General features: G+C 33.5%; 6 protein-coding genes and 2 pseudogenes across 6 annotated transcripts; 6 read left to right on the top strand and 2 right to left on the bottom strand.

Annotated features, from left to right (window-relative positions):
* Positions 1–8,499: 8,499 nt before the first annotated feature.
* Positions 8,500–9,447, top strand: LOC114079357 (olfactory receptor 5W2-like). The gene has a single exon (XM_027920594.2). It carries the CDS (start codon positions 8,515–8,517, stop codon positions 9,445–9,447), a length of 933 nt encoding a protein of 310 aa, XP_027776395.2. The 5' UTR covers positions 8,500–8,514.
* Positions 9,448–18,827: 9,380 nt separating this feature from the next.
* On the top strand, positions 18,828–19,760 carry LOC114079356 (olfactory receptor 5W2-like). Its single transcript, XM_027920593.2, has one exon. It carries the CDS (start codon positions 18,828–18,830, stop codon positions 19,758–19,760), a length of 933 nt encoding a protein of 310 aa, XP_027776394.2.
* Positions 19,761–26,690: 6,930 nt separating this feature from the next.
* On the top strand, positions 26,691–27,629 carry LOC114083936 (olfactory receptor-like protein OLF2). The gene has a single exon (XM_027925160.2). It carries the CDS (start codon positions 26,691–26,693, stop codon positions 27,627–27,629), a length of 939 nt encoding a protein of 312 aa, XP_027780961.2.
* Positions 27,630–31,574: 3,945 nt separating this feature from the next.
* LOC139706962 (olfactory receptor 5AP2-like) lies at positions 31,575–32,377 on the bottom strand (annotated as a pseudogene).
* Positions 32,378–38,989: 6,612 nt separating this feature from the next.
* On the top strand, positions 38,990–39,925 carry LOC114083982 (olfactory receptor 5W2-like). The gene has a single exon (XM_027925161.2). The coding sequence runs from the start codon at positions 38,993–38,995 to the stop codon at positions 39,923–39,925; it is 933 nt and encodes a 310-aa protein (XP_027780962.2). The 5' UTR covers positions 38,990–38,992.
* Positions 39,926–44,860: 4,935 nt separating this feature from the next.
* On the top strand, positions 44,861–45,799 carry LOC114083981 (olfactory receptor-like protein OLF2). The gene has a single exon (XM_027925189.2). The coding sequence runs from the start codon at positions 44,861–44,863 to the stop codon at positions 45,797–45,799; it is 939 nt and encodes a 312-aa protein (XP_027780990.2).
* Positions 45,800–49,730: 3,931 nt separating this feature from the next.
* Positions 49,731–50,526, bottom strand: LOC139706961 (olfactory receptor 5I1-like; annotated as a pseudogene).
* Positions 50,527–59,092: 8,566 nt separating this feature from the next.
* Positions 59,093–60,031, top strand: LOC114079354 (olfactory receptor 5W2-like). Its single transcript, XM_027920592.2, has one exon. It carries the CDS (start codon positions 59,099–59,101, stop codon positions 60,029–60,031), a length of 933 nt encoding a protein of 310 aa, XP_027776393.2. The 5' UTR covers positions 59,093–59,098.
* The last annotated feature ends 5,906 nt before the right edge of the window (positions 60,032–65,937 follow it).

Genomic DNA, 65,937 nt, shown 5'->3' with positions numbered 1-65,937 from the left:
ATTTTAATTGGAATTGCATGAAATCTCTATAGTACTTTTGGTATTATGGCCATTTTGACAATATTATTCTGCCTATTCAATATCAAGGTAGATCTTTCCGTCTTCTAAGGTCTTGTTTAAATTCGTTCTTTAGTGTTCTGTAGTTTTCATTGTAGATGTCTTTCACTGATTCTCAATTTTATTTATTTATTTATTTATTTGAGGCTATTATAAATGGGTTAGTTCTGCTAGTTCCTCTTTTGTAGGGTTTGTCACTGATGTACAGAAATGCCTTTGATTTATGGGTGTTGGTTTGAATTCACAGAGCATTTTAATTATGAACCCCTTCTCTGTCATTTCTTCTGATGTGCTGGCCAATGATTCTAATAATGTAATATCTTGATTTGTTTGGGTGCTTTCTTCCTTTATCTTTTCATGTTGATCGTGTGTCTTCACTTTTTAGCAGTGTAGTTCCAAGTTGTTATCATTTTTACCCTATAGGCTTATTGTGCCCCTGAAGGGTTCCAATACCTCTCCTTTGAGGGGAAGGACAATGTTAACAGATCACAATATAAACCATATACAATATGGCTACAACCTACTAGTTTGCTGAATTCATTTATTAGTTCTATAAATTTTCCGGTGGAATTTTTTGGATCCTCTAGGTATAGAATAATGTTGTTGGCAAATAGTGATAGTTTGAGTTTTTCTTTTCCTATCTGTATCCCTTTAATTTCTTTCATCTGTCTAATTGCTCTGACTAGAGATTCAAGACCTATATTAAATAGAAATGGTGAAAGAGGGTATCTCTGTCTTGTTGCTGTTTCTAGAGAGAATGCTTTTAATTTTTCTCCATTTAGAATTATGTTGGGGGCTGAGGTTGTGGCTCAGTGGTAGAGTGCTCTCTTAGCATGCACGAGGCACTGTGTTCAATCCTCAGCACCACATAAATGTAAAATAAAGATATTGTGTCCATCTAAAACTAAAGAATAAATATTTTTAAAAAAAGATTTATGTTGGCCTCGAGCTTAGCATACTAGACCTTAAACTATACTACAGAGCAACAATAAGAAAAAACAGCATGATATTGAAACCAAAATAGACTGGTAAACCAATGGCACAGAATAGAGGTCACAGAGACTAATCCACAAAATTACAGTTATCTTATATCAGACAAAGGCACAAAAAACATATATTGGAGAAAAGACAGCCTCTTTAATACATGGTGCTGGGAAAAGTGGAAATCCAGATGCAGCAAAATTAAAATAGGCCCCTATCTCTCACCATGCACAAAACTCAACTCAAAGTGGATCAAGGAACTAGGAATTAGACCAGAGACCCTTCACCTAACAGAAGAAAAAGTAAGCCAAAATCTTAATCATGTCAGATTAGACTCTGACTTTCTTAACAAGACTCCTACAGCGCAAGGAAGAAAATCAAGAATCAATAAATGGGATGGATTCAGGGCTGGAGATATAGCTCGGTTGGTAGAGTGCTTGCCTTGGATGCATAAGGCCGTGAGTTCAATTCCCAGCACCAAAAAGAAATAAAAAAGGAATAAATGGGATGGATTTAAACTGAAAAGCTTCTTCACAGCAAAAGAAAGAATCAGTGAGATGAAGAGACAGCCTACAGAATGGGAGCAAATTTTTACCACACACACATCAGATAGAGCACTAATATCTAGGCTATATGAAGAACTAAGAAAAAAACCCCACCAAAATAAATAAATAAATAACCTAGGAAACTGAACAGACACTTCTCAGAAGATGATATACAATCCATCAACAAATAATATCAAAAAAAATTCAACCTCTCTAGCAGTTAGAGAAATGCATGTCAATACTACTCTAAGTTTTCATCTTACTCCAGTCAGAATGGCAGCTATTAAGAATACAAACAACAATGAGTGCTGGCGAGGATGTGTGAGGAAAGAAACACTCATGAATATCTGGTAGGACTGCAAATTGGTGCAACTAATCTGGAAAGCAGTATGGAGGCTCCTTGGAAAACTGGAATGGAACCACCATTTGATCCAGCTGTCCCATTCCTCAGCACATACCCAAAGGACTTAAAAACAGCATACTACAGGGACAAAGTCACATCAATGTTTATAGCAGCATAATTCAAAGTAGCAAAATTGTGGAACCAATCTAGATGCCCTTCAATATATGAATGGATAAAGAAAATATATACACAATGGACTATTACTCAACATCAAAAGAAAATAAAATCATGGGATTTGTAGGTAAATGGATGGAGTTGGAGAACATCCTGCTAAGTGAAGTAAGCCAATCCCAATAAAACAAATGCCAAAAGTTTTTTCTTATATGTGGATGCTGAATCATAATGGGGTTGACGGGAGGAATGGAGAAACTTTGAATAGGGCAAAGGGGAAGGAGGTAAAGGGAGGATGAATGAGGAAAGGAAAGATGGTGAAATGAGATGAACTTCATATAACACATGTATAAAGATACAAATGGTGTGATTCAACTTTGTGTACAACCAGAGAAATGAAAAAATGTGCTGTATATGTATACTATGAATTGAAATGCATTCTGCTGTCATGTATAACAAATTAGAATAAATAAATAAATAAAAAGTATAACAACAATTACCATGTCTTATATTAGGAAACAGAGGAATGGAGTGAGGGGGATATTGGATATTCTAATTATAAATATATGAGTGTCAAAGCCAGAGAGAAATGAACTCATACTACAATGTTGGTTTCAACTACTGTTGATATTATTACAGGTGGCAAACATAACAGAATTCATTCTATGATATCTTTTATAGTCTCTTCAATTTTAGCAAACATCTCAACTACTATGGTCTCTGTTCTGGTAAAGGTTTCCAAACTATTATTCTTGAAATATCTATGTCATCAGCAGTTATCTCTAAACTGAGCTGTTTTAGTTTTTTTTTTCTAATTTTTTCCAATAGGTTTAAAGAGAATATAAGACACCTCAAAGGCTCTCGTGTCTTCCAGAAATTCTGTCCACTTCCCTCCTTATATGGGAGTAATAACAACTCATAGACAATCACCACAATCAGGGAAACAAACTCTTTTGCCTATTGATTCTATTGCATGAGCATCCCAATGTGACCAGGTCACGGATTTCCATCTAATTTAATGAAATCATTGTTAGGTTCTCAGGAGAAATAATTAAGAATTTTTTTTAATAAATAAATCATATCCTAAAATTGTGAGGATGGAAAGAGAAAAAGTCTTAATGTATCTTCAGATGTAAAACTGTGAGGAGCTGTCTTTTTTCCCCCCACTTAATTTATCAGACACAATCTTGGTGAGTTAAAATAATGGTGTTAGCAAGTTAGCACAGAAGAATTCATTTCCCCAGGGGGGAAAAAGATAATCATTCAGGAATCATAACAGTCTTAGAATTACTCAAGGGAACATTTATTTACATGCTGTAATAGAGTGGAAGAAAAAAAAAGAAATGGAGGATAAATTCACACAAAAAAATACTGAGATAGATTAGAATTCTTGAATGTTTGAGGATGGCTAGAAACAGGAGACAAGAGACTGTGGTTGCTATGAGCCAAAGGGTGGTACCCTCTTTGTCTCCAACAATGTGCTCTGTAGAGGACACCAAAATCTTTTGTCCCTGGGGTTGCGCTGCTGTGGACAACTCTGAAGAAAGAGACATTGAAGCTTGCAACTTGTCAGTAATGGACTGGTGTGTCCTCCCAGGAATAGAAGCAACATCAATTTAAAACACACACATACCACTCACCCTATCCTGCAGCCTTTCCACAGTAGTCTCCTTCTGTACTAGTTCCATAGCTGCAGTGCATACATTCATGCCTCAGACCCTAGAACTACCAGTATTGGAAACTAGACTGCATGCTGCACCCAGATCCTCATTTTCTCTGTGCATGCCCACGCTCTCGTCAATAACTCTGTTGCATTTGCAACTTAGTATGTGCCCGGCACCCCAGAACTGCTATATCTCCATTAAATTCCAACACAATATGTCTCTGTGTACCTATGTTTGGTACACAACACAGTTGTTGTTATGGTCTAAAAGTGTCCTTCTAAAATTCATGTTAAAACTTAACTCCTACTGTGTTATTAGGAGGTTTGGCTTTCAGGAAAATAATTAAATCTTGAGGATTTTCCCCTCATAAGCTCATAGTGCCCTTTCAAAACAGGAACTCCCTGGCTTCTGACATGTGACAATAGAGCTTTCACCTAGTCTGCTATTTGGTGACACTGAGAAAGGTAACATCTATGAGGAAAAGGCCTTTACCACTGAATCTTCTGGTGTCTTCATCTTGGACTTAATAGCATTTAGTGTTGTGAAACCAAACTTATATTGTTTATAAGTTACCCAATCTCAGTTATTTTGGTATAAGAGCAAGAAGACCTAAGAAGTTTCTCTTCCCTAACAACCCCGCTCTGTCTGTCCCTTAGTACTGCACTGTCTCTGCATATACTCAGGCTTTGGAGTCTGGAGTCCCAGCTGATGAACAAGCACTCACACTTTGCTCATCATTATCAATAATTTATTAAGACAAAATGCATCATGAACCCTGAGGCCACCACTGTCCCGAATTCAGAGCTATAAATTCTGTATGAGTACTCAGGATTAAGACTCAAGTTGCTTGCCCATTCCACCCCTACTATCACCATCATCATGTCCCCAACTAGACTTAGTGCCAACAGTCATCCTCTTGAGAATGATTTCATCAGTGGGAAAAAGATTGGAGCCTTCTCCATCAGACACTCCTACAGCCCTTACTTCTACTGTAAGCACGCACAATATTGACCACTGAGGATTAATCCAATCCTCATTAACACTGACTTAAGCTAAAAGGTTTCTTACAAACCATGATACTGCTCCCTCACTGGAGGTAGGACAATGGGACCTTGCTCACATCTTCCATAGGGAAAGACTGTGCACACTGACATCAGACAGACTAATTTTTCATTTACTATCGTCAAAGAAAGGGAGACCTATAAATGACCTTTAAAGGAGTTGTGTGGTTTTAAGGAATCTCAGTCAACATCAAAAGAACATAGAGATAATTCAACAAAATTAAATAATTTAACAATAAATCAACCAAATAGAAACATGAATGTTTGAAATAAAAAATGTAGAACAGAACAGAAATTTTGGAGCTGATGAAAAAATTTAATGAAATGAAAAGTGCAACAGAAAGAATTTACTGTATAATTGATCAAGGAGAAGAAAGAACCAGTGTACTTGAGCATAGTATTTTAAAAATAAATACTTAATGGGAAAAAATAACAAATAATTGAGTAGGAATGAAGAAAATCCATGAGATTTATGGGATACCTTAAAGACAGCTTACATTCATACCTTTGGAGTTAAAGAAGGAGAATAAACAGATTGAGTAAAAATCTGCATGAAGAAATCAAAGCTTAAAAATTAACAAAGATGTGGCAAATATAAACATTCAAATGGAGAAAGTTCAAAGACCTGTAATAAGGCTTAAAGCAAAGCTGACTATAGTATGGCATATCATAACCAAACTGTTCATATAACGTGTAATTAAGGATATTATATCAGCAACATGGTAAATTAGCTCAAGTATCGATTCTTTTATGAATACACCAAATCAACCTCTATTCTTGTATCAATTCCTCTTGAGAAAAAGAGATCAATTGATAGAGCCCCACCCACCTGGCAAATGAGAGAACATCCATATTAAATGAATAAGAATGTGTGAGGTATACTCTCACATAAAACATGTCCTAGGAACTGTGACATAAAACTGGGATATAAATATCTAATACTGATCACTTCCTATGGAAAGTAGAGCCTATACCTCACATTTTACTACTACCTCCAAAGTCTTCCTCCAAGGTTTGGCTCTCAACTCATAAACTCTGACCGCAGAGGGGATTTGACTTTATAATTCTCCTTGGACCAAATGAAAAAAATATTAAGGAAAATGAAAAATCAGGGATATTTATTCCAAGTTAAAACAGTGAAGACAACATGATAAATCTCCAACTGACATGAGTGAAGTGAGGACTTGTGATTGACCTGACAGCAAATTAAAAATAATCATCGAAGAAATGCATTCAGAGCTCAAGACAGCAATGCAAAAATAAAACATAGAATTTTTATCAAGAGAGAGAAAAATATATACTTAAAAAGTAGCAAACAGAAATCATAGATCTGAATAATGTTATAATTGAACTAATGAATTCAATAGAAAGATTCTCCAGCAAAGTAGATGAATCAGAAGTAAGTGTTAGTGAACTTGGAAAACAGGTGCCTAGAAATTGTACAATCTAGGAAGCCTGGAGAAAAAATGAAAACATAAGATGATTTAAGAGACATATGGGACACTAAAAATCATAACAACATATACATTTTCTAAATGACAGAAGGAGAAAAAGTGTAGGAAAGACAGAAATATATGTGAAGAAATAAGGCCCCAAACTTTTCAGGCTGAAAAGTTTTTGGCCTTATTTCTTCACATATGATGACTTGCCATTTGAGACTCAGAGTATGACAACAGGAAATGTTGTTGTCTTTAAATTATCCATTGAAATGCATGTTTATAGCATCATTATTCATAACAGTGAAAATGTAGAAACAAACCAAGTGTTCATCAAGGGTGAATGAACAATGAAAATATATTATATACTTAAAAATAAATGTTATTTCAGTTCTACAAAATAGGGCTTTCTGACACATGCAAAGGCATGGATGATTCCTGGAAATATTAGACTCATTGACAGGAGCCTGAGACAACTGGCTACATATTTCATACTTCTGTTTATATGGACTCTCCTGATTAGGGAAGCACGCAGCCTCAGAATAGGTTAATGATTGCCAAGTCTAACAGAAAAGGGAGAACAAGGGTGCCTGCCATGAGATGTGTTTCTTACTAAGATAATGAAAATTGTTCAGTGATTGAATAGTGGGGGTGGCTGCACAGCTTTATGAATATACAAGTGATATGTTTATTTTAAAAGAAGACTCGAATTACTAAAATTAGGTGGAGGGGAGTGGAGGGAGGGGAAGGCTTATGGGGTAGGAACATTAGTAGAATGAATCAGAAATTATTACCCTCTGTACATATATGACTACGTGACTAGTGGGATTCTACATTATGAACAGCCAAGCTATGGAAGGGACCTGGAAGTGGAGTCTGTATTTCATCATGTTAAGCAGACTGTGCATTTCAGTTTCTTAGATGTATGATTTCACTGGAAGAAGGTGACATATGTTTGTTGTGAAGCATGCTGTTTGCTAAATTCATTGCAGTATTCTCATAGGAAAATACTGAGCCAGGAAACTAATTAATCATGTTTAAATTACACAAAAGCCTGAAGGCAGAGGTCTAGAAGATTTAAGTCCCAACAGACATTGGGAAGAAATAAATATAATCCTCATATTGTTCACACACCAGAGATAAGGACAGGAAGACATGCTTATCTCAGGTAGGTTTCTAAATGGCTATGTTTGAAGGATAGAAGAAAAATAAATCCTGGCCTTCTTTGGAAAAAAAATAAGAGATCAAGTATTATGAAATGTATAGATGAATGATTTTATACCTGCTTGCTAATTGAATCATGCTCCACAGTCTCATGGTCAGTGATATTTTCTTGGTGATCTGAGTGAACTGGATTCACTCTACTTCTCATTTGTAGAATACTAGTAAAGGAATTCTTTATTTATATTTTAATCAAGATTCATAAAGAAAACATCCTATTTTTAAAATCCCTCTTCAAGTGATGTAGTACATATAAAGATTTGTTTTCGTTGTATCCAAATAATAATAGAAGTGACCTATTACAAAAAAAATCCGTGTCAATTTAAGTCCATGTGGATCACATGCTCTACTATTTAAAGAAATGCAGATGACCAGTCACATTCCAGTTTTTAAACATCAACAGGTAAGTACACATAGACACACCATCATGTAGCATGCCATAATGCACGTAAACACATAGATGACCAAAAGAAACGGAAGCTTATATAACTGCAAAACTTTGTCTATCATCACACTTTCGTTTTAATGAAAACATCAATGTAAAACCCATGAATGAGCAAATGGTTGGTGGTATTCCTCCCTACCAGTTCATTTTATGACTTTTCCTTGGCTTTTCAAGGACTATTTCCTTTGGAACCAGGAAAAAGCATTCACAGAAGATATAAAAGCACGGTATACCAATGATGAAGAATGAGAGAACTTGGCTATTGGTTAAGGATAGGAGATGTTCACTTTTCCAGCATCTGGCTTGAGGCTTCTACTGAGAATGGGTAATAGATAAGACAAGTTGCACATCTGGGATATATAAAAAGTTAGAGTCAAAGATCACAAACTTCCCGCACTACATTTTTTATATTATAATGTCTTTTTGAAATTGACATATGTTTGGGATATATTCCGAATAAACACAAAACAATTTACAGAATGAAATTATGTTTTGCTTTACAGATAAGTTTTTATCTTTACTGTTCAGAAAAAGATCAAAGCCTAACCTGCCATAGCTTTGATGATATTCTTAACTATTTACTAAGAAAAATGGACAAGGGAAACTGCTCCTCATTAACTGAATTCCTTCTCTTGGGAATCACTGATAACCCTGAAATGAAAGTGTTTCTATTCTTTATATTTATGGTTCTTTACCTCATTAACCTCCTCACAAATCTGGGAATGATCATTTTAATCAGAACAGACTCCCAGCTTCATACTCCAATGTACTTCTTCCTGAGCCACCTCTCGTTCTCTGACCTCTGCTATTCTACAGCAGTTGGACCCAAGATGCTGGTGGACATATTTGCCAACAACAAATCAATTCCCTTCCTTGGTTGTGCTCTGCAATTCCTCGTTGTCTGTATCTTCATAGATACTGAATGCATGCTGCTGGCAGTGATGGCCTTTGATAGGTACAAGGCCATCAGCGACCCCTTGCGCTATGCAGTGGACATGTCCAGCAGGGTGTGCTCCCAAGTGCTGGTTGGGGTTTACCTGGTGGGAACAGCAGATGGTTTGATACATACGATATTGGCATTCCACTTATGTTTCTGTGGATCTAACAAGATAAATCATTTCTTCTGTGATTTACCTCCACTCTTACTCCTTTCTTGTTCTGACATACAAGTCAATGAGTTGGTATTATTTGCCCTTTTTGGATTCATTGAACTGAGTACCATTTGTGGAGTCCTGGTCTCTTGTGGCTACATCATCTCATCAGTCTTAAAGATCCGCTCTGCTGAGGGGAGGCTCAAAGCTTTCTCCACCTGTGCCTCCCACTTAACTGCAGTAGCAATTTTCCAGGGCACTATGCTCTTCATGTATTTCCGGCCGAGTTCTGCCTACTATCTAGATCAAGATAAAATGAGCTCACTGTTTTACATCCTTGTGATTCCCATGCTGAACCCTCTGATTTATAGCCTACGCAACAAAGATGTGAAAGGAGCCCTAGAGAAACTGAAAAACAGAAGGTGGTTTTAAATAATTTCCTTTTGTGTACATATGCATGCATGTATAGTTGGTATTGTACTTATAAAATTATATTTGTATGATACAAGAAACAAAGATATGTCCCATAGTTTAATTTTCACATATAATAATTTGTATTAGAGTCTAATCATAAGAAAACTGTTGCAGACCTCCAAATGAATCATGCTTCTTTATATTTCTTGAATAAATATATGGTATTCATTTTCTGTGCAAAAATTTCTGCATGCTTTCAATAGCATAAAACTTTTGTTTATATTTTAATTAAAACTTATTATGTTAAGATTTAGTGAGTGTCTACTATTTTTTTTTTTATTTTGCAAATTTAAGTGTCAGGCATTCCATCACAAGTCCAGTAGTCCTTGTGGTAAATTTTATATTCTAATGCAAATAGAATAACAAGATTCAATAAGCACTCAAATAATTCATGCTGAAAGTAAAATTGATCTTGAAACAACCAAACTCAAAAAAGGATTGAAATATAATTCAATGTCTAAATTATATGTACACGACAAAATCTTCCTGGGATGGAGATATCCAGTTAAAATCTAAACACAGGTATGCTTGGGAGAGGTAGGGATTGTATCAGGGCATTTACAATTAGAGAAGTTTAAAGATGAATAGGTTTATTATAGCTGGCAAGTAAAGAAACCTAACCAGATTTGTTTACAGAGAGCTGCTAAAGGGTCCTGGTGAAGGGGCTCTGGGTACTGGAATCATAAACCATCAACTCCTTCCTTCATCACTTCCTCCAGGATGATTCCCCCTGCTCTTTCCCCATTCTCAGCCCTGGCTAAGTGCTCCTCTGAGGTCCACAAATCAACTCTCTAAAGAAATATTTAATGTTTCTTTGATTCTTAAATCAGTTTCTCCAATGTGAAATTACAAAATTTATTTTTCCAAATTGGACTGAGCCTTCCACCTGTTTAATCCAAAACACTTACTTGCATCAAGTCTGAGACATAGAGTGGGAAAGAAACAAATAATAAATAAAGTACTAGATATCATTTTTTGATACTTTGTTTATTATTTGTTTGCTTATAAGATGTTGTAAAACAAAATCAACAGAAATATGTGTTTGCCACACACATGCATGCACACATATACACATGGTGTTTCTTAAGAAATTACAAAAATAATTTCATATAAATACAATGATTCTACCGAGACATGAATATTAATTTTCTGAGAAGTGAAAAAATGCACATCTGTGTATTTCCTTAATATTTTCATTTTTAACTTTCTCTGCTCTAATTTTCTTATGTCTCAAGAACTGAATGAGCTTCTTGAGAAAACCTGGGTGTGTACCTATATGTGAAGGAATGTCTATACACACATGCATGTGAGCACACACACACACACATATATGACATAAGGACACTCTTAGTTATTACTAGTATAGAACTTAGTTATCGAGTATCTTGTATCTTCTCATTTAACTACAACTGCAATCCAAATGACTCTGTTCTTCAATAAATGTGACCTATATCAAATCTCTTTTTCTTTTGAAAAAACGAGTGTCTTGAACCTTCTTCCATCCAATCGTACAATGATGTGAAAGAGGCCCTGAGAAAACTTGAAAAGGGGTTTCCTTAGTTAATTATGTGCATAGAGTTTTCTCCCACTCTTACACTACATTACATGAAAATAAAAACATTTTCACTAATGTGGTATAATATGGTAATTATTTATACATGTTAAAGAAACATCAACATTTATAATTCCTCAAATAGGTCTTGGTTCATTTTATATATACAATATTCACTATGTGGGCAAATTCAGGATTGCTAATATGTTCAATCTCTTGTTTGCAAAGTTACACTTATGAATTTTGTTGTTTTAAGAATTTATAGATTCCCGAATTCCAGTTGCAGTCCCAAGTACTCTGTAATTTACTGGTGAATCCTGAAGTGCTTTTTCTAACTCATCTTTTAATCTAATGAAAATAATGAATGTGAACCAAATGCTTATTCAACTTGTTCATAATACCTGCAATTATGTCTAATATAAATCAACTGAACCTTATAAGTCCAAAGCACACTGGACATATATAGTTACCAGAATTTAAAACATGTGTCCTGTGTCCTTGAAACGCCAACATTTAATCCTTAATTAAGGGATAAGTATATTTAAGTGGGAGATTCTATTGGGGGAAAAAAAAAAAAAAAACTCATTCTGGAGAGATTGTCAGCAGTGTGAGAGGCCATGAGGTGGCCAGGCCAATGTCATAGAGATGTGAAAAAGGCCAGTGCAGCTAAGTTATGGCAAACAAAGAGAACAGACTTGACTAGGCAAGTCCTTGATACAATTCTCCACTCAGGTCACTTCCTTCTGGGTGCTTTTCTGACCTCCGGCATCTCCTGTCCTTGTTCTCACACCCCAGTGGGCCTCAGATCATGCTCAATCTGTGACTCTGCTTCCCAAGTCATTGCCTCCAATGTGGAGTTATGAGCACTTTGAGAGTAAGGACCGTGCTTTTATCTCTTCATCCCACTCCAGCCTACCATTTGAGCAAAGGAAGGAAGGAAGGAAAGAAGAAAAAGGAAAGGAGCAAGATATAAAGGAGGGCAGGAGAGACACAAGGAGTTTGGGAGAGAAAAAAATCTGTTATTTTTGTTGGGAATTTATTACTTATGAGGTTACCAAAAAAGTGACCAAATGTCTAGTATTGTGCTGAATATATTTTGTGTGTCTTATAAGTAAGTATGTGAAGCAGTTGTGCTAAAATTAATGGAACATTAAATAAAGGCAAATAAATAATTTGGAAAATAAAAGAGACTCTCTGAGTGTTTCTAAGACATTGAGGAACTTTCAATTGCTGTGCTATAGTTTTTTAATGAGCAAAGCACTGGAAGTGACTTCTTCATATGAACACATATTTGAAAGTCATAAAGAATCACGAACACTTAAAATTTCAGCTACAACTATATCAGCTAAATGTTCTTAAACATCTAAAGTTATGCAGCTGTCATTGTATTATTCCTTTGAGCAAAATATTTTGGACTTCTTATTAAACCCATGTAGGACAGTTAAATTCCTGTGCTTTCTATAATGTCATTTTTCAGAGATCCAAAGACATTGTATGTGGAAGTATAGAGGCATAAAAAAAGTAATGAGCAATGATTATCTTAGTCATAATCACTTCTCAGCCTATTTTTTAAAAAATTATCTACAAAGTCCTAATAACCTCATAGCAGAGGTATGTTTGATCCATGACAAGTTTGGTGTCAGTCACAGATATATGAACATGCAATGCAGCTAGCATATTACTGTTCATTTGACTATTGCAAAATGTTTAAATTTATATCTGATTTACTTATTGCATTTTGTAAACAATAGAAATCTAATGTCTGAACTAAAATGAAAAATGTTGTCTACTAAATTACTTGAAAGTTAAAAAAGTTTCTTTATAAATGGAATAGACTGATTTACACAATTTGTGTTACCCTTTTGCCTAAATAAGTGAAAGTAAAATGCCTATAATAATTTATTGGAAACAATTTTAGAGAACTCATTATTCAAATATAGGCTTATGCAGATGGCAATCCAAGTTTTTGATATTGACTTTGTGTACAAAATAAGTAAAATCTATTATGAAACATTTTAATCTAATTTACCCTTTCTAATTCAATCCTGTTATCTTTATTTTTTTAATCTCTCTAATACATATTCTTCTCATATTATACCCACCATCTATTGATTGCAAACATCGTTGTCTAAGTACAATATTAATATCCAATTAGATTAAGTGCCCATATTCAATTAGACAATATTTTCTCTCAATTCCATTATTATAGTATCTGCTATGCCTAAACACCTATATCCCAAATCATAATCATGGCCAGTAATGACAGGTTAGTGTGTACTTATATTATTTATATAATACACACTAACATTATATGTGTTCATACATTGAAAATCAACTTTAAAAAAAAAAAGATGACTAGCAAAATCTTTGGAAATAAGAAAATGGTAGTACTTGCTAAATAGTTTGTTACCTTCTTCAGAGGAAGCCAACTCAACCTACATTTAAATACACTATAGAAACTATAAACTGAACTCTAATTACAGAGACATTGACAATAAATGGAGTCTTAATCTCAATTCTCAATTTATAAGAAGTGTGACCTTTTTTTTAAAAAAATCACTTTTCCTTTTGGGCCTCAGTATCCATCTGGTCAAACAGTCTTAAACAGCATGACCTTTATTATACTCTTATTCCTACTGCCATACTGTAGGTCTAAATCAATGTGATTTTGTTAATACCTATATTTGTTTCTATATTGGGGAAGAAAAAAGGGGGGCATGTGGGAGCATATTCATGCAAAATGGTGTCTTTGCATTTATCAGCCAATTTGACCTGAAGGGGCAGTGACAGTTATGCTAGCTAGACAGCAGGAGTTTCTGGAACCCAATACCATTAATTTGAACGCATTAACTGATGGGCCTTCTACTTTGTCTTTTGACTATAAGAGATGCTTCATAAAAGTAGATATCCAGCTTTACTAGTTATCAGGGCAAAGTTCATATCCTACATGATGGTTAAAATTGAAATCCAAAACCACTCTAAGTTACTGGTGAAGAAGAGAAACAATAAAAGGACTCAGTTACTGAAAGTGTTTAGTGGACATATGCATGGGCATACCCCTTTGGGAAGCTGTATGACGGTGATTACTAAGTATTTACACACACACTACAAATATCCACACACATTTTTGTCTTAAAAATGTACATAAAAATCATTTTTAAGAAGACTGTGTACAGTTTTTATATTTTTTTCTGCAGTAAAATTTTCCTTTTTCTTATAAAAATGGCTCTCTTCTAAATAAAACAAAAATATCTTATTCTAACCCTGAGTATTTTCACTATTGTTTCCCACAAAAAGAAATAAACAAACCTGATTCTCTTGAGAGTGGTACCATTCACTAACCTTATTGTCACTGTCCATAACTTAGGACCAGAAAATTAGTTTTTGAAGGAAGGAGTTTATAAACAGGCATTTGCCTGGATAGTATTATTACATTTAGGGGCACTAATTTTAAAATGACATTTTAAAATGACATAAAAGGTGTCCTTTAGCTAATGTCTGTTTTCTTACATGATTACTTCTGATTTTTTACGTTCCAAATAAATGATTTCCTTCCATGATGAAGGAGTCACTAGACAAAATAAAATCCAAGTTTTTTTAGGAAATTAATTATCCAACCAGAATAATAAAATTCAGGCTCTCGTCTCAGATCGTCATGGAAAAGGGTGGAGAGAACTTAGACCTAATGGTCTGCAGGCACATTTGTGTTTAGGGAACAAAATTTAAGTTCTGCCTGAACAGAAAATAACCAGAAGAGATTTGTCATCTTGGAGACAGGGAGTCCTCTAATGGGAAAAGTACTTTAGAACAAGGGTAATTTCCATCCTTTAAGTACATGAAAAAGAAGTAGATAATGGTAGTGAATGAAGCTCTTGGGTAATTCAGATGTATCAGTGTTCTCAATTTAATGGGTGGCAAATTATTACAATTATTTAATTTCAGCTTGACTTAGGCAACATTTCTCCTAGAGTAAATTTAGTACATTTGTATTGGTGTCATTACTCAATAAATAATAGTGAAACATGAAAAGTCAATTAAGTGTTTCACTAAGGAAACTTTTGCCCCTAAACAAGAAGATTTTAATGATTTTAGACCAAGTTATTTTCTAGCTTTAAAAAAATTTTTGAAAAAAAGACTATGTCCCAATCTACGTATTCTCAGGTAAGGATTGAGAAAACACTGGAATCACCAAGTTTTTTTGAGTATATACAATGGCTTATGCCTATCATTTTTCACAGAAGTTTTGAATATTCAATGTTTTTATTTACTGATTTAGTAGACACAATTAATTGCATTAAAAATGTAAGGGTATTTTATTTGATGTTACATTAAAAGATAGGGTTTAATGAACACATATAAAACTTTGCATTCTGAAATGTTTTGCATGTTGCGAAATATCCCTCAAAAAGTCGCTAATACAGAGCATTTATTCCAAGACCGCCTAGGTGCACACCCTCGGGAGTGCTATTTTACTTATTTTCTAAGTGATTCTGGGGGTTGTGTGTTATGGCAGACTTTTGCAAACCAATGTACAAAGCTGAAGTGTCCAGATAAAAACAAATGAACAAACTATGTTTCAATCTTGCAACCTACCTTATTGCTTCCCTCTACATTCCATTTCTGGTGAAATCCTGCTTTGGTATGGAGTTGGAACTTGAAGGACCTCTTCATTGTCTTAGAATCTAAGACTGTATATTCCTATTTTTATGACTGTAATAAAACACACTAAACATTTCCTGATAGAAGCCAAGACAATTTTTTTTCCAAAGATGGAAATATTTTCTCCTATTAAACTATAGTTATAAATCTATTGAGAGCACAAGCTTTATACTCAAACATGATGCTGATGGATTCCAGAAGTTTCCTGAATACTTCTGAACCTCATAATTTCTTTCTGTATAGTGAAGTTGTTAGGGAAATACACAGTAATGTTTCATATATATGATAATATATAAAGAGATAAATTACATAATATGTAAGAGCACATCGCTTTTCATAAAATATTCACAATAATCTATATTTAAATTCACAAGTTTTGCCTTCACAAGTCCATTGCTGAGTGCATAGATGCTTAAAAAACCCATTCATAGAATGGTGAGCAGAGAAATTATTATGGTCAGAAAAATCTGAATGCAGAATTTACCTCTTTGTCCCAGCAAGAGTCCAATGAAGTCAAAGTCAGAGACCAAGATGGTAAACTAACTTTGAGAGAAGATATAACATTTTATTGGTAGACGTAGGGAAGATTTTGAAGGACAGACAAAATTCACACTCCAGTTCTCCCAATTAGCTAAGAACTTCAATGCATAATATTACACACATATTATTTTGGAAAAGAATAGAAGTTGGCTTCCTTCTTGAAAGTATCATCAAACTTGTTTTTTTTTTTAAATACAGTATGTATTATCTATATTAGTAGAAACAGACCTCAAAGGTTGACTATTTCTACTCTTTGTTGAATATCCACCATAATAGCCTGAACATATTTAACAACACATCTTTACAAGTCTATTTTTTACTTAAATCTCTACTAGGGATTATGAGAATGTAGTGACCTCATATATGATTATATAAACACAAGAGAGCATTCTAGGTACAGTCAAGTTTGTGCATTCATAAAACAATAGACTTGAGTGTGGTTGGTATGAAATTTGGGAGAGGCATCAGACACTGATTACTGGAAAATAGCATGTGAGATGAGCACATTTTTAAACCTGGTATAAGGAGACTATTTAAAAAAAAATGGAAGGAGGAGGATGACCAATGAAAGGGACATGAACATCATTAAGAATAGGAGAGGAGATGTGGGTTAGAAAATATAGTACAATGAAGAGGGCATTATTTCTGTATGTATACATGTGACCACATGACCAATATGATTCTGCAACATGTACACTCAGAAAAATGAGAAATTATATCTCATCTATATATGATATATCAAAGTGTATGTATTCTACTGTCAGGTATAACTAATTAAAACAAATTTAAAAATTTTAAAAACTGTCTGTCTTCAGTAGAAATGCATGTGATCCTGATTGTCATGGAGTATGTTGCTAAATAAATTCTGACATAGATCAATTTGTGAGAAGGGTAAAGAATTACATTAAAATTTCAGCCTGTGCTGAATAAATCCCAGGTGAAAATACTGAGCCAGGGATCTAATTAATCATGCTTGAATAATACAAAGGAGTGAGGACAGATGCTTAAGAGATATAAGTCCCAACAGTCACTAGTTTAAAATACAATGTGATCTACTGAGCATTCACGTACCAGAGATAAGGACAGAAAGACTTTCTTATTCAGGTAAGTTTCTGAATGTCTAATTGAAAAAGAAAGGAAACAGAAATTCCTGCCTGGTTTGGAAAAATCAGAAATCAAGTATTGAGGAATGTTTCAATGAAAGATTTTATTCCTTATTACTCAGTTAAATATTGCCAATGATATTTTCATGTTAGAGCTCTGTAAATGCCACTGCATTCATTTGTCATTTGTGTAAGGATAGTAGATGTGTTACTTGCTTATTTGTTTTCATCAAAATTCATTAGTAACCCATTCCTGTTAAAATCATTCTGCAAGCGATATGGTGCAGGTAAATTTAAAGTCTGAACTAGCTTAACCAAATAATAATAGAGGTAGCACATTATAAATACCAATATATGTAAATTGAAGCCCTAGTGGATCACATGTCATGTTATTGATGTCTAGAAGAGCTAATATATGAGTGCCCAGATTCCAGTTTTCACATATAAGCAGATAGACAGACACCCCACCATGTTGCATATATAAGCACATACTAAACACAAGAAACAGAAGCCTGACTCTAAAATATTTACTGTTTTTCTATTTTCACTTTAAAGAAAAACTCAATTTGGGGCTGGGGATGTGGCTCAAGCGGTAGAGCGCTCACCTGGCATGCGTGCAGCCCGGGTTGGATCCTCAGCACCACATACAAACAAAGATGTTGTGTCCGCCGAAAACTAAAAAATAAATATTAAAAAAAAATTCTCTCTCTCTCTCTCTCTCTCTCTCTCTCTCTCTCTCTCTCTAAAAAAAAAGGTCTATTGACAACTAAAAAAATTAAAAAAAAAAAAGAAAAACTCAATTAACAGCCAAATTTAAGACAAACATTTGTTGTGTTGTGTTGCTCCTACTTCTTTTTATCACTACTTTTTGGCTTTTCAAGGGTCTTTTCCTTTGGAACCAGGTCAGTTATACAAAGTATTTATTCGATATTGGTAAATCAGTGATGATGTGTGATAGACTAGTTCCATAAAATGTGCTTTATTTTACAAAAAACCCTAAAACCACCAAAAAAGTCATCATAATGATTTTATTAACTTTATGGTATATCACTATTAGTAATTAAATCAATCCTGCTTCTTGAACAATATAATAAATGTCATACCTTTGTGGAAGTTATTGGATATTCAGTCTTTTGTGGCTTCTGTCTCTAAATTTGGTATTTCCTTTATATCATTTTATAACTAAAACCATGTTAGTTTATTACCATCCACTGAATGAATGATAGACGCTCAGAGAGGAACATATCTCAGGATTTATATAAATATTAACAACAAAAGCTTATCAACTTCCAATTCTAAAAAAAATAATTTGTTTTCATATGATAATAACTTTAAATGTCTGGGACATTTTCTGATTGTACAGAAAATAACTTACAGAAAGAAATTTCATTTTGTCTTATAGATGTTATTGTTTTGGCTATTCAGAAAACATTGGATCTTAACCTGATGAATTTTCTAATAGTGTAGGAGAAGAATGAAGAAGAATGGATCCTGGAAACTGCTCCTCATTAACTGAATTTTTTCTCTTGGGAATCACTGATAACCCCGAAATGAAAGTTGTTCTGTTCACTGCATTTCTAGTTGTTTACCTCATTAGCCTCCTCACAAATCTTGGAATGATCATTTTAATCAGAACAGACTCCCAGCTTCACACTCCAATGTACTTCTTCCTGAGCCACCTTTCATTCTCTGATCTCTGCTATTCTACAGCAGTTGGACCCAAGATGCTGGTGGACATATTTGCCAAGAACAAATCAATTCCCTTCCTTGGTTGTGCTCTGCAATTCTTCATTGTCTGTATCTTCATAGATACTGAGTGCATGCTGCTGGCAGTGATGGCCTTTGATAGGTACAAGGCCATCAGCAGGCCCTTGAGCTATGCAATAGACATGTCCAGCAAGGTGTGCTCCCAACTGCTGGTCGGGGTTTACCTGGTGGGCCTGACAGATGCTTTGATACATACGTCTTTGACATTCCACTTGTGTTTCTGTGGGTCTAATGAGATTAATCATTTCTTCTGTGATATTCCTCCTGTCCTATCCATATCCTGCTCAGACACACAGGTCAATGTGTTAGTGATCTTCACCATTTTTGGTTTCATTGAACTGAGTACCATTTGTGGAGTCCTGGTCTCTTATGGCTACATCATCTCATCAGTCTTAAAGATCCGCTCTGCTAAGGGGAGGCTCAAAGCTTTCTCCACCTGTGCCTCCCATCTAACTGCTGTTTCGATTTTCCAAGGCACCATGCTTTTCATGTATTTCCGGCCAAGTTCTTCCTACTCTCTAGATCAAGACAAAATCACTTCACTGTTTTATACCCTTTTTATTCCTATGTTGAACCCTCTGATTTATAGCCTACGTAACAAGGATGTGAAAGAGGCCCTACAAAAACTGAAAAATAAAATTTTGTTTTAGTATATGTTATTGATATACATTGACACACAAATATATATATTCATGAAATGTTCTGTACTTCATGGTGGGATGCCAAAATATGGTACTCTTTATTTCTTAAAAAAAATAAAAATAAAAATAAACTTTCTGGTCTCTTTGTTAGTGTGCCAGAGGTGATTTTTTTTTTGTGGGGGGGGGAGGGGCTTTTTTGGTGTATATTTTATGCACAATTTTTATTTTTCTACTAGTTATTGTGCCTTTAGTAAGTATAACTAATTATTTATGTTAATAAATCCTATAATGTATTGGAAATTCACAACATTGATTGATTAGGCATGTATAATTTACAACAAACTTTGTAACACCATAATGCCAAAAAGTAAAGGATCCTAAGAAGAAGCAAAATGTCAAAAATCTATACTGCAAAGAAGAAAATACTCTTGGAAATGAGGACTTTTAGTTTTAGAAAAGAACAATCAATAGACATACACTGGTGGGGTGATGGGGAGAAGAAAAGATTCTAGATGGGGATGAGAATTAGAGATCCTAGGCAGATAGGAGCACTGGCTTTTACAGATAAGGAAGTCCACACTGAGGAATAAAAAGAAACATGTTTTCATTTGTATTCCCCTAATGATGTGTGGTGCTGAACAGGTTGTCATTACTTATTGGCAATTTTTATGTCTTTTTTATTTTATTTTTTTGAGCAGTATCTATTTGGATCATTTGTATATTTTTACACTATCTTTGTTTTGCTTTTCTTTCTCCTTCTACTAATTTCTTGGATTTCCATTGTAACCATGATTTCTTATGTTATACTAAGGTTACTATAGTCAAGTAAATGTACTGTATACTTAAAAATAAATAGAAAAAGTGGGTTTTAGTGCTAAGCCTCAAAGAAAATATATGTCAAATATACTCATGGCTCTGATTTTGTCATTACATTGTAAGCATATGACTCAGCCTCACATCATACCCGTATATTTGTAAAATTTCATGTCAACTATATGTAAATAAAATTAAGGAAAACAAACTTGCAAAGATAAGGGTTTTGTGCTAAAATACTCCACTCAGTCACTTACACTGAGGTTCTCTTCTTCCCTTTCTCAGCCCTAAGTACATCTTGTAATTCATAAATTATCTCTCCTACAGGCATCGATCCATTCATCAGTCTGTTCATTAAACTATCACCTTCCTTAGGAGACAGTGAAGATTCTCTGCTTAAGGACAGCATGGTTTGTTCCTGTCACTCTAGCACTACTCCATGACTAAGACACAAAATGGGAAAAACAAACAAACAAACAACAACAACAACAACAAAAAATCAACCTAAGGCAATCCCAGTGACTGGGAAGGCTGAGGCAGATTAGTTGCAGGAAATTTGTGAAGCCCTAAGCAATTTAGTGCAACCCAGTCTCAAAGTAAAAAACAATAAAAAGATGTGGCTCAGTGGTTAATCTGTGGTTAAGTGTCTCTAGGCTTAATCCCAGGTGCCCCCCTCCCACAAAAAAAAATCAACCTATGTGATAGCGTTTTGAGAACCTATTAGATATTAAATTAAATTTAACTGACATTGTGGTATGTGCCTTAAATACCTATTTTATAGTTTGGAAGAAAGTAAATAAAACTGTGGATTCTAGGATAATGAATCAAAAAAGGCATCAAAATTAATTAAACAGGAAGTAAAAATATTGTTTCTGTACTTCACTGATGTTTAGTTACTCCATTGGACTCTGCTGATGTTTATTATACCACAAAACTGGAAGAAGGTAGGTGAGGAAATGGGTATACAGTCACATGTTAGAAGAAATACACAAAACTATACGATATTGTTATCTGATAAAAGTATACAAGCTAAGATACATGAATGTTGTTATGGTTTGAATAAAAAACATCATCCTAAAAAACTGATGTCTTGAAAACATGATACCAAAGCAGAGAGGTTCAGAAGGCTTTTTAGATAGTGATTAGGGCTGCAATGTTATCAGTAGATTAATCCATTTGATAGATGAATAATTTTAGCTGACTCGTAGGTAGTAACTGTTGGCAGGAGGACATAATAGGAGGAAGGATACAACTGAGGACATGCTCTTGTACTACATTTTGCCCAGGGCTCCTTTCTTTCTCTGCCTCCTATTTCATTCTTTCCCTCAACATTTTATGAGGTAGACATCAACATTTTATGAGGTAGAATTTATCAAGTTACTCTTCCTCAATAGACACCAGTCACCTCTTTATTTTAAAAAAGTGGGGGAGGGGGGTTGGCAGATCATCTATGAGGTAGTTTACAGTGGACTCCAGTTTTCCTCAATATATCTGTGGTGTTGCTGCCATCTAAACCTATCATGACTATTAGAGATATTTTAAATATCAAAATAATAATAATAAAAATGATAAGTCACTTCAACTTGCACAAAAGAACTACATGGTAACTCCTGGTAATATGGCCTAAATGGACAATGACCACTGGTATCAGCTGAAAATGTGAATTGTGAAAATTCAGATGCATTTTTAACCAAAGTCTCTTTAACTGATTTTCATTTCTGCATTTAGACTTACAATCACATCACTCAAGTGGTTTTAAGACTACTAGACCTCAGATGAATAAAAATTAAAACTATATAACTCTAACTTATCCAATGAAATAATCAAATGAAAATGATTCATGATGTTAATTTCAGACATTTGTGAAGATATATAACAACTACAGCTTTTAGTGACAGTAGGAGTCATAACAGTTTCAACTGGAAAATTAGTTGGCAGTGTCTTTTATAACTGAACATACACATACCTTATTACCCCAAAATGCTCTTCCTTATTTTACACCCAATAGATTGAATGCACGATGCACAATCACACTTATGCAAAAATGATCACAGTAGAAGTGTTTGCAATTTGATTAATAATGGATGGTGTGTTTATTTGTTAAGATGCTGCTGCACATTGAAAACAAATAAACTATCACCACATACAAAAGAATAGAGTAATTTAACATAAAAAGAATTAAAGAATCCTGCCATTTAGGAATACAAACGGAATTATTTCACTTTTATAGGGCTTTTAAAACATCCAAAATGAAGCTAGTATTTTGAATAGCAATTTATGGATAGGACCTGGAGATACTGTCTGAAATGCTGATTCTGCTCTGTTTTGTTGTCTAGGTGTTGGTACATGACCATTTCCATTTCCATTTCTGAAGTTACTCTTGATGCTGTTTATTTTTGAGCCACTCTCTATTAATACACAAATTCTTTGTGACATAATTTGGATTAACCGTTTTTCAGCAACATATTAGTATATTACTGGTTCTCCTGTATTGATGGGAAGTAGAAGTAGGACCACAGAGCCTGGAGGGGCTGCCATGTTCATGAAGCTAAAGGTTGCATTCTTCCCAGACTCTACACTGAGGAAAGTGAGCCATCACTGCAGATAGGGAAGAACTAGGAGTGAAAAAAATAATGAATTTGAAAAGAAATCAGAAAAACACATACCCTTGAATGTCTCCTCCAAATGTACACCAGAGAATTAATAAAGCTCTTGAGTAACACAAAATATTACATTCTTGAGCTAACCTGGTGGAAAATTACTGGCAATTATTTAGATTTGCTTTTTGTCTCAATAGTATCTCTCAGAGGAATACATTTGGTATTTTACTGTTGAAATCATCATTCAAAAAATGAAATATCAAGAGACATTAAAAATTATCACTAAGAATCACTTTTCCAAAGACTAAAATACTCAGATGTGACAGAACTTCACCTGATGAGTATTCTAGCTTTCTAGAAAGCAAAAGAAATGCTCCATATCAACAAACAAGACAAACAAAAATGACCACCACAAAACCTACAACCATTACTTCAAGTTGGGCTGTAGAGGGAAAGTGAAACTACTTAAAGCATTAGTATGCATAACCTGTTGCACTTCTTGTACCCCTTATTGTTTTGCAATTTTTCACATTCATCATACTTAGGACTTGTGGCAATTGCATGAACTACATTAAGATTTACATTATATAGTTAATATACATGGTCACTACACACTTTCTTAAAATCGTCAACCAAAGACATTTGAATATCACATAGTAAATTATGCTTGTGCTTCTTTCAGTAATCTAACATGAGAAATTTCTATGAATTCAGTGAAATAATGCCTACAATACTCTATAAGTTGACTTATCACTTATTAGTTTTAGACAACTTAGTGCCTAATATATATGACAATCTGTGGTGATAATTAAATAATGTAAAATGCCTGACTAGGTTGAGAAGTCTAAATTTTCTTTTGAAGGTGAAATCTAATTGTTCTTATAGGGTATTTCTTAGAATATGTGTTTAAAAATAACCTTTGCACATGATAAATTATATATGCATAATTTTACTTATGAGTAGATGTGTTATGATTTGAAAATTAGATACAAGAAAAAATGACCATTAATAAAGAGATTAAATAAATTAATGTATGCAAATAGAAAGAAAAGCATAATATCACAATATTTATTAGTATGCAAAGTATGTTTATTCTGACATTATTTTTGTTGAAGATGAGAACCCCTGAGTATAGAAAACAAAACCTAATTATCACAAGACAGTGTGAAAACTGTTCATTTTTGCTCCCTTTGTAAAATTATTTCTTTATTAATTTTTTTTAGGTACCAGGGACTAAACTCAGGGGCACTTGCCACTGAGATGCATACTCAACTCTATTTTGTATTTTATTTAGAGACAAGGTCTCACTGAGTTACTTAGTGCCTTGCTTTTGTTGAGGCTGGCTTTAAACTCATGATCCTCCTGTCTCAGCCTTCCAAGCCACTGGGATTACAGGAGTGCGCCACCACACCCTGCATCAAACTATCTTTTGAATGTGTTTGATGAAGAGTATTTGTGCATGTGTGTCTATATAAGCATTTGAGATTCATTTGTTTTACATTTATGTCATTAAAACAAATAAACTGGCACACTGAGGTATGGAATGCTGGTTGACTGCAGTCACTTTAGTAATTCATGACATGATATTAGGAATTAAACTGGATAAAAAAGTAAGATATTTAAAAAAAAATAAATACAAGTTTGCATTTTTTCCCCGTTTACCTTACTTGTTTAAAATATCAGATGCTAAACTTATTCCCAAGGGATCAAGTGCTCAGCACCCAGGGGTCAAACACAGAGATGTTTAAAATCCCGGGCAATCTTAAGACAATGACTATTCTTGGGAAGGTATAGGTGCATCCAGTTACCAGGTCAATAGCTCTGAAATAGGTCCTAATTTATTTTTATTTTACTTTTGTTCTGACTTGTATATTGCTTTAGTTTTTTGAAATACTTTTGAAATAAAATTGTTATATAACAAAAGAATACTATGAAACTTGATGCAAACATTTACTTTAATTACTTTACTTATTTAGCATTTTAAATAATACAAAGATAGTAGAGAATACACTAAATGCTATCATGGTATAGAGGTACTGATATCATTTGTCATTTAACCTCTTACCTACACTTTATGTATTTTAAAATCTTTTAATATTACAAAGAAAATCACTGCTTTTAGAGATCTTTATATAGTGGTAAATATTTAAAAGAGCTTATGCTGAGATACAGAGACCTGCACATTGACCATTGTACTCCTGGTAAGGTTTCAACTTCTTCATTTTTCTTCATTTACCTTCAATTCCACTTTTCTTATATCTGCACTGCTCTAAGGTCACAGGAATGTTATTATAAGATGTACAATTAGTTTCGACCAAATGACAGTGGGACCTAGAATTCCATTGGCCTTTTAAATAAAAATTAGCAGAATTCATTGGTATAAAACAGAAACAGGGAACAATGAAAATAAAAAAAAAAACAATACAACAGCTTTGGGGAGACACAGTTCAGAGACAAATCTCTCTGAGGATATGAGACAGTGAACAAATAAGATATTCATCATGTATTACTTTCATCATATGAACTGTAGTGAACAGATCATGTGAATTCTAGTTAATTGAAAGGACTCATCTAGTAAACTACAGTGCTTTCTTGCCTTTATGTTACCTACCCTACCAATGTCTCTGCAATTAAGTTCACAATGCCTTTAGAATCTCAGCCAGAGCATAGCCACTTTCAAAGGGAAAAATGGTGCACTCTGGCATGTTTTCTTTTACCTATGTTAGTTTACTGGTCATGAAGCCCAGACTATCTACTTCTCCTGAAACAACTAATCTTCCTACCCTAGTGAGTCCCCATCTACACACTATCTTCTTCCCAGTGACAATAGCATATAGACATATGATAGCAGCTAAATAGCACTAAGAAGTTAAAGGAGACGTAGAAAGCTAATGTAAGGCTAATTGCTACTTGCCCAGGTATCCAAGATAATGAGGGAACAAGAATGGGATATATACTTTATTTCCATTTTCACATAACTAAAATTCTTTCTTACATGATGAAGAGTTTTCTACAAATTTGAAATCAACAACAGTCTCCTCAGAAAATGTGAATATCTGGACCAACTGATTGTAGGAACTATTACATTAAATTATAAGTACATCAACTTATTAATCTATAGAAAGAGATAATAACTTATTTCCAAGGACTACATAGATTTTCATAAACACCAGGCATAATTTAGATGAAAGAATGTTATAAACTTTGTACAGAGTAAGATAATTATAAGAGGTACCATTATTCTCTTGATTTACATTAAAATGGAATATTTCCAGTAGAGAAAACTTATCTTAAAGAAATGTAGCATTCTTTCTTCTATGATTACCGGAAAGAAGGAAGGAAGGAAGGAAGGAAGGAAGGAAGGAAGGAAGGAAGGAAGGGAGGGAGGGAGGGAGGGAGGGGGGAGGGAGGGAGAGAGAGAAAGAAGATAGAGTGAGCCAGGAGATTAACTAGTACTAAGGAAAGACTGTGATGACCTCCACTTTCACTTTGTTTTTACATATACAGGAATTTCCAGATCTGAACAATGGCAGTTGAGAACTTCACTCTGTTTACTGAGTTCATCTTCTTGGGACTATCTGGCAGACAGGATGTGCAAAGGGGGCTCTATGTGTTCTTCTTCCTTGTTTATGGCATAACCTTGATTGCCAATCTAGGGATGATCTTGCTGATCAAGGTAGACCCCAGACTTCACACACCCATGTATTATTTCCTGAGCAATCTGTCTTTCTGTGACATCTGCTATTCTTCCACTGTCTCTCCAAAGATGCTGGCTGATTTCTTATCTGAGGAAAAGAGGATTCCATATGATTTATGTGCCATCCAAATGTATTTTTTTGGTGCCTTTGCAGATGTGGAATGTCTCATGTTGGCTGTCATGGCCTATGATCAATATGTTGCCATCTGCAATCCACTTCTTTATACAATCGCAATGTCCAGGAGGATCTGTACCCAGCTATTGGCAATTGCCTACCTTGTAGGCTTGGTAGATTCAGCAATCCACACTTGCTTGACATTTCGATTGTCCTTCTGCAATTCAAATGTCATCAATCACTTTTTCTGTGACAACCCACCCTTGCTAGCCCTCTCTTGCTCAGATACCTCCATCAACGAGATAGTGATGTTCACCTTCATTGGCTGTGTTGTAGGACTCAGCATTGTCACTGTCCTCCTCTCCTACAGCTACATCATCACGACTATCTTTAGGATGAACTCAGCTGAGGGCAGACGCAAAGCCTTCTCCACATGCGCCTCTCACCTTATAGCTGTGGCCATATTTCATGGCACACTCCTGTTCATGTATTTTCGACCCAGCTCGAGTTACTCAATGGACAGAGATAAAATGGCCTCTGTTTTCTACACAGTTGTTATCCCCATGTTGAACCCGCTGATCTACAGCTTAAGAAATAAGGATGTAAAGGGTGCTCTGAGCAAAGCTATCAGCACTAACTTGTGTTCTGGGTGAATTCATGTTTCACACCCAGAAAACATCAACAGATTTTGAGAATAAAACATAAATGCATAGTTTCTTACTGATACAACTTTCGAAATATTTTCCAATAGTTTCTATTGTGACGAAATTGAGATTAAGTAGCTGTAATTATTGGTCTTCCTGTTTTAAGTGAAGAGCAAAAGAACATCACTGAGGTGTTTTGCATAAAGGGTCCTTTATGTCTCCCACCTTGTTGATGTTTGAGCCAGAAAGATGCCTTGCTAATTCAACACACCCTCCTTAAGCTTTCAACTTCAAATATGGGTTTAGTGGACATAGCTTGCTCACTGGAAGAAAATTGAGAGAGTAAAACCCAGTCTTTGTTTTTCCTTCCTCAGCATTAATGTCTTTCTATAACTTTCCATCATAACACTTGGAATAACTAAATAGTAAATAAATACTTAAGAGTGAAAAAGAGGGAGCAAACTAGACACAGTTTATTAAGGCAGTGTTCTTGTCTGGTTCATTTCCCATTATTTTTGGCTCTGTTGTTTGGGATGTTTGGCTTCAGAGAGCCTTTTGAAAACAGTTACTGAATAAACCAAGCAGTGTCTCCTGCAAAATAAATGCAAAAAGGAGTATTTGTAAATTTAAATGTTATCCCTTCCTCACTTTTCATGAACTATATTGTTTTAGAGCAAATCTCTTCACACATCTTGCCTTCTGCTTAAACTGAAGGAAATTATCAGCAAAAGAGGGCATTTAATGTACAGAACTTTTTACTTCACATCCACACTTCTTCAGCCTGCCTCAATTAGCAGTAATAACCCCTGCACCAGAAACTCCAGCCTTTTGTTCCCCTTGAAGTCTGGGCATAGGAGTGGACATCCCTTTTTGCCCTCAGACTAGAGGACAGATGTGGTGATGCACAGCTGGAAGCCAGAGATTTAAGACCAGGACCTTCTCCAAAGGCATCTGGAAAGGGAGCCTCCTTCTGTCTCAGTGGGTTCATAGCATTTTATAATATATTATTGTTAGTTAAAATTATCACAATGGTAATGACCAATTGGTACAGTTTAAGTTGTAAGGAAGAAGAATTAAATATAGGCTCTCTGGGAAAAAAAAAAAACAACAACAACAGAGCATTATTATTTCCTTTAGATGATTTATACTGATTCTTTCTGTGTCTTTAAAATAAACTGAAACTCTATTATAAACAATGTTAATAATTGTCATTTAAGAGTGGTTGAATATCAGAAAATACTATAAATATTCTAATAGCTAAATTAATTGGTAGCAAATGTTGTTCTAAATGTTATCACTCATTGGTTAATCTGGTGATGGAAAATATCACAGAATTTCAAGCTTTCAAGAGTATTTGTCTTATTTCAGGTTGTTGTTATAAAAGGTAGATTGAGTTTATGCAAGTTTTTCATTCAAATTCTCTTCCCTACTTTTATACATCATTTTGCTTATAAGATGTGCTAAAACTATAATGTATAGGAATGGAACAATTTTTAAAAAAATATGTAATTTTCTCAGGGTGTATGTCTAGTATTACTGGCTGAATAATTTAAAAGAAACAAAAAATAATGTCCTATCTTTTAAATATCTGCTTGTCTCTATAATCTCAGATAGCACACTTATTGTTAATGGAATATATTACTTATCAGGAGCTCTCAATCATTGCTCAGTTTCCCAACTCAATGTAATTTTTTGAAAACATATTAAATATATTGGCATGTATAAAAAGCAAACACATTGTGAATTCCTTTTGCTACATGTTTCTCATATATTTTTTGTCAGCTTTTCTTTTAAAAACAGAGATATAATAGTCCTTATTTTTTGACTTTTTTGTTTTGTTTTAATTGTTAAAAATTATAAAAACATGAGAGTTTAAGAATAAAATTTGGACCTTAAAGTGAGCCAGGTATTGGTTTCAGATCTTTGTGCTCTCATTACTTGGTGGTTATGTGTCTACTTTCAGGTCTTAGATTTTTCATCTGTTAAACAGGGGTTTTATATACACATTCTATGATTGTATCTGTATATTCATATTTATCAGTTACATATGTAAAGATAGTAGTAGACATACATATGATATCATTCTAGACAGTCTCTAAGTGTCTACTGAGTAGTGCTCAGGAACTGATCTTCTAGTGCTCCAAGAAAGGATGGTGTTGCTGATAGAACCACGTCATGAGATGTTCTCTAGGGTCTGTCTCCTGTGCTGGATAGAGCCTGCTCCCTTAGCTGGTCAGAATTCGGCTTCAGAGTCTTGTTTCCATCATGTGTGCGGCTCTCTCTGTATCCTCCTCATGACCTATTTTTCTTAACTCTGCCTTTGCTCCTGGCTAAAACTGAGTAGAGGCTGTCCATGGCTACCTCTGCTGACCATCTGCCAAGCACATTTCTATCCTGCTTAGATCAGGGGCCAAAAACTGCATTAAGGAATCCAGTCCCAGACTCCACATTTCCAAGAAATTTAGATAATTAATCCCAGAGCAATTCATTCTATGTTATACCCTGTGGGGCTGATCCTAAAGGCTGTTGCTGAAATGGCAGCTATGAAGAATCAATAGTCATTTACTGTGACACATCCATGCATTTCAAAGAATATTTACTGCTAAGGACTCAGGTTGAAGTGCTTAGTTCTCTTCAGTCTCAAAATGCCATAGTCTTACTGATCTTTATGGATGAATTATTTTTTACAAAAATGCATCTCACTGTAGTGAGTAAAACTGTGGCCGTAAGTTACAATCCATCATACATTTCCCCTGTCAGAAAGTCTTCCTCTTAGCTTATCCACTTTCTAATTATTTAACCTCATCTTCAGATTTAACTTTTTTTTCTTGAATTTTCATTCACACTTTTATAAAGGTCATTTCCAGTAGTCAACTAAGCCATAAACCACCAGTTCCAGGCTTCAGTTCCCAGTCCTGACCCTAACAGTACAGCATCCCTCAGAAACTTTTTCTTTGTACTTCATAGATCAAGAAACTTCAGACCCATTAGACTTTTGAGGAAACAGTCTAAGAACCAGACTTTATCATATTCTATATACAGAAATTTGCTAAAAATTTACCTATTTTTTAGACATCCTACTTGATAATAACTTGTAATGGTTATCCAAGCATATATTGTACCACTGTGGAGAATAAACCAAAAATATTGTAAAAGAAATAACTATTTTTTTGCAAGTCAGATGTATATGATAAGAACTGAAAACAATCAATAGTAAACCTGTATATATTTCATAAAATTTACTCAGAATATTCACTGGGAAGACACTGTGATACAAATGCAAAAGATAAAAAGCAATGAATCAAAATTAATAAATAATTTTGTAGGAAAATAGAACACAGACATAAATAACTTTAAGACACAAAATAATGAGAATAGAGTACTCAAAGAAGTACACCTATGATTCTTATATGATTTAGAGTACAAACTACCCTGTGATTGTAAAGGAGGATTCAGAATAAAATTTTGACAACAATATATAATGAGTCTTTTTAGAATGAGTGAAATTTGGATAGGTAAACACATATTTACATGAAAATCAAAATTAATTGGCAAATAATCTTTGTTACGGTCATTAATTGTCTTTCACAAAAGGAGCATCATTTTTGTTTCAGTCACTTTTTCATTTTTGACAGAAATTGTGAAAAAAGTTAAATAGTAAGAACAGAAAATGTGTTAGAATAATAGACACAAGAGTGTAAGAAAAGGTAAATCTTCACCTGAAATAAATATTAAAAATTTCAACTGTGAAATAACAGATAGTGATGATATAAATAAAATGAGAGTCTAGCTCCACTGTTGGGCTCTGGCCTTTTCTTTTGTGGAACTTTCATTATCCACAGATTAGAGAAATATCCTTATTAAATTGACATTTGCAACAGACAGAAAAAATGTCAAAGAATAGGTATGTGTGAAAATTACAAGACTGATTCCTTTTATCAAAGGAGAGTAATCTTAATGATTATTTTTATAGGAATTATTTGCATCTTTGTTCCTTAGATTTTATATTAAGGGCTTCAGCATAGGGATAATCAACTTATAAAACACAGAGGTCACTTTGTTAATATCCAGTGAATGACCTGTCCTGGGCCACAAATAAATGAAGATCAGGGAGCCATGGTAGAGAGTGGCCACTATTAGGTGGGAAGTACAGGAGGAGAAGCCTTTCCTTTTGGCCTCTGCTGAATCTGTTCTAAGGATGGCTGCCAAAATGCAGGAACAGGAGAGGAGAACTATTAGAAAACAGACTGCCTCTACCAAGCTAGCAAAGACCACAAGAATGATGTCAAACATGCCAGTGTCAGAATTGAATCCCCCACACACCAACAAAGTGCTCTGAGCACAATGTTGCAACAGACCTCTTGGAGATAATAATAGTATTAAGCAGTGGGTTGCGGATTGCTATGTACCTGTCATAAGCCACGTGGCCAAGAAGAAGGATTGAACAGAAAAATTATAACTCTGCAGTATAGCTAGTGAAACAAATGGTTTTCATATCAGAAATCAAGCCCACAGTAATTCAAGGGCAATGATAGAAGAGTAACATGCACCAATAAAGAACAGTATGCAGATGAAAAGGTACATTGGGACAGGCAAGTGGGAACTGGTGGTGATTAGTAAAATCATTCCAAGATTCCCCATCAGGGTACAGAGTAGGTGGAAAAGAACACAGCAAAAAGAAGACTCAGAAGTTCTGGATGGTCACTGAATCCCAGGAGAAGGATTTCCATCTTCAATATGTCATCTTCCCACCTCATTATCTAGGGTGCTCCTAGATGGAACCATGACAGAGCAAAGATGAAAGTGTTAGTAATATCCTGGAAACTTTTGGTAAAACTTTTAGTCTTCTAACTACAGAATCAATAACCTGCAAATAGACATGATTTGACTTCTACCTTTCCTATCTGTATTCCTTTTATTTCTTTATCTTGAGTAAGTTTTCTAAAATGTCAACTCCTATATTGAATAGGAATATGAGAGTGGCTATTCTTAACTTGTTCCCAATTTTAGAGAAAATAGTTTACATTTTTCCCCATTTAATATGATGTTGACTTTGTGTTTGTTATGCATAGCCTTTATTGTATTCAGGCAAGTTTCTTCTATCCCTACTTTCTTCAAGGTTTTTATCATAAATAGTGGATTGGATATATTTTGTCAATCTATTGAGATTATCCTGTTTTTTTTTTTTTCTTTTTCTTTCTTTTTTTGTCCTTGTTTCTATTTGTGTGGAGTATGGCATTTATTGATTTGCTTACATTGAGCCAGCATTGTATTGCACCTCTGGGCTGCAGTCAACTTGATTATGGTGTATGATTTTTTTTTAATGTTGGTTTAGTAAGCTTTTTCGCTGCTGTAACCAAAAGACCTGACAAGAACAATTTTAGAGGAGTAGAAGTTTCTTTAATACAGTTTCAGAGGTCTCAGTCCATAGATGGCTAATGGCTGCTCTGCATGGTAGGGGAAAGCAGTCAGGACCTGACCACAAGAAAGCAGAGAAAGACTAAGCTCTGCTCACCAGAGACAAAGTATATACCCTAAAGGCATGCTCCCAATGGCGTGCCTGTTCCAGATACACCCTGCCTGCCTATAGTTACCACCCAGTTAATTACTATTAGTTGATTAATGGACTAATGAATGAAATTAAGGCTCTTATAACCCAATTTCCCACCTCTAATCTTTTCTTGCATTGTCTCATACAAGTTAGGTCAGACACCCCACATCTAAACCATAACAAATGTGTTGGGGAAGTCTCTTTCTCTTTTCTAATATTTTATTGAGGATTTTTGCATCTATATTCATCAAATATGTTTGTTTATAGTTTTCTTAAAGTGTTCTTATTCAGTTTTTTAATCAGGGTGATACAGGCTTCCTAGAATGTTTTTGGAAGCATTCCTTTTCTCTCAATTTCATGGACTAATTTAAGGAGACTTGAAATTAATTCTTTAATCAACTAGTAAAATTCAGCTAATAAATCCATCATTTTTATTGGTCTCTTTAGGTTTTCTATATCCTCTTTGTTCTCTTTGGTGAGTTTTGGTGAATCACACGTGTCTAGAAATTTATCCATTTCTTACATATTTTTCAATTTATTGGAACATAGTACCTGAAAATAGTACCTGCTCTAAATTTGAAACTGTATATTTTTACATTATTACATTCATTAAGACTATTAATGGAAACTAAATGTCTCTGAAAATCACATCCATGTTCCCTGTTAATGCAAATTTAGAAAAAAATTTCAGATTAATTTTTAAAATAAATTTCATTATGTATATATGATGTTACCAGAAACCTTTAGGTAGTAAAATGATTACTATAGAAAGTAGGTTCACATAGCTATCATTTCATATCTTTTCTAATTCTTATAGCTTTTCATAACTTGCATTTGGAATTCATTTACCATCTTTTACTGCTGTAAATTTTCTTATGAATTTTTTAGATCAATTGTTTTTGGTGAGGAAACTAAACAACAAGTATTTGAATAATTTTCAGATAAATCAAAATAAATAATTAAAATAAATAAAATAAATTAAAAAAATTAAAATAAATCAAAATAAATAATTAGCCAAATAATTGAGTGTAGTACAGGCTACCAGATTTCTAAAAGATTCCATTAAAAGAATGAAATGAGATGATTGGATGAATATAAAGATATTAATCAGTCCCATTCACTAGTCTTTCCTTTCAGTTTTCTTTCTGCCATATATACTTGTTTTAAATATGAGTACAATAAGACAAGGAAAAAATCAATCACCACCCAAAATTTCCTTGTACCACTTTTTTTCATCTGTTCTTTTCATATCACCTCAGGAAACCACACACATTTTATAAGCATTTTGCATTGATACATACTTTGTTAGTATAGATTAGATTTTATTCTGATATAATTTTTATAAGTGGAATTATACATTATATATTCTCTCAAGTGTGTTTTTTCCCCAAACATCACAATTATTTTGAGATTCATCCAAATATTGCATGTTTCTCTAATTTATCCTTTTTATTTATGTGTATATTTCTTGTACAGGAATATGCTACAATTTGTGCAACCACTCACATTGATATATTTCAGTTATTCCCAATGTTTTTGTTATTAGAAATATAGCAGCTATAAACACCCATTAAGAAAACATTGTATGAAGATGGGGCTTGACTTATACCTAAGTATAAGGAATACACAGGAATTAAATAGTTGTATTGCTGTTCAAGTCTGTGTAACTTTCATAGAAATTGCCCACATGTATTCCAAAATGCAACATTATACCTTTCCACCTGAAGTTCATGAAAGTTCATATTTCACAATATCTTTATTAACAGTACATATGATTCTTTAAAATTTTAGCTTATGTATTATTGCAGTTATGTCATGATATCTCATTTTGGCTTTAATTATCACTTCCCCAATAACTACAGCTGCTGTTCATCTTCTCATACATTAATTTTTCATCCAGAGATTTTCTTTGGGGAAGTTTCTACTGAAACTTCTTCTCCATTTTTTATACTGTTGGTTATTATTGTCTTATTATTCCTGTGAGTCCTTCATATTCTGACTACAAGTCCTTTGTCAGATCTAATTTTGTCAAATGCTTTCTTCAGACTGTGAGAAAACAGACACATGCATATCTACATAAACCAATGCATATATACCAGACTATGTGTATATACAGATATAGTGTCTAATATTAAAAACAAGTGCTTTCTGAAAAAACACATATCTAATTATATTCTCTCCACATTGCTCTAGTTAACTTTTGCTATATAAAGAACTAGAACATAGGGCTCAAAATAACCACTGTCATTATTCTGCTGCTCTTCCCAATGACTGAGGTCACACTGTGGTATTCAGGAACCAGCTGGGCTAGGTGAAAGAGTGTCACAAAGTGACATAAGCATGTGAATATCTCTAGAAAGAAAGGTTCATCTGATCCTCTTGCACTCCCCCATGTAGTCTCGGATTGATTCACATTGATAGCTTAGCTTATTAGGTAACAGCTTGGACTACCTCTATAATTTCTTAAAGACTGGAAATAGTACAACCTAGAATGACTTCTATGTTTTGTTGCTCAGAGGAATTAATGACAACAAAATTTTGAAGGGAGGCTAAATGGACACTGTGTTTCTAAGAAAATGCATCTATCTTTAATCTATGAAAACTATCATTGCAGAAATTCTTAAATTCTTCACAACCTAGCTTAACATTTAACTTAACAATTTAAATAAATAGCGACTATGTGTGTGATCTCCTTTTATTTTTACTGTGCATAAACATAACAAATACTTGAATATCACCTATATAGAAGAAAGACAGACATTTCAATCAGACCAATATAGAAGCAGGAGTTGGCTCTGGGTCCTTTAGAGGTAGCTTAATCAAATCAAACACTGCAGTAGTACACCAAGGTTCAAGAAATATGAACAATCTCTTGCTATGTGATATTTGGAGCGTAATAAATTCACTCTTCCAGTATTAAGCAAGTTAGCAAAGAATTAGTATGAATAGTAGGAAGTGAAATCACTTTTACAAAACATTTGTAACTGTTTATTAGGAAGATTGTTATTTGTGTACAATATTTGAGTGAATCATTCTAATACATGTAAGCTATATGTGTAAAATTCCTTCAGATACATTATACTTTTAACTTTTGATCAATGTTCTCTAAAATAGCCAAAAATATTTAGTAAGCAATTAACTCTGTTAAATCTTTTAGCACTGATTATAGAGAATACAAAAAAAAATATCGCTAAAGTCTTAAATTTATTAGAGAAATCCTTATATGGATGAATTCCACATAATTCAAAATGCAGTGTATTGACTGTATAGCATGCAACATAATTGTAAAATCTAAGATATGTGGATGGATGACACATGGTTGGAGCGGAGATGTGACAATTCTGGGTGAAGAATATGGCTCTTATTATATGAGTAGTCACAGTATTATTATTACAACAGATAAAAATAGAAACAACCCAGATATCCATCCAGTAGAAATGAATAATCAAAGGGTCTCTTATTCATAAAATGAAATGCTATGCAGTCATAAAAGAAAACAAGATTCAGAAACATGCTGCAACATGGATATATTCGGACAAAGGGATGCTAAATGAGGGGAGACTGATACAAAAGGACATATTAGATGACGTTTATGCTTAGGATAAGTGAACACATAGAACCATAAAGTAAAGTTTCTAAGGAATAGGGATAGAATAGAAGGCAAGTGACCCCCCCATAGATTTTTTAACATTATTTTTTTTAATTTGTTTTAATTAGTTACACGGGACAGTATAATGATCTTGACATATCATACATTTGAATCAGATGGGATATAATTTCTCATTTTTCTGAGTGTACAAGTTGCAAAATCACATTGTTCATGTAGTCACATATATACACACAGCATTGATAATGTCTATTTTATTCTGCTGTCCTTCCATTTCCCCTTCCTCTCCCCACCCCTCCTATCACTTCTCTCTACCCAATCAAATGTGACACACTTTTTATTTTCGCCCTCACATCATCATACATATATTCTGTATAACAATGAGGATATCCTTCCATCTTCCATGCAAGTACTAGTAAAGTTACTTAGTCATTACTTATCCATTAAGACTATGGACAATATTTTAAAAGGCAGAAAAAAATTAAAAAAAAGAAAGGTGTTGGAAATGACTAATGTGAGGGGCTAATTTCCTTCACATTCAGTTTTAATTAGACAAGGATGACATAGATCATATTTTATAGTAAAAGCTATGTATGTATTCTATGTACTTTGCACCATAAAATTTACTCATAGTTTTCATTCTGTCATATATCAGTTTGTTGATAATAGTCAATAATAAAAACTCTATCTTTCATAAAGATGTGGATATATTCAGAGGGGAAAATAAAGAACCATAAATATAATTAAGTCATAAGTTTGCATAACAACAAAACCTGAGGGAATAGCTTCAGAGAGTTAAATCCCAAAAGTTACCTGGTATAATTCCATGCTACCTGCTTAAGGTTCAGTTAACAAAGAAACGTCAGGTAAATTTTTGACAGGTAAGTTCCTGAGTTTCCAAACTCAAAGACTTGAGGTTTAAAGAAATTACATTTAAAAAAAGACATCTGTAAATAAATCACTTTATGCCAAGCTACTCTGTTCCATAAATTCTGTTTTTATGATAAAAAATGATGATTTCTTCTCAAAACTGGAAGACATAAGTAAATTTCCTTACCACTGAATTTCCTGTTTACTAATTCCATTTTAATATAGATTCACCAACAAATGTTCACTTTTTTATACCATATAGGTATTTGCATTGAATTAAGTGGTTTTGTTTTAATTTTTTGCTGTTTTCTTATTTAATAGATATTTGAAGTACTGAATTACAAATAATTATATATGCAAAATCACGTCAGGATGAATCATATATTATTGTTACTTAGGCCAAAAGCAGAAAAACAGACATCCCATTTATATCTATCTCCCACTATTTCTCATATTCCAGTTAGGAATAATACACACATGCAATCACTTTAGAAGTACATAAATCCACTTATGGTTAAGTAAAACATGCCTATTCAAAAATCCTTATTCTTTTTCTTTTTTTTAAAGTATAAGCTTCCATTTACGATCTAGTTGAAATGTAAATATATGTATTAAATGAAGGTGGTTTTACTGTTTTTTTTAGCATTTTTCTTTGCATGGTCCATAGGCTAATCTTTAATTCCAGAATATCTTTAAAAAGAGGCAACAATCATTGAGGTAAAATCATACAACATTTATAAAAAATACAAAAATCAATGAATATTTATTTTATATTTCACAAACAGTAAAAGCCATATGTAGTAACAGTAGAATAAGAATTTTTTATTTTTATTAGTCAGTGATATGCTTAATATTTCTAGAACTACTACAATGATCTTTTCAACCAATTATGATTTTTGAAAACCAATGTAATTGAAGTTACCCTTTTGGTCTATGTGAATGTTGTCAATTCTCTAACTGTAATAGTTACTCTAGTGCTTCTTCCATATTATTTTGCAGATGAACACAGATTTCAGTGGAATAAAAATATTCTCCTTAACATAAGAAGGAAAGATGGAGAGAAAGTAATGAAATTGTAGAAATCACATATTTCTTAAATGACATTCAGATTTCAATCAAAATTTTCTATCAGCTTTCTCAGATTTATCATGAATATTGTCAAGCAGATACAATTGTTCTTTAAAGAGTGACACATGAATGGGTGTTTTTCTGAGACTAAAAAGAAAAATCTAGGAAACAAGTGGTGTTCTTCCACGTAGATACAGTCTGAATGTAAAGAATGAAACATGAATATATCTTTTTTTTAAAATGATTTATCCAAAAGTTAGGTAAGAACAAGGAATAATGGACAGAGGAAATTGTTCCTCACAGACTGAATTTATTTTTATGGGAATTACTAATAACCCTGAAATGAAAAGCACTCTATTTACTATGTTTCTCCTGGTTTATCTCATTAATTTTCTGGCGAATCTTGGAATGATCTTCTTGATTACAGTGGATCCCCAGCTTCACACACCAATGTACTTTTTCCTCAGCCACCTCTCTTTCTGTGACCTCTGCTATTCCACAGCAATTGGACCCAAGATGCTGGTTGACATATTTGCTAAGAACAAATCAATTTCCTTTATTGGCTGTGCTCTGCAGTTCTTGATCTTCTGTATCTTTGCTGATTCTGAGTGTCTGCTGCTGGCAGTGATGGCCTTTGATAGGTACAAGGCCATCAGCAACCCCTTGCTGTACACAGTCAACATGTCCCGCAGGGTTTGCTACCTGCTCATGATTGGGGTTTACCTTGTGGGCCTGGGAGATGCTTTGATACACACGACATTAACATTCCGCTTATGTTTCTGTGAGTCTAATGAGATTAATCATTTCTTCTGTGATGTCCCTCCTCTCCTGTTACTGTCTTGCTCTGACACACAGGTCAATGAGTTAGCAATATTCACACTTTTTGGTTTCATTGAACTGAGTACCTTTTCTGGAGTCCTGGTCTCTTATGGCTACATCCTCTCATCAGTCTTAAAGATCCGCTCTGCAGAGGGGAGGCTCAAAGCTTTCTCCACCTGTGCCTCCCACTTGACTGCAGTTGCAGTTTTCCAGGGCACCATGCTCTTCATGTATTTTCGGCCCAGTTCTTCCTACTCTTTAAATCAAGACAAAATGACCTCACTGTTCTACACCATTGTGATTCCCATGTTGAACCCCCTGATTTATAGCCTTCGGAACAAGGATGTGAAAGAGGCCCTGGAAAAACTCAAAAATAAAAGATGGACTTAAATAATTATAATATTTAGACATTGTCTGCATATTTATAGTTAGGGTTATTTTAAAATATTACATGATGCACAGAAGGAAAATTGTTTCACACAGTTTATTAAATAAGTATTTGTACTAATTTTTAGTTATAAGAAAATGTTTCAGTTGTACAAACGTTCTGCTTCCATGTTTACCTGAAATTAACATGTTATCTCCATTTAAAAAAAATCCTCAAATTTTTAATTTTCTCAAAGTTTTATTTGGTCACTCTCCTATTTGTGCTTTATTTCAATTATATTACAATACAGTAAACTCTTGTTAACTGCCTTTTATATATTTTTGTGCCTTATGTTTTATTGTGAATTTATTAGTTTATATAAGAGTGTACATTGTATTCTAGGTAAATCAGTCAATTCATTAATTATGATAATAGGCCTCAAAAAACTCTGAAATAAAAAAGATGATGAGTTACATTTCAAAGCAAAATGCCTAAATATAATGTGCAGGATAAAAATCTTCCTTGGACAGCAAAGGTCAGTTTCACATTTAAAATCTTTCAGAGATATTGATTCTAGGCAGAGATTTGGGCAACTAGAGAAGTCTTCATATGGACAAATCCATGACATTTAAAAAGCAAATAATACAATAAAGAATTAAAATGAACTTGTTAAGGACTATTTTGTGATGAAATTATCAAGTTCATCTCCTCAGTAACTTCTTCCAGGAAGATTTATTTCTCTTCCTTCTTCCCCATTCTCCGTCAAGTCATCATCTGTCCTCCACAAACATTTACTTCTTTAAAGAATTGTATAATTAATTTTTTTCTTAAGTCAATATCTCCAATATGAGATTGTGAGCATATTTGCTTAAGGACTGAGCATTTTATCCTATTTAAAATACTTGCCTGAAATCTGGGACACAAAATGGGTAAAGTAAACAAATTCTAAATAGCAAAGTAGTTCTGAGTACATAATAGATGCTGTTAAAGAAAAAGAAAACAATCAGTGGCATGGTATATATATAGAGAGAGAGACACACACACACAACACATACACACACACCACATCCCAAATATCTTTAAAGAAAGTACATAAAATTGTTGTGTATACAAATCCAAAATATTCACAGTGACATGAATATCAACTTAATAGCAAGTAAATGGCCTATATATGTGTATATCCTTGATATTTGCTTTTATCAATATTCTGTACGTTGATTTTCTCATGACTCAAGTACTGATTTAACTTCTTGTGAATCGCCACATTTTAAGAGCCCTGGAAAACACAAGGCATTGCTTAATTATCCTTTTCAATTTTGGAAGCAAAAGTCACTGTGTCTCTCTGGTTTTCCAGCTGCCTCAGGGATATGTCTCTTTGTGAAAATACTATAGGCTAAAATGAAGATCCAAAGACCTCTGCTTCCAAAGTTGCATGTGAAACACTTTGACAAGTTAGGAGAAGACATCCTGATGGAAAATACCTATGCAACATCCTTAACAAAAGGCTTCATATATTTCCACCTGTTCCATATTTTATCAATTAACCCCCTACTCTTTTTTAATTTTTGTTTGTTTGTTTTAATTGATTATACATACTCTTTTGCAATGTTTACTTATAAGCACTGTCATTCTTTGTTTCCCTGACGTCATGCCACCTAAAGGATGCTATTCAGAATCAAAGTCTTGGAGAGGTGGTAAAATCATGACAGAGCACTTAGGAATGAGTTTAACTGTTTAATTTATTTTCTTCCTGGAACTGTGAAATGCCATTGCCCTCCACACTATTTTCTATTAGTAAAAATGTTAATGATTTCCAGCCAAGTTGATAGAAATAAAACAAATGGTCCGCCAGTGTGGAAACCCTTGCTATTTGCTCCCTTTTATTTTCAGTCACTGTTGGGATACTGCCTAGGTTTACAAATGGATCCTAATGGCCTCTGAAGGTTCTTTGGCTCTCTAATTTTGTAAGTTTTCAAATATTGCTTTAAAATCAGCACATTTTAACTTCTGTGAGAAATTATAAAAAGTAATTTTTAAGATATATATTTTATTGTGCTTCTTTCAGGAATCTAACATGAGAAATTTCTATGGATTCAGTGAAACAACGCCTACAAAACACTATAAGTTGACTCTTTCACTTATGGGTTTTAGACAACTCAGTGCCTAATATATATGACAATCTGTGGTGATAATTAAATAATGTAAAATGCCTGACTAGGTTGAGAAGGCTAAAATTTTCTTTTGAAGGTGAAATCTATTTGTTCTTATAGGCTATTTCTTAGAATATATGTTTAAAAATAACCCTTATACATGATAAATTATGTATGCATAATTTTACTTATAAGTAGATGTTTTATAATATGAAAATTAGATATAAGAAAAATGGTCATTAGTAGAAGAGATTAAATAAATTAATGGATGCAAATAGAAAGGAAAGCATCATATCTAATCACAATATTTATTTGTATGCAAGACATGTTTATCTGACATTATTTTTGTTGAAGATGAGAAACTCCTTAGTATAGAAAACAAAACCTAGTTATCATAAGACCATGTGAAAACTGTTCATTTTTGCTCCCTTGTAAAATTATTTCTATTTTCGTCTTTTATTTCTTTTTACCTAAAAAGTTTAGTACCAGGGACTAATCTCAGGGGCACTGGACTACTGATCTGCATGCCCAACCCTATTTTGCATTTTATTTAGAGACAGGGTCTTGTTGAGTTACTTAGTGCCTTGCTGTTATTGAGGCTGGCTTTGAACTCATGATTCTCCTGTCTCAGCCTTCCAAGCCACTGGGTTTAGAGGCATGCGTCACCATGGCCACCATAATCTTTGAATGTGTTTGATAAAGAATATTTGTGTGTTTGTGTCCCTGTAAATGTTTAAGGATTCACTGATTTTACATTTATGTCATTAAAACAAATAAACTGGCACACTGAGATATGGAATGTTGGTTGACTGCAGCCACTTTAGTGTTACATGACCTAATATTGGGCATTAAACTAGATAAGAAAGTAAGAACAATTTTTTTATGTTTTCAAAAACGGGTCTGCATTTATTTCCCAATTACCTTACTTCTTTAAAATATCAGATGCTAAACTTATTCCCAAGGGATAAAGTGCTCAGCACCCAGGGGTCAAACACAGAGATCTTTAAAATCCCAGGCAATCTGAAGACAATGAATAGCCTTGGGAAGGATTAGGTGCATCCAGATACCAGGTCTGTAGCTCTGAATCAGGTTCTGAATTTATTTTTTATTTTTTATTTTACTTTTGTTCTATCTTATATATTACTTTAGTTTTTTGTAACACTTTTGAAATAAAAGTAAAATTGTTATATAACAGAAGAAAATTATGAAACTTGATGCAAACATTTACTATAATTACTTTATTTATTTAGCAATTTAAATAATACAAATATAGCAGAGAATACACTAAATGCTACCATGGTATATGGTAATTATATACCATATACCATGTAGCATTATTAATTAATATCATTTGTCATTTAACCTCGTTCATGCATTTTTATATATCTTAAAACCTTCTCATATTACAAAGAAAATCACTGCTTTTAGAGATCTTTAAATAGTGGTCAATATTTAAAATAGTTTATGCTGAGATACAGAGACCTGCACATTGACCATTGTACTCCTGGTAAGGTTTCAAATTTTCATTTTTCTTCATTTACCTTCAACTAGACTTTTCTTATATCTTCACTGGTCAAAGGTCACAGGAATGTTATTATAAGATGTACAATTAGTTTTGACAAAATATGACAGTGGGACCTATAATTCCATTGGCCTTTTAAATAAAAATTAGCAGAATTCATTAGTATAAAACAGAAACAGGGAACAATGAAAATAATAAAACATATAACAAATTTGGGGAGACACAGTTCAGAGACAAATCTCTCTGAGGATATGGGACAGTGAACAAATAAGATATTCATCATGTATTACTTTCATCATATGAACTGTAGTGAACAGATCATGTGGATACTAGTTAATTGAAAGGACTCATCTAGTAAACTACAGTGCTTTTCTTGCCTTTATGTTACCTACCCTACCAATGTCTATGCAATTAAGTTCACAATGCCTTTAGAATCTCAGCCAGACCATAACCACTTTAAAAGGGAAAAATGGTGCACTCTGGCATGTTTCCTTCTACCTATGCTAGTTTACTGCTCATGAAACCCAGACTATCTACTTCTCCAGAAACAACTAACCATCCTACCCTAGTGAGTCCTCATCTACACACCATCTTCTTCCCAGTGACGATAGCATATAGACATATGATAGCAGCTAAATGGCACTGGTAAAGGAGAGGTAGAAAGCTAGTGTAAGACTAATTGCTACTTGTCCAGGTATCCAAGATAATGAGGGAACAAGAATGGGATGTATACTTTATTTCCATCTTCACATAACTAAAATTCTTTCTTACAGGATGAAGAATTTTCTACAAATTTGAAATCAACAACAGTCTCCTCAGAAAATGTGGATATCTGGACCAACTAATTGTAGGAACTATTACATTAAATTATAAGTACATCAACTTATTAATCTATACAAAGAACTAACAAAAATATTTCCAAGAACTACATAGGTTTTCATAAAAGCATCAGGCATAATTTAGATGAAAGAATATTATAACTTTGTACAGATTAAGATAAATATAAGAGGTACCATTATTCTCTTGATTTAAATTAAAATGGACGTATTTCCAGTAGAGAAAACTTATCTTAAAGAACTGTAGCATTCTTTCTTCAATGATTACTGAAAGGACAGAAGGAAGGAAGGAAGGAAGGAAGGAAGAAATCAAGGAAGGGAGGGAGGGAGGAAGGGAGAGAGAGAAAGAAAATTCAGTGAGCCAGGAGATTATCTAGTACTAAGGAAAGATTGTGATGACCTTCACTTTCACTTTGTTTTTACATATACAGGAATTTCCAGATCTGAACAATGGCAGTTGAGAACTTCACTCTGTTTACTGAGTTCATCTTCTTGGGACTATCTGGCAGACAAGATGTGCAAAAGGGGCTCTTTGTGTTCTTCTTCCTTGTTTATGGCATAACCTTGATTGCCAATCTAGGGATGATCTTGCTGATCAAGGTAGACCCCAGACTTCACACACCCATGTATTATTTCCTGAGCAATCTGTCTTTGTGTGACATCTGCTATTCTTCCACTGTCTCTCCAAAGATGCTGGCTGATTTCTTATCTGAGCAAAAGGAAATTCCATATGATTTATGTGCCATCCAAATGTATTTTTTTGGTGCCTTTGCAGATGTGGAATGTCTCATGTTGGCTGTCATGGCCTATGATCGTTATGTTGCCATCTGCAATCCACTTCTTTATACAATCGCAATGTCCAGGAGGATCTGTACCCAGCTAGTGGCAGTTGCCTACCTTGTAGGCTTGGTAGACTCAGCAATCCACACTTGCTTGACATTTCGATTGTCCTTCTGCAATTCAAATGTCATCAATCACTTTTTCTGTGACATCCCACCCTTGCTAGCCCTCTCTTGCTCAGATACCTCCATCAACGAGATAGTGATGTTCACCTTCATTGGCTGTGTTGTAGGACTCAGCATTGTCACTGTCCTCCTCTCCTACAGCTACATCATCACGACTATCTTTAGGATGAACTCAGCTGAGGGCAGACGCAAAGCCTTCTCCACATGCGCCTCTCACCTTATAGCTGTGGCCATATTTCATGGCACACTCCTGTTCATGTATTTTCGACCCAGCTCGAGTTACTCAATGGACAGAGATAAAATGGCCTCTGTTTTCTACACAGTTGTTATCCCCATGTTGAACCCTCTGATCTACAGCTTAAGAAATAAGGATGTAAAGGGTGCTCTTAGCAAAGCTATCAGCACTAACTTGTGTTCTGGGTGAAATCATGTTTCACACTCAGAAGACATCAACAGATTTTGAGAGTAAAACATAAATGCATTGACATAGGTTCTTATCAGTAGAAACTTGGAAATATCTATTGTGATGAAATTGAGATTAAGTAGCTGTTATTATTGGTCTTCCTGTTTTAAGTGAAGAGCAAAAGAACATCACTGAGGTGTTTTGCAGAAAGGGTCCTTTAATGTCTCCCACCTTGTTGATGTTTGAGCCAGAAAGATGCCTTGCTAATTCAACACACCCTCCTTAAGCTTTCAACTTCAAATATGGGTTTAGTGGACACAGTTGACACACTGGAGGAAAATTGAGGGAGTAAAACTCAGTCTTCGTGGTTTCCTTCCTAAGCACTAATGTGTTTCTATAAATTTCCATTATAACACTTAGAATAATTAAATAGTAAATAAAAAATTAAGAATGAAAAAGAGGGAGCACATTAGACACAGTTTTTAAGGCAATGTTCTTGTCTGGTTCCTTTCCCATTATTTTTGGCTCTGTTGTTTGGGGTGTTTGGCTTCAGAGAGCCATTTGAAAACAGTAACGGAATAAACCAAGCAGTGTCTCCAGCAAAATAAATGCAAAAAGGAGTATTTGTAAATTTAAAGGTTCTCCCTTCCTCACTTTTCATGAACTATTTTGTTTTAGAGGAAGTCTCTCCACACCTCTTGACTTCTGCTTAAACTGAAAGAAAATATCAGTAAAAGAGGGCATTTAATGTACAGAACTTCTTAGCTCACATCCACTCTTCTCCAGTCTGCCTTAATTAGCAGTAATAACCCCTGAACCAGAAGCTAGAGCCTTTCCTTTCACCTTGTAGTCTGGGCATAGGAGTGGACTTCCCTCTTTGCCCTCAGATTAGAGGACAGATGTGGTGCTGCACAGTTGGAAGCCAGAGATTTAAGACCAGGACCTTCTCCAAAGGCATCTGGAAAGGTGCCTCCTTCTCTCTCAGTGGGTTCATAGCATTTTATAATATATTATTGTTAGTTAAAATTAGAACAATGGCAATGACCAATTGGTACAGTTTAAGTTGTAAGGAAGAAGAATTAACATAAATATATATAAAAAAGTAACATTTACATTATTATTTCCTTTAGAATGATTTATATTGGTTCTTTCTATGTCTGAAAAATAAACGGAAACTCTATTATAAACAATGTTAATAATGGTCATTTAAGCGTGGTTGAGTATCAGAAAATACTATAAATATTCTAATAGTTAAATTAATTGGTGGTGAATGTTGTCAATGTTATCACTCATTGGTTAATCTGGTGATAAATAATATCACAGAATTTCAAGCTTTCAAGAGCATTCATCTTATCTCAGGTTGTTGTTATAAATGGAAGATTGCATTTATGCAAGTTTTTCATTAAAATCCTCTTCCCTAATTTTATACATCATTTTGTTTATAAAATGTGCTAAAAAACTATTACATTAAAATTTATAGAAATGAACAAATTTATAAAAATATGTAATTTTCTCAGAATGTATATCTCGTATTACTGGCTGAATAATTTAAAAGAAACAAACAATAGTGTCCTATCTTTTAAATATATGCTTGTCTCTATAATCTCAGGTGGCATACATATTGTTCATGGAATATATTACTTATAAGGAGCTCTTAATCATTGTCCAGTTTCCCAAGTCAATGTGATTTATTGAAAACATATTCAATATATTGGCATATATAAAAAGCAAACACACATTGTGAATTCCTTTTGCTACATATTTCTCATATATTTTGTCAGCTTTTCTTTTAAAGAAAGATATATAACAGTCTTTAATTTTTGACTTTATTGTTTTATTTTAATTATTAAAAATGATATAAATAAGAGAGAATTTAAGAATAAAATTTGGACCTTAAAGTGAGCCAGGTATTGGTTTCAAATCTGTGTGCTCTCATTACTTGGTGGTTATGTGTCTACGTTCAGGTCTTAGATTTTTCATCTGTGAAACAGGGGTTTAATATACACATTCTCTGATTATATCTGTATATCCATATTTATCAGTTACATACGTAAAGGATAGTAGACATACATATGATTTTGTTCTGGACAGTCTCTATGAGTCTACTGAGTAAGCTCTCAGGAACTGATCTCCTAGTGCTCCAAGAAAGGATGGTGTTGCTGATAGAACCACGTCATGAGTTGTTCTCTAGGATCTGTCTCCCTTAGCTGGTCAGAATCCAGCTTTAGAATATGGTTTCCATCATGTGTGCAGCTTTCTCCTTATCCTCCTCATGACCTATTTTCTTGACTCTGCCTTTGCTCCTGGCTAAAGCTGAGTAGAGGCTCCTCATGCTACCTCTGCTGACATTCTGCCAAGCACATCTCTATGCTGCTCAGATCAGGGGCCTAAAACTGCACTAAGGAGTTCAGTCCCAGACTCCACATTTCCAAGAAATTTGGATAATTAATCCCACAGCAACTCATTTTATGTTATACCCTGAGGAGCTGATCCTAAAAGCTCTTGCTGAAATGGCAGCTATGAAGAATCAATAGCCATCTATTTTGAAACATCCATGCACTTCAAAAAATATTTATTGCTAAGTACTCAGGTTGAAGTACTTAGTTCTCTTCAGTCTCAGAATGCCATATTCTTACTGATCATTATGGATAAATTATTTTTTTACAAAAATACATCCCATTACAGTGAGTGAAACTGTGGCTGTAAGTTACAATCCACCATATATTTTCCCTGTCAGAAAGTCTTCCTCTTTGCTCATTGGCTTTCTAATTATTTAACCTCATCTTCAGATTTAACTTTTTTTTTTTTTTTTTTTTTTTTTTACTTCTCATCCACATATTCTGTAAAGGTCATTTCCAGCAGCCAACTAAGCCATAACCCCACCAATTTCAGGCTTCAATGCCCAGTCTTGACCCTAACACTAAAGAATCCCTCAGAAATTTTTGCTTTGTACTTTATATATCAAGAAATTTCGTACCCATTCGACTTTTTAGGAAACAGTCTAAGAACCAGACTTTATATTATTCTATATATACAAATTTGTTAACAATTGACCTATTTTTTAGACATCCTACTTGGTAATAACTTGTAATGGACATCCAAGCATATGGTACCACTGTGGAAAATGAACTAAAAATATTGTAAAAGGAATAACAATTTTTTTTCATGTCAGATATATATGGCAAGAACTGAAAACAATCAATAGTAAACCTGTATTTTTTTCATAAAATTTACTCAGAATATAAACCAGGAAGACATTATGAAACAAATGCAAAAGATACAAATAACAAATCAAAATTTATAAATAACTTTTGTAGGAAAATAGAACACAGACATAAATAAATGTAAGACACAAAATGATGAGAATAGAGTACTCAAAGTACACCTATGATTCTTATGAGATTTAGAGTACAAACTACCCTGTGATTGTAATGGAGGATTCAGAATAAAATTTTGACAATAATATTTAAGAAGTCTTTTTAGAATGAGTGAAATTTGGATAGGTAAAGTACAATGAACATATATTTATATGAAAATTAAAATTAATTGGCAAATAATCTTTGTTAATGTCATTAATTTTCTTTCACAAAAGGAGCATTATGTTATTTCAGTGACTTATTAATTATTGACAAAAATTGTGAAAAAAAGTTAAAGAGTAAGAACAGAAAATGTGTAAGAATAAGAGACACAAACATGTAAGAAAAGGTAAATCTTTTCCTGAAATAAATATGAAAAATTTCAACTGTGAAATAACAGATAGTGATGATATAAATAAAATGAGAGTATAGCTCCACTGTTGGGCTCTGGTCTTTTCTTTTGTGGAAGTTTCATTATCCACAGCTTGGAGAAATATCCTTATTAATTGACATTTGCAACAGACAGAAAAAAATGTCAAAGAATAGACATATTTGAAAATTACAGGACTGATTCCTTTTATCAAAGGAGAGCAATCTTAATGTTTATTTTTATAGGAATTATTTGCATCTTTGTTCCTTAGATTTTATATTAAGGGGTTCAGCATAGATATAATCAACTTATAAAGCACAGAGGTCACTTTGTCAATATCCAGTGAATGACCTGTCCTGGGCCACAAATAAATGAAGATCAGGGAGTCATGGTAGAGAGTGGCCACTATCAGGTTGGAAGCACAGAAGGAGAAGCCTTTTCTTCTGGCCTCTGCTGAATCTGTTCTAAGGATGGCTGCCAAAACGCAGGCATAGGAGAGGAGAACTGTTAGAAAACAGATTGCCTCTACCAAGCTAGCACAAGACCACAAGAATGATGTCAAACATGCCAGTGTCAGAATTGAATCCCACACACACCAACAAAGTGCTCTGAGCACAATCTTGCAACAGACCTCTTGGAGATAATAATAGTATTAAGCAGTAGGTTGCAGATTGCTATATACCTGTCATAAGCCATGGAGGCCAAGAAGAAGGATTCTGTGTCAATCAAAAAACAGAAAAAAATATATAACTCTGCAGTATAGTCAATGAAACAAATGGTTTTCATATAAAAAATCAAGCCCACAGTACATGCACCAATAAAGAACAGTATGCAGATGAAAACGTACACTGGGATGGGCAAGTGGGAACTGGTGGGGATTAGTAAAATCATCCCAAGATTCCCCATTAGGGAACAGAGTAGATGGAAAAGAACACAGCAAAAAGAAGATTTAGAAGTTCTGGATGGTCACTGAATCCCAGGAGAAGGATTTCCATCTTCAGTGTGTCACATTCCCACTTCATTATCTAGGGTGCTCCTAGATGGAACCATGACAGAGTAAAGATGAAAGTGTTAATAATACCCTGGACACTCTTGGTGAAACTTTTAATCTTCTAACCATAGGATAAATAACCTGCAAATTGACATAATTTGACTTATTTCTTTCTTATCTGTATCCCTTTTATTTCTTTATCTTGAGTAAGTGTTCTAAAATTTCAACTTCTATATTGAATAGGAATGTGAGAGTGCATATTCTTATCTTATTCCCAATATTATAGAAAATAGTGTTCATTTTAACCCATCCAATATGATGTTGACTTTGTGTTTGTTATGCATAGCCTTTATTGTATTCATGTAAGTTTCTTCTACCCCTACTTTCTTCAAGGTTTTTATCATAAATAGTGGATATATTTTGTCAAAGGCTTTTTCTTTATCTATTGAAATTATCCTGCTTTTTTTCTTCTTCTTCCTTTTATTGTCCTTGTTTCTATTTGTGTGGTGTATGGCATTTATTGATTTGATTTCATTGAACCAGCATTGTATTGCATCCCTGGACTGCAGTCAACTTGATTATGGTATATGATTTTTTAATGTTGTTTTAGTAAGCTTTTTTTGCTGCTGTAACCAAAAGACCTGAGAAGAACAATTTTAAAGGTTTCGTTAATACAGTTTCAGAGGTCTCAATCCATAGATGGCTAATGGCTGCTCTGTGCCATAGAGGGAGAACATCATGGCAGAAGAGCTTGGTGGAGGAAAGTAGTCAGGACCTGACAGCAAGAAAGCGGAGAAAGACTAAGCTCTGCTTACCAGAGACAAAGTATATATCCTAAAGGCATGCTCCCAATAGCCTGCCTACGGTTACCACCCAGTTAATCCCTATCAGTTGATTAATGGACTAATAAAATTAATGCTGTTATAACCCAATTTCTCACCTCTAAACTTTCTTGCATTGTCCCATACTAGTTAGGTGGGACGCCCCACATCTAAACCATAACAAATGTGTTGTGGAAGTCTCTTTCTCTTTTCTTATATTTTATTGAGGATTTATGCATCTATTTTCATCAAGTATGTTCATTTGTAGTTTTCTTAAAGTGTTCTTTTCCAGTTTTGCTATCAAGGTGATACAGGCTTCATAAAATGGTGTTGGAAGCATTCCTTTTCTCTCAATTTCATGGAGTAATTTAAGGAGTCTTGGAATTAATTCTTTAAACAACTAGTAAAATTCAGCTATAAATCCATCTTTTTATTGGTCTCTTTAGGTTTTCTATATCTTCTTTGTTGTCTTTGGTCAGTTTTGGTGAATCACATGTGTCTAGAAATTTATCCATTTTTTACATATGTTTCAGTTTATTGGAACATAATACCTCAAAGTAGTATATAAATTCCTTCTGATTTCAGTTGTATCTGATGTAATTTTACCATTTTTGTCTCTTATTATGTATAGCCCTTAGGGAAATACAAATCAAAACTACACTGAGATCCACCTCACCTCAATTAGAATGACAATCCTCAAGCATGCAAATAACCATAAACTCTGGTGAGGATGCAGAGGAAAGGAACTATCTTGTATGTGGGAATATAAATTAGTACAGCTATTATGGAAGTCAATGTAGAGGAGCTTCAAAAAGCTATAATAAATCTTCTATATGACCTAGCTACCTCACTCCTCCACACTAAAACACACAAAAAAATAAATAAATCAGCAAAATTTAGTGGTCTATGCTTACCTATGTTTATAGAAGCACAATAAATAATAGCTAAGTTATTATTTCAATCTATGTGATTATCCACAGATGAATGGATAAAGAAAATGTTCTCTATTCACACTGGGGTTTTATTCATTCACAAATAAGAATGGCATTCTGTCATTTGTAGAAAAAAAGGATGGTAATTGAAATCATAATTCTGTGAGAAATAAGTCAGAGAGAAAATACTGTATGTTTTCCTTCAGATGTGCAAGCTAGATGGAAAACATAGGGAAATAAAGGGACTCCATCAAAGTAGAAGGGTGACAATTGGGGTAGAGGCAGGGGTTCTGAGGAGGAAGGGCAGAGAGTGAGAATTATTGGGGAGTGAAATTGATCAAATTGTGGATTCATATATTGCAATATGCCACAACAAATACCAGTTTGTATAGTTGAGATGCACCAAAATAAATAAATAAATGAAATAATATAAACGAATAATCTGTACTGACAAAAGCCAAAAAAACCCTATAAAATGAATAAATTCTAAATCCAGTGAATATACTGATTGATAAAAACTAAGCATGTCTATGATTAGTGCAGTTCAATGCATGAGTTCTGATTTTTAAAAATTTAATTGAAAATTGATCACCTCTGTCCTTAGTGTTACTCACATTAAATAACAACACCCTCAAAATGCTCCGACTCTGAATCTGAGCTTTATCTTCAATTTTCTAAAGTCTTTCATCTGTCATCAGCATCAAGTGATAGTGACTAATCACCTTGTAAAAGCTGCACAAATCGCACCTTTTCCCCTTAGTGTGTGGGTACAGAAATAGCAGTTGTTTTCTGATTCTATTGATTCATTTGCAAATAAATAGTATTATATGTAATGGTACAGACTTGTAAGGACAGGTTGGGGTTCTGCTTATATTAGCATCAGCAGATTTCACAGTTCTTCTGTGACAGAATTATTGTTCTTTGCCTCACAAATGTAAAGGATAAACTTCAATCAATGTATATCCTCTTTGTTAGCTTCAAAAATCACGATTCACTATGTAATTTATCCTATTCTTAAGAAGTCATAACTGTGATTTTTTTCTTTAAGTTTATTCTCATTACTTATATGTGACAGTAGAATGCATTATGACACATCATACATATATGGAGTATAACTTCTCATTCTTCTGGTTGTACATGATGTAGAATCATTCAGTTCATGTAATCATATATGTACATAGGGTAATAATGTCCTATTTATTCTTCTATTTCCTACCCCCATACCCTATCCCGTTCCTTCACTTCCTTCTGCCTAATCCAAAGTACTTCTGGAATAACAAGTCTTTATTTTCCCTTCTAAAGAAGAAAGGAATTCCTTAGAGCTGTGTGAAATCTAGGCTAAAATAGAACAAAGATGCTGAATTCCTTACTTAAATGACTGGTCCTTAAACCTATCTGTCAGTAGTTAGGAAACCTTGGGTAGGTCAACTTCTCAGAGAGTTTCATTTTCATAATCTTTCTGATTCATTTCAAGTATTAAATGAATTTTCTCCCAGAACCTCAATGTTAGAATATAACATTTTAGAGTATTACTGTGGCATCCTTCATTGTAAAAGAAAATTTTTAAAAGCGGTATTAAAAAGTAGCAAATATATCAAATCTTAATTATAAAAATATTTTAGTTAGGCTTTAAAAAACAAAGAACCATAAAGTGAATTCTGACAATTATTTAATATCTTTTATTTAATATTACTGCACTAATTTCAAACTATATATTTTTACATTGTTACATTTATTAAGACTATTAATGGAAACCAAATGTCTCCGAAAATCACATCTATGTTCCCTGTTAGTGAAAATTTAGAAAAAAAATTTCAAATTATTTTTTAAAATAAATTTTATTATGTATATTTAATATATATGTATGATGTTACCAGAAACCTTTGGTAGTAAAATGATTACTATAGAAAGTAGGTTCACATAGCTATCATTTCATATAATTTCTAAATCTTATAGCCTTACATACCTTGCTTTTGGAATTCATTCACCATCTTTTACTGCTGGAAATTTTCTTAGGAATTTTTTAGACCGGTTGTTTTTGGTAAGGAAACTAAGCAACAAATATTTGAATAGTTTTCAGATAAATCAGACTAAGTGACTTAACCAAATAACTGAGTTAAGTACAGGCTACCAGATTTCTAACAGGTTCCATTTAAAGAATGAAATGAGATTATTGGATGAATATAAAGATACTAATCAATCCTATTCACTAGTTTTTCCTTTCAGTTTTCTTTCTGCCATATATTTTTGTTTTAAATATGAGTACAATAAGACAAGGAAAAAATCAATCATCACCTAAAATTTCCTTGCACCATTTTTTTTATCTGTTCTTTTCATATCACCTCAGGAAACCACATGCATTTTATAAGCATTTTGCATTGATACATAATTTGTCACCTATATAGATTAGATTTTATTCTGATATAATTTTTATAAGTGGAAGTATGCAGTATATATATATATATATATATATATATATATATATATATATATATATATATATATATATCTCAAGTGTGTTTTCTCCTAAACATCACAATTATTTTGAGATTCATTCATGCTATTGCATGTTTCTGTGATTTATCCTTTTTATTTATGTGTATATTTGTAGTATAGGAATATTCTACACTTTGTGCAACCACTCACATTGATAGATTTGAGTTATTCCCAACGTTTGGGTTATTAGAAACCAAAGCTATAAATGTCCATTAAGAAAACATTGTATGAACATGGGGCTTGACTTAGGTAATACACAGAAACAAAATAGTTGTATTGCAGCACAAGTCTGGGTAACATTCATAGAAATTGCCCACATGTATTCCAAAATGCAACATTATAACTGCCCACCAGAAGTTCATGAAAGGTCATATTCCACAGTAGTTTCATTAATGGTACATATGATTTTTTAAAATTTTAGCTCATGTATTATTGCAGGTATGTCATGATATCTTATTTTGGCTTTAATTATCACTTCCCTAATAATGATAGATGCTTTTTATCTTCTCATACATTAACTTTCCATCCAAAGATCTTCTATGGAGAAGTTTCTATTGAAATCTCTGCTCCATTTTTTTATATGATTGGTTATTTCCTTATTATTGCTGTGAGTTCTTCATATTCTGACTGCAAGTCCTTTGTCAGATCTAAGGTTGTCAAATGCTTTCTTCAGTCTGTGACAAAACAGACACATGCATATCTCCATAAATCCATGCACTATAACAGATTATGTGTATATACTTATATAGAGCTAGTGTTAAAAATAAGTACTTTCTGAAAAAGTGTATATCTAATTATATTCTTTCCACATTGTTATAGGTAACTTTTGCTATATAAAGTTCTAGAACAGAGGGCTCAAATTAACCACTATCATTATTCTGCTGGTCTTTCTATTGACTATGGTATTCAGTAGACATCTGAGAGAGGTGAAAAAGTGTCACACAAGTGACATAAGCATGTGAATGTCTCTAGAAAGAGTCTCATCTGGTCCTCTTGAACTCCCCATGGAGTCACAGAGTGATTCACACAGATACTTTAGCTCATTAGGTAATAGCTTGTTACACCCTCAGTATAATTTCTTAAAGACTGGAAATAGCATGACCTAGAATGATTTCTATGTTTTTTTTTTTTTTTGGTCAGAGCAAGTAAATGACAACGAAACTTTGAAGGGAGGCTAAATTGACACTGTGGTCTAAGGAGATGCATCTGAATGCTTATAGCTATTTTTAATCTGTGAAAATTATAATTGCAGAAATTTTTAACTTCTTCTATTCCTAAGTTAACATTTAATTAACATTTAAAGAAAAGTGACTATATGCGTGATCTCCTTTTGTTTCTGCTGTGCAAAAACCAAACAAATTATTTAATAACACCTATATAGAATAATGTAAGAAATTTCAATCAGATCAATGTGAAGCAGGGGTTGGCTCTGGATCCTTTAGAGGTAGCCCAGTCAAATAAAATATTTCAGTGATAGAACAACTTTCAAGAAATATGAATAATCTCTTGATATGTGATATTTGAAGAGTATAGAATTCAGTCTTCCAGTATTAACCAAGTTAGCAAAGAATTAGTATGAATAGTAGAAAATGAAATCACTTTCACAAAACATTTGTAACTGTTTTTTAGGAAGATTTTATCTATGTACAATATTTAAGTGAATCATTCTTACACATATAAAGTATATTAATACAAAAAATCCTGCAAACACAGTATACATTTAACTTTTGATCACTGTTCTCTAAAATAGCCAAAAAAAATAGTAAGCAATTAACTCTATGAAATCTTTTAGTGCTGATTATAGAGAATACAAACAAATATATAATATATATATATATATATATATATATATATATATATATATATATATATATTATTCCTTGAGGCTTAAATTTAGTAGAGAAATCCTCATATAGATGAATTACACATAATTCAAAAAGCAGTGTATTTACTATAGAGTATGCACCATAATCATAAAATCTAAGATATGTGGATGGATGGCACATGGTTGGGATGGAATGTGACAATCGTGGGTGAAAAATATGTCCCTTATTATTGCTATTGATATGAGTAGTTACAGCATTATTACTAAAACAAATAAAATAGAAACACCCAAAATATCCATCCAGTAGAAATAGATAATCAAAGGGTCTCTTATTCATAAAATGAAATGCTATGCAGTCATAAAAAGGAACGAGATTCAGAAACAAGCTGCAACATTGATATATTATGACAAAGATATGCTAAATGAGGGAAGACTGACAAAAAAGGGCATATATTAGATGACTGTTTATGCTTAGGATAAGTGAACACATAGAACCAGAAAGTAAAGTTTCTAAGGACCAGGGTTAGGAGAGAAGGCAAGTGACCCCAAATAGATGTGTTTTTTACTGAGGTGTTAAAAAATGTTCTGGAAGCAGAGAGTGTTAAAGGCTACATAACCTTGTGGATATACTACATCCAAGGAAATTTTTATATTATAAGTGTACGATTTATAAAATATGAATTATATCTCATTATAATTATCACGGAAAGGAACTAATACTTTCATTAAATATTAGTAAAGTTACTTAGTCATTACATATTCATTAAGACTATGGACACTATTTTAAAAAGCAGAAAAATGAACAAAAGAAAGGTGTTTGAAATGACTAACTTGGGGGGGGGCTGAATTCCCTCAAATTCTGCTTTAACTAGACAAGAATGACATAGATCATATTTTATAGTAAAAGGTATGTATGTATTTTATGTATTTTGCGCCATAAAATTTACTCGCAGCTTTCATTCTGTCATAGATCAGTTTGCTGATGATAGTCAATAATAAAAACTCAATCTTTCATAAAGATGTGGATGTATTCAGAGGGGAAAATAAAGAGTCATAAATATAATTAAGTCATAAGTTTGCATAACAGCAAAGCCTGAGGGAATAGCCTCAGAGAGTTAAGTCCCCAAATTTACCTGGTATAATTCCATGCTACCTGCTTAAGGTTCAGTTATCAAAGAATGTCAGGTAAGTTCATGTCAGATTAAGTTCCTGAGTTTCCAAACTCAAAGACTTGAGGTTTAAAGAAATGACATTAAAAAAAAAGACATCTGTAAATGAATCATTTTATGCCAGGTTACTGTGTTCCATAAATTCTGGCTTAATGATCAAAAATGATGATTTCTTCTCAAAACTGGAAGACATGAGTAAATCTCCTATCCATTAAATTTCCTATTTACTAATTTTATTTTAATATATATTATAAACAAATATTTACTTGCTTTATACTATATAGGTATTTACATCAATTTAAGTGGTTTTGTTGTTATTTTTCTGTTTTGTTGTTTATTTAATAGATATTTGAAGTACTGCATTACAAGCAATCATATATGTAATTTCAACTCTGTATGAGTCATATAATATTTTTACTTAGTCCCAAAGCATAAAAACAAAAATCCAATTTATATCTATCCCTCACTATTTCTCATATTCCAGTTAGGAATCATACACACTTGCAATTACTTTACAAGTACATAAATTCACTTATGCTTAAGTAAAACATGCCTAGTCAAAAATCCTTATTCTTTTTCTTTCTTTTTTTAAATATATGTGCCCATTTAAGATCTAGTTGAAATGTAAATATATGTATTAAATTAAGGTGGTTTTACTGTCTTTTTAGCATTTTTCTTTGCATTGTCAGTAGGTTATCCTTTAATTCCATATTATGTCTAAAAAGAGGCAACAATCATTGTGGTAAAATCATACAACATTTTAAAAAATACAGAAATAAATGAATATTTATTTTATATTTCACAAATACTAAAAGCCACATGTAATAACAGTAGAATAACATTTTTCAGTTTCAGTAGTCAGTGATACGCTTAATACTCCTAGAACTACTACAATGATCTTTTAAATCGAAAATGATTTTTTAAAACTGATGTCATTGAAATTACCCTTTTAGTCTAATGTGAATGTTGTCAATTCTCCAACTGCAATAGTTTATCTAGTGTTTCTTCCATTTATTTGGAAGATGAATACAGGTTTCAGTAGAGTAAAAATATACTCTTAACATAAGAAGGTAAAATCCAGAGAAAGTAATGAAGTTGTAGAAAGTCATACGTTTCTTGAATGACATTCAAATTTAAATAAAAAATTTTCACCTGCTGTCTCATATTTATTATGAATATTGTCAAGCAGATGCAATTGTTTTTTAAAAAGTGACAAATAAACGGGTGTTTTTCTGAGACTAAAAAGAAAAATATCAGAAACAAACGGTGTTCTGCTATATAGGTACAGCCTGTATGTAAAGAATGAAACATGAATCTTTTTTTTTTTTAATTATTTTCTCAAAAGTTTAGGCAAAGAAGAATGGACAGAGGAAATTGTTCCTCACAGACTGGATTTATTTTCATGGGAATTACTATTAACCCTGAGATGAAAAGCACTCTATTTGCTGTGTTTCTATTTATTTATCTCATTAATCTTCTGGCAAATCTTGGAATGATCTTCTTAGTTAGAATGGATCCCCAGCTTCATACATCAATGTACTTTTTCCTCAGCCACCTCTCTTTCTGTGACCTCTGCTATTCCACAGCAATTGGACCTAAGATGCTGGTGGACATATTTGCCAAGAACAAATCAATTTCCTTCATTGGCTGTGCTCTGCAGTTCTTGATCTTATGTACCTTTGCTGATTCCGAGTGTCTGCTGCTGGCAGTGATGGCGTTTGATAGGTATAAGGCCATCAGCAACCCCTTGCTGTACACAGTCAACATGTCCAGTAGGGTTTGCTACTTGCTCATGGCTGGAGTTTACCTTGTGGGCCTGGGAGATGCTTTGATACACACGACATTAACATTCCGCTTATGTTTCTGTGAGTCTAATGAGATTAATCATTTCTTCTGTGATGTCCCTCCTCTCCTGTTACTGTCTTGCTCTGACACACAGATCAACGAGTTAGCAATATTCACTATTTTTGGTTTCATTGAACTAAGTACCATTTCTGGAGTCCTGGTCTCTTATGGCTACATCATCTCATCAGTCTTAAAGATCCGCTCTGCTAATGGGAGGCTCAAAGCTTTCTCCACCTGTGCTTCCCACTTGACTACCGTTGCAGTTTTCCAGGGCACTATACTCTTCATGTATTTCCGGCCAAGTTCTTCCTACTCTCTAGATCAAGACAAAATGGCCTCACTGTTCTACACCCTCATCATTCCCATGTTGAACCCTTTGATTTATAGCCTACGCAACAAGGATGTGAAAGAGGCCCTGCAAAGAGTGAAAAAGAAAAGGTGGATTTAAGTAATCGTAATATCTGTCCATATGTGCATATTTAATGTGAAAACTTTTTAATATATTGCATGATACACAGAATAATTTTTTCACATGGTTTATTGAATAAGTTTTGGCTAAAGTCTAATTATAAGAAAATGTTGCAGCTGTACAAACATGTTGTGCTTGATTATTCATTTTGAATTAACATATTATATTCATCTCTGAAAAGATTATCCTCACATATTAATTTTCTCAAAGTTTTATTTGCTTGTACTTTTATTCATGCATTACTTCAATTATATTATAATTTAGTAAATGCATATTAACTGCCTTTTACATATTTTTGTGCCTTATGTTTTATTGTGAATTTATGAGTTTATAAATTAGTAAATATTAAATTCTAGTTAAATTAATTAATTAATACATTAATTTATTAACATGAATTAAATAAGTGACAATTGGCCTCAAAACAACCCTGGAATAAAAAGAGATGATGAAAGCAAAATATCTAAATGCGGTGTGCAGAAGAAAGTCTCCCTTGGATGGCAAAGGTCAGTTTCATGTTGAAAATAATTCAGAGAAAATAAATCTAGGCAGAGAGTTGAACAACTAGAGAAGTCTTCAGACGGACAATCATAACATTTAAAAAGCAAAAAAGTCCAACTTGATAAAGCTATAAAAAGGAATTAAAATGACCTTGGTAAAGAATATCTTGTAATGAAATTATCAAATTCATCTCCATCACTTCTTTCAAGATTTCATTTCCTTATTCCACACTGTCAGCCCCAGTCAAGTGATCATCTGTCCTCTACAAACATTCACTTCTTCAAAGCATTGTATAATGTGACCATGTTTCTTAAATTAATATTTCCAATATGAGATATTGGGCCTAAGGATTGAGCATTCCATCCAAGTTATTCCAAACACTTCTTCATGTTTGTATAAACATGCAAATAGATAAACAAACAAATATTAAAATAAAAATGCCAAATAGCAAAGTAGTTGTGAGTACATAATAGATGTTTTCCCAGCTGGATGTTGGTCTTGATTTGGTCCCATTTTTTTTTTCTTTCTATACCCCTATTTCTCCTTTCTGGAAAGGAAATATTTATTTGGTTCCATTGTATATTAGATATATGCAATTTGCTTTTGATTTTCACTCTCATAACTAAGAGCTTACCTTGAGTCTCATGAGATTTTGGAGTTGTACTTTTGGGCAATGCTGGAACACTTAAGACTTTGGGACTCCTGGCAATTGATGAAATGCATTTTGCATTATGTGTCAGTCATGAGGTTTTGGGTCAGGGGTAAAATGTTATGATTTGGGTATGTGGTGTCCTCCAAAATCTCATGTTTGAGAAAATATGAGAAATTTCAGAGGTAAAATGCTTATATTTTGGGAGCTATTGTCTAAATTCATGGATTAATCCATTAGTATGGATTAACTGGGTTTGGCTGAAGAAAGGAAGTCACTGGGGGCATGCCCATGAGGTTTATGTTTTATAGTTAGTGAGTGGACCTCTCTCTCCCTGCTTGTTGGTTGCCATGTACAAAGCTGCTTTCCTCTGCCACACCCTTCCACTATGATGTTCAGCTTTACCTGAGGCCCAGAGAGTTGAAACTCTCTGATAATGGAATGAAACTCTGAAATAGTGAGCCAAAATATACTTTTACTCTTCCAAATTGTTCTTGTCAGGACATTTGGTCACAGGGCTGCATTAGCTGATTAAAACATAAGCTAAGGTATTTGTGGTATTTATTATAGTCCCTCAAACACACTGAGGTTAACAGAAACATGGCCAAAGAACATTGTCTGAATTATACTAAAACATTAGCAAAACTTATTGACAGTGGATTGCCAATAATTTATAAAATGCAGATATTCCTCCACATTAACTCATCTCTTTCTCACATGTTCAGATTTCTTATAGCATCTACAGACTGCTTGGGGCTTCACAAATTCCCTTATTATTAGAGTCAGTGAGTAAGAACTAAAGAGAAGGAAAATTAAAATCCTGTACAAGGGTATTCCAAAAGAGTGAACTGATTTGATTAATTATGACTTTTTTAATTTACAAAGTGGAGTATCAATTATATATAATTAGTTTGGGGGAATTTGTGACAAGTAGAAACTTTGGCAGATGGTCATGACTCTTCTATCTCAAAATTATACAGTGCACATCATCAAATGCTATGATCCCTTTGATACTGTCTAGTTCATGCCTTATTTTCTTCTCTTCTACATCTGTTCAAATAAGATTTTCATTTCATATAAACCAATTACTGGCAGCAAGTCTTATTTCCTAAATAGAGTAGTACCAGTGATTGTGGAGAGAAAATTACTATCATAGTTATGTTTTCACATCTTGACTTTATTCTTCATCTTTGCTGCTGAAATTCCTAAATATACAAAAGAGAAAGAAATGGGATATCTTGTATATGTACAACACAATATAATTCAATCAATTTATACATGAAATAGGGATTTAATCTCGATTATTTGCAATGTCCTTTCCAGATACAATATTCTATCTCTATGAATTATTGTTCTATTCTCACGAGAACCCATCAACAGTACTGAAATGATTTGAAAGAGATGAGTGACTTCTTATTTGTACAAAGTTTGTTTTAAATCTGTTTTAATCAACTTTGTGTTGCTGTGACCAAAAGACCAGACAAGAACAGTTTGAAGGAGGAAATGTTTATTGTGGCTCCTGTTTTCATATATTTAGTTTATCGTCAGCCAACACCATAAATCTGGGACTATGGTGAGGTTGAACATCACTGTGGAATGGAGTGTCAGAAGAAAGCAGTACTGAACATCACAGCCAGGAAGCAATGAAAGAGGTCTATAGACTGGGGACAAAATATAATCTGCCTAGGCTTGCCCCCAATAACTTCCTTCCACCAGCCACACCCTACTTGACTATTGGAAGTACCTAGTCAATCTATATCAGTGATTTAACACACTGATTAGCTTATACCTCTCATAATCTAGTCCTTTCATGTCTGAAAATTCTTGCCTGGTCTCTCACATGAGCTAGGAGGGACACCTCGTTTCCAAATCATAACAATGTCTCTCATTCTTTTGACTTGAACTAAGAGTCAAAAGAACAAAGGTGTCAGGTAGGTAGTGGTAGCATGAATATCATAAGGCCCTAAACCGGTCAACACAGGTCTTTTGACTGGTCTCTTATTCAAAATTGAAATTGCATAGACATGATATCATAGTGGATGCAGAACTTATTTTGTGCCAAAGTGCATAAAAAAAATTGTGCAAGACTATGACTAATTTACAAAAGCCAAAGTGAAAACATTCAAAATATAAAAAAATTGCTAAAAATGTGCAACAATCTCTTGACAGTGGAGTGGGAATTGACATTTCATAACATGCATGACCATTTCTACTGTAGCTATATATACAAATGCCTCATTAGTTAGTTTCTTTTTTTAGATTCATACTCCACAGAATTACACTCAGAAATACTCCAATACATGCAAACGTTTTCATTGTTGCTTTATTTATAATAGCATACAATTGGAAACAACTCAATTTTTAAAAAAAAATTATTATGTCAAGACAACAAGCTTTTCTTTAAAATGTCAGGTAGCATGTATGTTAGAGTTTGCAATCCTGAATTCTAAGTCAAAGCCACTCAGGTTTACCCTTCTGTCATATAAAGAGAAATATATTAAAAACTTCATTTTTATGTTTCAAAAAATGAATGTGCCATATTGTGCTGACCTTAGCTTTCAATTTAATAAATAATATTATGATATGTTTTAGAGTGGAATGTTACACAGATATGAGAGCGAATGAATTACCTGCATAATAACCACATCAGGATATATCACCAAAATAATGTATGTAAAGTGGAAGAACCAAAAGAATAAATACATAAAATAGTGTAAAGACTATATGACTACAACACAGATAAAAAATAGAAAATTGATTGCCAATTCATGATGAATTGGCAGAGATTACAAGATGATAATGATTTTCCATTATTGAACAAGTTCTGGGTAAACCGAATTTATGAGAAAAAACAAAAACTCAATAGCAAAGCTTACAAATATCCCCATAAAAATGAACAATAGACCTAAATAGATGTTTCTGAAAATAAGATGAATGCTCAACAGTATGTGACAAAATATTCAACCTCACTAATAATGTAAGAAATGCAAAGTAAAACATCACCTCACCTCAGTAGATATGATGGTGAGCAACAAGACAAAATAAATAATTGTTGGTGAGGATATGGAAGCAATGGAACATTTGCACACTATTGGTGAAATTGGAAATTAATGCAGACATTATGAAAATGTGTATGAGTCTTCCTTAAAAAATTAAAAAATAGAGCCATCATGGGATCTAACGGTCCCTTTTTTGAGTATTTAATCAGAGGATATGAAATGATAGTATTAAAGGGTATGTGAATTCATGTGTTCATTGCAGTCCTATTCACAACAAATACAAACCACCTAAATGTTCATCAACTGACAATGATTTGAGTAACCACATTATTTTGCATATGTATAATGGACTACTAGTCAGCCATTTGTGACAAAGTGAATATATTAGGAGATCATTATGTTAAGTGAGATAAGCCAAGAGCTGAGCAAATACCAGATGATCTCACTCACATATTCTGTCCTTAAAAAGTTGTTCTCACAAATATTTAGACTACATTGCTGGTTAGGAGTAGTGGGGAGAGTATAGGGTTGTGAGAGAAAGGGAAAGTTTTATCAATGGGTACTCAGTTACACTTACATGTGAGAAAGAGTTTCCTTGTGCTATAGCACATCATGGTGAATAGAGAGATAACAATCTTGTACTCCACATTTCAAAGCCTAGAAAAAAAAGAGACTTTGGAATTATTCCTGGAAAGAAAGGATAAAATCTTTTAGAAACAGATACATTTATCATGATGTAAAAAAGTACATAATTCATGTATATATCAAAACATTATAGGTACTACATTAATAAGTAAACTTTTGTGGTTTTATATGCCATTTAAAATTAACTAAAAACAAAATGTATTCATAAACCTATGTCATTTTTGGTGACTACACTCAACATGAAGCACAGGAGATCTCTTCAACTTAGACTTCCTCTAAGTCGTTTTGCCTGCTCTGATCATCATCTCTGCAATCTCTGCTCTACCAAGCACCTACATCACCACCTCCATTCAACTCTCTGGTTCTCAGTTCACATTTTTAAATTTCACTTATGAGTGCTATCATGATGTGTTTTTCCTTCTTTGCCTGACATGTCACCTACTCTAATGTCCTCCAAGTTCTTTCACATTGGCACAAATGACAGGATATGCCAGGTTCTATGTATCTATTCAGTTGTTGAGGTACAGTTAGGCTTACCCCATGCCCTCACTATTGTAAAGCTTGCTGAAATGTGCATGGTGGTACAGGTACATCAACATATTGATTAATTTCCTTTGGACACATATCTAGTAGGTGATTGCTGCATGCTATGGTAGTTCTAATTTTAATCATCTGGGGAGCCACCATGTTCTTTTACATGATGACTGAATTAATTTATATTCTTTTTATATTTATATAAAAGTGTTCAAAGTTTAATTTTCTCCACATCTTGACCAATGCTTTTTTTTCTTTCACCTTTTGGTGACATCATTCCACAAAAGTGAAGAGATATCACATTGTGCCTTTAATTTGTTTTTCTCTGGCAACTAACAACCTTGAGTACTTATCTCACCTAACTGTCCATTTTTATGCCTTCAGAAATGTGTGCTCATGTTTTACCAATTTTTAAATTAGATTCTTGGTTTTCATTCATAGAGCTTTTGAGTTCTCTGTATGCTTTGGATATTAATCCTTTATGGTTTGATAATACTCTTTGTCATTCTGTAGGTTGTTTATTCACTCTATTGATCACTTTATAGCTCTGAGTTGAAATT

This window comes from Marmota flaviventris, chromosome 9 (genome assembly GCF_047511675.1).
Source record: "Marmota flaviventris isolate mMarFla1 chromosome 9, mMarFla1.hap1, whole genome shotgun sequence".
NCBI classification, from domain to species: domain Eukaryota; kingdom Metazoa; phylum Chordata; class Mammalia; order Rodentia; family Sciuridae; genus Marmota; species Marmota flaviventris.
Note: the sequence above shows the minus strand (reverse complement) of the source record. Positions and strands in the feature narration are given on the sequence as shown.

What these genes read in the sequence shown, in the direction of transcription:
- LOC114079354 (XM_027920592.2), top strand. Translation starts at nt 59,099, where the DNA reads ATGGACAGAGGAAATTGTTCCTCACAGACTGGATTTATTTTCATGGGA.
- LOC114083981 (XM_027925189.2), top strand. Translation starts at nt 44,861, where the DNA reads ATGGCAGTTGAGAACTTCACTCTGTTTACTGAGTTCATCTTCTTGGGA.
- LOC114079357 (XM_027920594.2), top strand. Translation starts at nt 8,515, where the DNA reads ATGGACAAGGGAAACTGCTCCTCATTAACTGAATTCCTTCTCTTGGGA.
- LOC114083936 (XM_027925160.2), top strand. Translation starts at nt 26,691, where the DNA reads ATGGCAGTTGAGAACTTCACTCTGTTTACTGAGTTCATCTTCTTGGGA.
- LOC114079356 (XM_027920593.2), top strand. Translation starts at nt 18,828, where the DNA reads ATGGATCCTGGAAACTGCTCCTCATTAACTGAATTTTTTCTCTTGGGA.
- LOC114083982 (XM_027925161.2), top strand. Translation starts at nt 38,993, where the DNA reads ATGGACAGAGGAAATTGTTCCTCACAGACTGAATTTATTTTTATGGGA.